A 72,089-nucleotide genomic window follows, 5' to 3' on the forward strand; every position below is an offset into this window, starting at 1 on the left:
TCATACTCTGACGACTTACCCAAATTCTGTTGTTGCCCATTTTATTGCTGTAGAAGTCATGGTGCATTTAATTTTGTCACGACAGGCCATTCTGCAGAGGTAGCTGTACTTACCTGGCATTTTGTTCTTCTGTGGATTCACTTACAAGATACAAGAATTGATCTAGCAGCATCTTTCTATATGCTCCCTTGGAAAAAAAAAAAAAAGATTGAACTGGAAGCAAAACTGCAAAAATTATGCAGAAATTGTCTCTTACTTGTGACAGTGGTCATAAGGGTTCTTGATTTGGGGAAGAGACAAGAACGTTGACTCCATGTTCAGAAGACTTGATTTATTATTTTATGATATATATATATATTACATTATAACTATAGTAAAAGAAAAGGAAGGAAAGGTTTCCAGAAGCTAGCTAAGCTAAGAACAGAATAGAAAGAATGATAACAAAGGCAGCTGTCTCGGACTCTGTCCGAGAGAGCTTGGTCCTTGATTGGCCATTAATTATAAACATCCAAGATGGGCCAATCCAGATGGACCTGTTGCATTCCACAGCAGCAGATAACCTATTGTTTACATCTCGTTGCTGAAACTTCTCAGCTTCAGCAGGAAAAATCCTAAGAAAGGATTTTTCATAAAAGAAATGTCTGCAACACTTACTGAAGAAAAAAAGGGAAATAATGACGTATATTCCATGTATGAAGATAGATGCCACTGGATATAAATAATATGTGCCAGCTTTCCTTAAATAAAATTTTAAATTTGCCTTTGAAAATATAGACTTTGCTGATTCAGAGGAATCACATACAAAACAGTGAGCAAAATGGCAGGGCTGGTTATAAAACTGACTCTATGGAAGGAAGGTCTTGTCCACTTGTAGAGGAAATCAGCAGGGAATTTTATGAATGAAGTAATTCTGGTGCCACTGCTCAGTGACACTGGACCAGACATGCTGAACTTCCATATGAACTGCAGTCAAAGGCAGCCAAGTGCTGTGCCACACTTAACACTGCCAATGCCTTTTCCTCAGCCCCTTTGGTGGCAGAGTGCAGGGCACATTTGGCTTCTGTTTGGAGGGATCATTGTACACCTGAAATCAACTGCCGCAGGGTGGGAACAAAGCCCTACTGCCATGGACTGATCCAGACTACACTGGAACGGGGTGAAGATCCAGAACACCTGCAATACATTGATGATACCATTGTGTAGGGCAATACAGCAAAAAAAAAGGTTTTGAGAAAGGGAAGGAAATAGTCAAAATCCTTTTGAAAGCCAGTTTTGCCATAAAACAAAATAGAGTGACGGGACCTGCACAGGAGATCCAGATTTTTAGGTGCTTCTCCTGGCATCCTTGTTACCTGTGTTGGATTGGATGTTCCTCTGCACATCATGCAGCTAATGCTACATGGAGTAAGTGGATCACACTGATCATGTAATGAGTTCAAACAAGAAACCCCAGTCATTCAGGAATCTTGGGAGTGATCATGAGCTGGCCAGAAGGCAAAGATTTTGGAATGTCACCTGAGGAGGAGGTAGCACATGCTGATAATACCCCACTAAATAATAAATCAGCAGAATGCAAGAAGCAATGTGCCTTGTTTACTGCTGGATCCTGCCATCGTGTGGGAAGGCATCAGATATGGAAAGCTACTGTTTGGAGTCCCCTTCTACAAGCCACAGAAACTACTAAAGGAGAAGTTGAATCGAGTCAATTTGCAGAGGCCAAAGCCATCCAGCTGGCTTTAGTTGAGTACTGCTGTTGAGTAGGAAAAGTAGTCAACATTTTATATTGATTTCTGGATGCTAGCAAGTGCCCTGTGGTCCTGGCTACAGCAATGGAAGCAGGATGACTGGCAGCAAAGGGCTAAGCCCATCAGGGCTGCCACATTGTGGTAAAACATCGCTGCCTCTGTGGAGAATCTGATTGTGGAGGTATATCACGTAGATGCTCATGTTATGCAAGAGTCAGGCCACTGAAGTACATAAAAATAACCAGCAGCTGCCAAGACTGAAGTGGTGCAGGTGGATTTGGATTGAAAATGTAAACATGAGTTATTACTATCTCAGTGGAGCCATGATACCTTGGGCCACCAAGGAAGAGATGCAGCATATAGGTGGGCTCATGGCTGAGGAGTGGACTTAGACAGAGACATTATCCATGGATGTGAAAAATGCACTGCAATTAAGCAAACCAGGCTGTTGAAACCTCTTTGGTACAGAGGACAGTGACTGAAATGTAAGTATGAGGACGCGTGGCAGATTGACTATATCACACTCCTGCAAATGTGTGATGGCAAGAGCCATGTGCTTAAAATGGTGGTAGCAACCACCAGATGGCTGGAAACATACCCTGTGCTCCATGCCACTGCCCATCCTGAGCCTTGAAAAGCAAGTCTTATGAGACAGAGTGCTCCAGAAAGAAATGAATCCTTGGAACTCATTTCCTAAACAATCTCGTAGACACTTGGGACAAAGAACATGGCATTTGAGTGGGTGTATCACATTCTTGATCATGCCTCTGGAAAAATCAAACAGTGTAATGGACTATTAAAGATGACACTGAGAGCAGTGATGGTGGGATTTTCAAATACTGGCATTTGGCATTTAGTGAAGGCCATCTGGGAATCAGACTGGCCTTGACCATTCAAAAATTTATATACTCTAGATGGGGATAGAATTCCTGTAGTGCAAATAAAAATGTGCTGAGGAGAACTGTCCGGGTTATTCCTACCTCAGGCAAAGACAAACCCATTGTACACTAGTCCCAGCAGCTAGAAAGGATTGCCATGGTTTAACCCCAGCAGTACCTAAGGCCCACGCAGCCAAGGAAGAGAATTGGGAATGTAAAAGGGAGAGAACTCAAGGGTTGAGACAAAGGAAATTTAATAGTTAAAGCAAAAGCAAAACATGAAATTCATTCACCACTTCCCATGGGCAGGCAGTTCAACCATCCTTAGGAAGCAGAGCTATCTCTTGTATAATGTTTACTTGGGAAGAAAAATGGCATCACTGAACTTTTGATCTTCCCCAGCTTTAGATGCTGAGCATGTTGCCATGTGGTATAGAGCATCCCTTGGATCAGTGGGGTCAGCTGTTCCAGCGGTGTCCCCTCCCAACTTGTTCTGCCCCTCCAGCTTTTGTGATGGCACAGCGGGATGAGGCCTTGACTCTGTGCAAGCACTGCTCTGCGATAACCAAAACATCCGTGAATTATCAACACTGTTTTCATCACAAGGGCAAAGCAGACCTCCATACCAGCTATTGTGAAGAAAATCAGCTTTACCCCAACCAACAAACACCAGAACATTCGCCACCCCTACAGGTGGTGGGTTTACCATGTCTGGAGCCAGGTCACCACCAAGCCACTCTTCATACTCTTTCCTGCTCCAGTGTGGGGTCCCTCCCACACAGTGCAGTCCTTTGGGGAAGAGACTGCTCCAGCATGGGACCCCTACAGAGTCACCAGTCCTGCCAGCAAATCTGCTCCAGTATGCTCTTCTCTCCAAGGGACCAACTTTCTTGATGTTCAAATTTTTTGGTCTGTTTCTAGACCAAATAGATTCTCTGTGCCCTTTTAAAAACCCTACATAAAGCTGGAGTTCTGTAGATGGATTATGTTATAGTTGTCATCAGCCATTCTTACCTGTCTCACCTCTTCCTCTCAACTAGGACAAATCTCTGAGCAAATCTTGAGTTACTGTGGAAATCTGGTAGGAGTCTTTGATAGAGTTTTGTAAAGGCTGATAATTTCATGCCTGGATAGTCATAGTCCAGATCTCTGTCAGGGCTGTCGGGTGAAGGAACTGTCCAAGTGCCTGAAGCTGTTTTTAATGTTTTATCAGGCTCCAAGAGTTTTCAGGGGCCCAGAAACTGGTTTGACAGAGTAACTTCGCTCTGGGGTCCTTGGTCAAAGGAGGTTTCTCTGCAGATGCGAGTTCTTCTAGGTGACACCTTCTGCTCATTGGTATCGGCTTTGCTTTGTCAAGGTCAGTGTTCCCTGACTGTTTTACCTTCAGAGAGTGCTCTATGTGCTCTTTCCTGCATGGTATGTCTTCTGCTCTTGGGACCTGACCTTGCTCAGGGGATGAAAGAAGAGAGAAGAAAGTTTCCAAACAGTCTCTGAACCTCTGGGGCAAGTTTTTTGGCAGCCTCATGGCAGTGCTGCTCTCCAACAATTGTGCAGGACAGCTTGTTAGCAGCTTTACATCACTGTGTCTCTCGCAGGAAGCAAAACAAGAGATCCCAATGACTTCAGAGGCAGCTGGCATAGTCCAACTCGCATCAAACCTGAATGCACCTTCTGGACAACAGACACCTTTGCCATGTACATCCACTGTTTCCTGAGTCAAGTAGTGTAGTGAAGCATTTTGTATGACCCTTTTCTGCCAAGATTGATTTCTTTCTGGGTGAGTGCATGTTTCATGTTCCAGGAATGTCTGTCAGCAGTTTTTAAGATCTTAGGGAAAATCTTTTTACTTCCAAATCTCATTCCTGCTTTCTGAAAAAAAAAAAAAAAAAGAGTAAATAAATAAGAAAAAAGAAAAAAAGAAAAGCCTTAGTTCTTCAGTGTGTCTAATGGAAGATCATACAAGTTGCATCTGAGAAATATGGTATTTGATTGTGAAAACCAGGGACTGCTTGATGTCTTCAAATTAAAACACTTCTTTGAAGAGTCTGTGTATTACACCTTTCCAGACATTTATTGCTAACCTGTAGAAATAGCTGACAACACAGGAAAAACCAATTAACTGCAATCTACAGCAAGAGAGGTCAAGGGTTTACTGTAATAGAGATGTGAAGGACAATGTTCTCGAGCAGGATCTAAGAGGGGAATACCATATAATTCCTCTTCTTTAATTAGTTTTCTCATCTAGTTTAATCCACAGCTTTAAGTTCTGAGATTCTCTTATCTTTTCACTTTCTTTGGCAAGAAATCTCTGAGCTGCCACAGAATTCCCAAGGCAAGGCAATGCTAGCAGCCACAGCCCCAAGAAAGGACATGTCTGAAGGGCTATCAAGAGGCAACTCTATAATTACTAAAATTGAAGTTGAAAGTCAGAACTGCCAGCACTTGCAAAAAAGATGCTCTAGTAGTTGACGACCATGTTGCAATTATCTTATACCTGTTCTTGTTCTGCCTCCCTATGTCAGCTGTGCCTAGATTGCCCCCAGTATCTGTAATGAAGTGGTGGAAACTCATCCAGAGTCCTTAGATCAGCAGAGCCTGAGCTCGTGAGGAAGTTAGGTGCTTGGCTGTAGCCTTGCTGAGGTTTTAAAAGAGCTACCAGCTTTATGTTCAGAAATATTGCATTGCAGTACTTTGCACTGACAATTGTTTCCTAATGACTTGAATACACATATATGTGTTTGTGTGCATATATCTTTAGTAAATAGTATACTAATAATCCTGCAAAATAAATGTTTTCTTGCAGTAAGTGTTCTGTTATCAGTAAACTCATAGGAATGGATTCTTCTCAACTAAAATAAGTTCACATAAGTCAAATATCAGAGCACAGACTTGCCCCAACTAAAATTAGTGGAATTAAAATGACCACTCAATATTCTGTAAAAAGATTTTCATCACATATTAATTTAAAAAGAAGATGAAAACCTTTTTTGGAAAATAGTGGTATAGCAATATAAGATACGCAGCCTTCCTGAAATCACAAACATGCCCATTTATTAAGGGCACTTATTAACTTCAAAACACATTTTAAAAAATAGTTACTGTTTGATTAATAGGTCGCTAGTTAAGTGTTTTCCACTTTCCTTCAAACCGGAGAAAAAAAGTCATGATGAACCTAGACTTTGATAGAGCTGGCTCTTCCTATTACACATGCATGGTTAAACCAGCTTCTTCAGCTTTCTGACTGTGGCCATTCTTTTCACTCCCCTCAGAGAGGATGCTCAGAGAGAAACACCAGGACCAAAGGGAAGACAAGGTAACAGGGGATAGCCAGGTAAAAGAAGTCTAAAGATTAAACAAAAATTCTGAAAAACCTGTGTAATTGTGATTTAGAATAATTCTTCAATGTTTTTATTACATGTTTTTCTATCTTTTGCCATCATTTTTCTTTTAATGGATGCAAGGATTTGTTGGGAAAAGGTTACAGTATTACTCTAGACAATCTGAATCTGTGAATGCAGTATACTTTAGGGTTCTCTCTTGCAATAATTGAAGACTTTGAGAGTTTTGCAGAGATGTCAGTGAGTATTACGTTAATGTTACTTTTTTTGAAGCTATGTGCAGATATCTATCGCAGTGCCCAGTTTGTGGTTTTGCCTAGGAAACACATGGGAAATCTAACTGCAAGCATTAATTCCTGTGTTTAGGTGTTTTTATTATTTTATTTTTTTCTGTTTGGTTGGTTGTTTATGTAAAAAATTCATGTACATGTTTATTATTTCAGGAACAATGGCAAAGATGGGGGTGATGGAATTAGAGGAGAAGAAACACATTATTTCCTTTCTTTTTCCTTCTTGACCTCAAAGTTGCTGAGTGGTAAAAAATGAAATAATATACCATATTTTGTCTCTAAGAGATCTCTTGGGGTTCCTGGAAAGAAAGGAGAAAAGGGTGACTTTGGGTATCAGTAACACTTAGTGATCTTTTATTGGTCAGGGTTTATTGGTTTATTGGTTTAAGGACAATAGTATGGCTATTTCATGAAACTGTCCCTGTGAGAAATGTCTTTAATAAACTCTCAAGCACACAGCACAACTTTGTACCAAAAAGTTATTTGCACTTCTTTTTGTTAGAATTTCTATCAGAAGAGCTATTATAGGACATAAAATACTTTTTACTCTTCTGAAAAAGAGCAAACTACTGATGAATAGCCAGCGGGTAGTTTTGAAAATGGGGTATACATTCAGTAGAAGAGGCCAGTGTAGGACAGGGAAAAAAACCAGATAGGATTGTTGTAGTAGTCTTTATCAGGAGTGTGCAATGCTCTAAAATAAATACTTGGTACCTCACTTCCAGATAAAACTTTCTTACCCTTTCTGTCCTTATAGAAGTGCTGAAGGATACACAGAGCTATATGTGTTGCAAATAATGCACAGATAAAACTGCAAGTTTTGGGTATTTATAGCTTGCATGTAAGTATTGTTAGATAGATAACATTTCTTTTTCATTTATTTGTGTCAGCTTCCACCACCAGGCCTAGTGCTTAGCAAGTTTTTTCTGGTGACTACAGTATGAAATGATTTTTTAATGTCCATACACAAGATTTTATTTCAAGAGTATTACCACTGTATAATTTCAGGGTTACTGGCTTTGAATTGTTTTTGCTGTGTGGATTGTTAGTTCTTTCTGTGTCTGCAGTGCTCAATGCTGAAATCAGACTGAATAGATAGACCTTCTGAAATCTTCATTGACATCTGTAAATGCAAGGAAGTATGTTACACATAGGAGGAAGATGTAAAGAAAAAGTTAAACGTTTTTGATACAATGGATCCTGACATATTACTGTCTGTTAGGTCACACAAAAAAGCCTTAACAAGAAAAAGATTTGTTGTCATTTAGAAACAGATCAATTGTGAACAGCCTGGTTACAGCAGCTTGTAATGAAAAAAGGGATACAAAGGACCTCAGGTAAATATTTTTAATATTCACAAGTGGAAAAAAACCCTCACATTAATGATTTGTGTGTGTTAACTGAACTTTTTTGTACATGTTGATTTTTAGGGTCAAAAAGGACAGAAAAACCAGGAATTAAGAGTCTTCCAGTAATGAATATACTGAAAGCATGCTATGTTGTTTAATTATAAGGTACTGGATGTGTAACCAGCTGCGGATTGAAGTCTGAATGTTTTTCATAACAATAATTTTTCTTACAGTAAGCTAAGACAGGAAACAAGATGAAAGGTCACAGATTTGGTCATGCAGAAACTATCAAGTATGAATTGATGCTATTAATCTAATAATTATCATAATTTTAGTTCCTAGGAATTCTAGTTATTTCTTTGGTGAAAACCCATCCTAAAAAGGTTTTCTACCTTTGCTCCTTGGTCTCCTGTCTGTTTGTGTCTCTTGTTGCAAGTGCTGTGGCACAGAGGCTTTTGTAAGGACTTGCTTTCAAGAGCAGTTGGAATTTTTGTAGGTGTGTATTTACCTTTTTGTCATTCATGCTTACACTTCCTGCAGCCTTCATGGCATTCTCAAATATTCTGTATAATTGTGGTTTAGTATTTAATTTAAAAACAGAATAAGTAAACTGATTTTCACAATCTGATGGAATAATTTAGCCAGACAAAAGACTGAAATATTTTTTCAGGCTGAATGTGAGGTATGAAACCCCAATCAATTCTCAAAACAATGAAAATTGCATAAATAGGACTCATCTGTGTAATTGGTACTACACTTTAAGCTTCAAACAATAAGACTTCTTAACATCTATACTCTGTGGATGCAGAGCTAACACCACAGAAAAACCTGGTTCACTCTGCTGAACACCATGATTTGGTGGCACTGTGGGCAGAGGTGTGACCCAAAGCTTTCTGCTGAACACCATGGTTTGGTGACACTGTGGGCAGACCTCTGACCCAAAGCTTTCTGGTAAGTTGTCATTTTTATATGGGATAAACAAGACTAAGAGGTACTTCATGTTTCCACAGTTTGCTGACAGATATACATTCCCCCATGGATACAGAAAATCAGCCAGATGCTTGTTCTTGTTGATATCACTGGACATTTTCAATGTTCTGTGCACAGAAATTGCCTGTTAATATTTTCTCCAAGATTTGTGCTTACACAGCAATTAGGGAGCAATTAGAAGTTTTGTTAAACAAATTGAACTGACAGCTCTTCACTGTTCTCATGGGAAATCAGTGTGTGCTTCAGTAAACAAGTAGATAAATCACACTTTGGAAGCAGCCTACTTCTGCCACAGAGAGTATTACTTGGAGAAAACACACTAGTCAACAGGATAATTGTGGCAGATTAAAAGGAGGAGTACTTTCAGTTCTGTGAAACAAGATGTTACAAGTCTTTTGTTATCTTATGATGCTGCAGTAAAGTAACAGCTGCATCTCATTTTCCTTTTCTCCAGTAAAAAATTATTGACTAGTCACTGTGCAAAATTGCTTTGAGTTTTTTACACAAATCTATGACTAATTTTTTTATTCCATATCCTTGTGTTTCAGAGGGAAAATGCTGTCATAATTTCTTGAGAAGCTTGGTTTTTTTTCAGAAGAACTTCTTGTCGGATTTTAATTGCATTTTTTCCAACTACCTAGGGTAAACCTGGGGACAAGGGACTTGCAGGAGAACACGGACTAAAAATATATAGAGGCAGAATGACAAGTACATCATCATTGATACTCTTTAATGGGTTTTTTAATAGATTCCTCCTTTGCATGTGCTGATTTCACACTTGTTTTGATTTTTAAATGTTATGTCTCTCATTTGCAAAAGCTGTTAATACTCTGTCCCTGTGTAAGTCACACTAAACAGAAGCAATGACCATCTCTGAATATCCTACTATATGCGTTCCAGTTCATCTTCCTTTCTTGCCTTTTAGGTAAAAAACTGCTGTAGAAGAAATAAGCTGGTTTAAGACCAGTGAGATGATCACTTTTATTTCCCCTTAAGTTCTTTGTCCTGGTTTTTTGTGGCTTCTTATGTGTTTCTTTCTCCCTTTTCTTCACAAGCTTTTGCATGGCTGAATAGTAACTTCAGATGTTCTCTGCTATGACAGGGACTGACAAGGGCTGGCTTGCTCAGGCTGCTCTCTGCTGAAGCATGTGCTAATTTTATTTTAAGGACCATATTTTTAAATGGACTTTGAACATATTGGAAGAATAACTCAGTTAACAAAAATGAGCTGAACTACTAGAAGAAAATTGGTGCTTTGATGTTATCCATCCTGTTTGTTCATATCTTATGAGTGAAAATGATGTCAGACCTCATATTCTTCTTTCTTGTTTTTCATTTGCCATTAATTCAGCATGTAGCAAATAAGGGAAGGAGGAAAGAAATCTGTTATTTTCCAGTAGAAAAGAAAAGTTTTATATTGCCTCTGTATGTTTGAATACCACATATATAACGTGTATTCATAGAACACCTGCTGGTCTGGAAGGCAGTTGGAGTGACAGGGGATCTCCAGGATGCAGGGTAAGACCTAGACTCCAAATATTTTGCCATTACTGGAAACTATGTTCTTTTTCATTTTTAAGGGAAAATAAAGAGTGAAACAGAACATTTTCTTCCTGTTGTGGTGGTCTGGAGTAGTTATTTGTGCAGTGTTCTGATGACTTCCAATGATGTATTGCCCATATATTGTAAATTGCATGACTGTATTACCTCGTGAACTTCAATGTTTTATTAAATAAAGGAGGCAGGGAATCCATCTGTATGCAAGCACAAATCAGGTACTTCTGAATGCAGGTGGCTAATTGTATACTTATAAATGTAACTTTCAGAAGTCACCATCTAAATGCATGATTTGTGCACGTTTCAAAAGTGTACCTGACTCATACTTTGAGCCTCTCCTTTTAACTAACACAAAAGAGAAGGATTACTGTAATTTTTGCTTGTCAGTAACGTCATAAATTTTGCAATTATGTGTTTCTAACAAACTCTTTACAAGTGCCATTGTGGGAATTCAACAGTACGTATCTTTAGTCTCAAATGAAAGCGGCTCACCTTAGAAATATTTATTTCCTCTTTGACTTTCAGCTTTGCAAGTTCAACGCGGTATAAATGACAGATTGGGTTCATTTTCCACTCACTAATTGTTACCATTGCTAGGAAGTCTGCAGCTGTTGCTAAGGTAGTATTTTCCCTGTACTTCTTTGTAGAGATGATATACTGTGAATTTCTTACAGCTTCAAAATAGAATTAAAGGTGAAATGAATTGCAACAGTCATGTTCAAAAATTCTTCCAAGTACTAGAGGTCAGTCCTTGCAAACAAAGAAACAGATGTTTTCTCAACCTAAATGGGAAAAACATTGTATATCTATATGTATATGCACATATATGTGTATATGTGTGTGTACATACTTATATATAAAAATATATCATTAAAATAACAGATAACAGGTAGTAAAACCTTCAGTTCTATTGTGGAATTTCAATATCCCAAATCATAGTAGACATGAAATAAAACATATAAAAATGTGTAACGCAAGTAACTGTCGGCTTTGATTGTTTTTTTCCCCCCATGATTAGTAAAATACCTGAGCAATTAACTGAGATGAAGAGAACATAACTTGAAATTTTTTCTTTTATTTTTTTAGGGGAGTAAATGACTGAATGGACAAGCCTGATTTTCTGTACATATGTCAAGCAAAGTCTGTGTTACAAACAAACACACAAAACACACAAAATGTACCACCTCACTAAGTACTCCTGCTCATGTATGGCTTTTTTTTCTTGTCTACAGCCATGTGAACTTGTTACCTACATCTGCAAAGACAGCTATGAGCATTCAAATATGTTTTGATATTGTAAAGCTGAGTAATCCCTTTCTTCCCTGATTTATTAATATCACATTGGTTCTGTGATCAACACTCCTGTGAATGTATGATCTTAGCAGGCAGGTTCTTGAAAAACGATGTTAGGGCTGAGAATGCAAAAGTATTTTTTTGCTTGTTTAGATTACTCTATTTTATGGAAGTTACTGTAGCATAATTTATTAGAAATGTTAAGTGTCTTGGTATCCAGTGGTTCCAGTTACCATGAGGTAAATTGGCATTATTTTTCCTGGTCTATCTATCCTATTTCCTTAGGAGGTGGCTGTGACAAACAGTGTGAGAAGTATGCTTACATTTGTAAAATCTGAGAGAAACCTCTCAATGAAAATGTTTGGTGTGGAGCAGGCCCAGGTCTTTCTTGTTCTTTTACTCCATTCTCCAATAAAACCAAAAGGGGCAAGCACACATGGCAGTGGAAGGCAGTAATGCATCTAAGACACTGAAAGATTTAAAATCTGTAGAACTATGGAAAATAAATTCACTGTGTGTTCCAACAGTGATTTCAGCTTTTGTTTCAAAAATCTTTAGATGCAATGTTTTTCAACTAAACTTTCTTTTTCTCTTTCTTTAGCTTTCTGGGATGGTGAGTACATCTTACTCCTATGTTACTGATACTAATGGTACTGTTTATTTGTCAAATCGACCTAGCAGAGATCTTATAAGCTGTGAACTACTTTGCCTATGTAATGGTAGGCTCCATTCAACCAAACATTCTGAGCTGTGTGTTTCCTCAACAGGGGTTAAATCCTTCATAGAGCCAGGTGTTTACTGATCTGCAGCTTCAGCTTGCTCATCCATTTGTAAGCAAGAGAAAATGAACTGAAAAACAACAATTAAAACTGGATGTAGTTTCTTCAAATCTTTTATATATCACAAATTTCTCTTTACAATAAAGGTCATGGGTCTTCTTAGAGGCTTGTATCCTTTTGTTTCAGTGATGTTTTATTCAACACCATTAGTAAGGGTATTGCTGGCAATAATGAAGTAGTATGAGTTCCTCCTTTGTCATTTCCCCATATTCTCTATGTTTCTGTGCTTATTATTTTTTATTATTTCTTTCTACTTTTCCATGAGACATACAGCTTGCATTGTCCTTCTCTGACCTTTCATAATTCTAATTGTCTTGCAGCTTCAGCCCTGCAGATTTTCTTCCTTGTCCCTTCTCTGACCTTCTTTTCTGTTTAACTTCACCCCCAACAGTTCTTCCACTGCTTCACACTGAGCTGACAATTTTATCACAGCCATTATTTAAAACTGTGTCCTCTTTATTTGTTCTGATTTCAATACTACTCTCCTTCGTTTTGCTTTGTGTGCTTTTTTTCCCCTAACTATACTCAATACTTGGGGCGTTCCATGCCCAGATGTGTCTATACCAGTTATGTACAGAAAATGATAATGGAATAATGGAACCCCTGTCCTACACTGAATTTGGCTGGAATGGTGAGTCAGTAATCTCCTCCCTTCGCTAGTACTAGATAAATTATCTTATTGTTACTGTAGTTATGTTGTTTGCTGTAGCCTGTGATTTTTTAAAATTACATTTTTCTTCATGATGCAGCAGATTATTTTCTTCAGCACAATTTCTGCTTTAAGATGTAATATAATGGCTGGAGTAATTACAAGATTAAATGTGTTTCACTACAGAAATATCACATTCATTATAAAACCTGAACAATTCTCTCAGCAATAATGCAGTAATAATAGCATCAAATGAGTATCTGAGCCTCACCACAGAACTTGAATTACTGTAGGCCCACACTGTGCCACAGAGGAGCTTTAAAAGGGAATATTGTGTGCTGAAATTGCAGGGTACAGCTATACACCCCAAGGCAGACTGTTGCAAGCTCACTCTGAGGTCAGTAGTGCAGGTCCTTCCTCTGCAGGCACACTCAGCAAGGGGGCTCGGGCTGCAGCAGATTTACCAGAGGTTCAGAGTGCAGGTGAATCTGAGCCTGCCAGAACTCGGACAAACCCAAGATTATTTCTACCCCTGTTGTTTAGGTGGTGCTGGAAAAGCAACTTCTTTTCTCTGCTGCAGCTTATCCAGCTTTAAATAGTGCTAATAGAATTTACCTCTATTTTTCAAATATCTTAGTAAAACCTTTTCACAAAACCAAACAATTTTTATTCTTCTGTGCTTCACTTCAGTATACATTGGACAGGTTTTTGTCCATCTTCCTATTTTTCTTTGAGCTTCTATCAAGTGTGGAATGTCGTTTATCATTGTGTTACATAGCTTTTATGTATATTACTCTCTGTGTCTGAGATGCAAGAGAACAAAATAATCTGGGGGTCTTTTTTGCTTCCTGCAGCTCTGTTACCGCCACCTCATCTACCTCTCAGAGTTTCACAACGAGAGTATGTTACTCAAAGCACTGAAAAATATTTCTCACCAGAGATCCAGAGATCTTCCAGTGACAGGGCACTGGATGTTTGATGAGATTTGTTGCCATGAATGTTTTCAGGAGAACTACAGGGTGCTAAAGAGAAAAAAAAAATAGCTGTGATTTACAGCCATGGGCCATCTTCTTCTGTTAAACAAGCTGTTATGGAGACCTGTTATGGAGATGAGTGCGGTAGAAGTCATTCCAGTAGTTATTATCAAGTTTCTTGTTTTGAGGGACTGCATGAAGAATGAATGGGTACGGAGCTTCTGTTTCATGAGAAAAACTGTAAAATGCCTCTATTTGTCTGTTCTGGTGCAGAGCCATCTTCTCACACGTAGATGTGTCTGACCTACTTTTACCTATGAGTGAATGCAGATTCACTTTACAAAATGAGTTCTCAGAAATGAGTTGCATTCTTCCACCTGATGTGCTTTCCTCTTGTGATCTTATTTCTCATTCTCTGCTATTTATTTTAAAGAAAATGGATGAAAGGATGATAAATGGGCTTCTTGCATCTTGCTTTAGGAGCAGCGTTCAGGGAAGCTACGCTGGGAAAAGGCTCCCTTGTGAGGCAGTGAGACTGACACAGTTCATGCACTGTTTTCACAAAAGAGAAACTCTGAAAGAGCATGAGCATAGGAAGTCTTTGGAACTGGGACACATGGACCAGCTGAGCAGCCTGGCTACTTAGTTGGATGCTGTTATCCACATTGCAATCTCTCCTATCCACTGTTGCAAAAACTCTATTAGTTTTGTTGTTAAGGTAGATGTTCCTTGTCACTGATGACTTCAAAATCCTCAAACCAGTGAACTGGTTCTCTCGTAAAGTTTGAGATGAAATCAATAGTGCCCATAGTGCAGCTAATAAGAACACAAAACCTCTTTTGAAGTGTTTTCTACATTTTTTCCCTATATTTTAAGAAATAAGGCTCAAAATTATTAGTAGTTACATTGTTCTTAATAGGGCATTTTGTAGAATTACTATAGGTACACTCTACTTCAAATATAAATTGCTGCATACTGTAAATTCACTTAAGTATGGATTATTTTTTATTACTTTGCTGTTCAGATTTGGAAAGGATTTTATACTCTTGTCACATGCAGTAAAAAAAATGTTAGAAAGGAGTTCATTACTGTAGTGGTTCATTTAATACTGCCCTGTGGCCCTACAGGGAAATGTGATCTGTCTATGATAAATGTTCTAGGAAATCATGTAATTTCATATTAGATGAAAAAGACCAAATATAATAACGTATACTTGGCATTAAAGAACATGTTGTGGAATGAGGGTGTATTTTTATGAAAAAGTGTAAAAAATAATGTACAATAACTATACATTTTTTGTTGAGAGTAAGTTATTATTCTGTCAGATTAGGAATGAGCAAAAGCATATATGAAAAACTAATTGTAAGAAGGACACAGAAGATTTTTACATTAAGAAAACTGAGTTATTGATTTAGATTCTGTTAATGTTCACCAAAAATACTATGTGATCTTGCAGAAATTATAATAATACTGCTATGTAGGAAGGATTTTATGAATTTAAAGGATTTTTGCTCTATATGATAAAGAAAAACTCTTTATTAAAAATGTATTAGGTGGTGTTTCTCTAGCACGCAGTTGAAACTCATTGAGAAATGTCCAAGATTATTTTAAGCTATTAGGTTTTCATTCTGACTGGCATAATTAAATAATGTTAAGTGGGAAAAAGAAGCACACTTCCATGCGCTTCCATGTGACGCATAGTCTATGAAAAGACTGTATTAGGTACAGTGTAACTCATGTGAAAAAGCCCAAAGGGGAACTGTGTTTCTCATTAAGACTGAATTATTTAGTCCCATTCTGGAGGTTTCCATTTCAGATGAGTTATTAGAAATGGAAACCTCTTCCTTTTCCTCAAGTGTCATGCTCAGCTTAGAGGTTAACAGATGAGAGACTGAGGCTTACTGAAAATCTCTGTTCTTGTTCATATGCCTCAGGTCTCCTCATGGGAGTGAGTCCAGCAGGATCTGACCTGCCACTTCTTTCACATTCACTGGATTTAACTTATTTCCTAAAGCACTTTTTGTCTTCATCCAAAAAGGTGTGACTTTTTTTTTAAACCGATGAATTAAAAAAAAAGTGCTTTAAAATGCCACAATAAAAGTTTATGTAATTTGGTAAAGTTTTGTGTACTCTGGCTTCCAGCACAATTTCAAACTTTGTTCACCTTGTAAAATCTCAGTGATCACTGCTGCTGCTTCCTCTGTGTCACGTGCTGGGCAGAGAGGGAGTTTACTGTCTTTCTTGTAAAAATGTGAGGAAGTTCATTTCAAGCTGTATCTGTTAGAGCAGAGTCAGTGGTGCGAGGGCAGACACAGACAGGGCACTGCAGAACTAGTTTTGCTGTTTCAGATCTTTCCATAAGGATGAACAGTTGTCTGGAGACAAAGTTCATAAACAAGAATGTAAGTTTTCCAAAAAGCTGCCACCAAATGACCTGGGAGCCTCACTGGGTTTCTGTCCCAGACAGGTGATATTCTGGTCATTACATTCCCTGTATATATGACAGTGAAATCAAAAATACTGCCTTTGTTTATTCTGAAGAGTTGTTGGGGTAACTCCTATTGTATTTACAGGGTGCCCTGTGGCAGGAAAAAATTATGAATCTGACTCCATGTTCTTAGAAGGCTAATTTATTCTTTTATGATACTATATTATATTAAAGAATACTAAACTAAACTATACTAAAGAATAGAGAAAGGATACTTACAGAAGGCTAGAAAGATAACTATGAAAACTTGTGGCTCCTCCAGAACCCCAACACAGCTTGACCTTGATTGGCCAATAAGTCAGAACAATTCACATTAAACCAACGAAACAGCCACCTGTTGGTAAACAATCTCCAAACACATTCCAAAGGAGCAAAACACAGGAGAAGTAAATCAGATAAATATTGTTTTCCTTTTCTCTGAGGCTTCTCAACTTGCCAGGAGAAGAATCCTGGACAAAGGGATTTTTCCAGAAAATATGACTGTGACAAACTTCTGAAAGTTGTTCAGTCAGATATTGGGGATCATATATTGTAGATTCATCATATAGTTAGAATGGAAATTCAGCCATCATCAGGGTTGTTTAAATACAGAGAATGCAAATGGGACTGTGTTCAGAATTAATTCTAGCACCTAATTTTCTTGCTACTGTAAAGATACAAACTCTGCCTGTCAAATAAGAGTGAGAACAGTGTAGTGATTGTCTGTATCCTTTACGAAGTGTGTTAAATTGTGTATAGACCATATAAAAAGTTATTCTGATGATTCTGAGGATTATATTTATACCTTATTTATTTCCTTACTAAGGAAATAAATAAGGTATAAATATAATCCTCAGAATCATCGAAATTTAAGTTTATTTAGGACCTTCATTTTTTTTCTTTCAAATTTTCCTATTGATTAGTGCAGAATCAGACCACCACAGTATTCCTATATATATGTAGCATTTGCTGTAAGTGTATAAAATCAATGAAGTCACTTAATTTGCAGCTGTTCTTGGATAAAGGGAAAACTTTGCCAAAATCTTCTGAATCCCATAAAACTAATGCATTTTATTACTGTATTCTGAACAGGAGAGGACAACTACACATCAGAAGAACCCAAGGAAAAGTGCAATAGACTCCACTTTCAGAATAAAAGAGCTATGTAAGTCCATTAAATAATTATTTGGCATTAGGGGTTAATAGTGGATAAGATTTGCTTTTAGAGCACTGTCCTTCATGGGTATTTTCAACAAGTTTTTTGTTTGATTGGTAAAAGTCTGCTTGATTTGCAAAGAGAAAGAGTGGAACTGGACTATAAAAACACATTAGAAATTGACATCATACTATGTTCGAAAAAGTCTAAAATTGTTGTGCACAATTAATGGCATCCCTTGCGTTATTTCTGTGTTTTAAATACACCTTTACAGTCTCATGAAAATAGTCATTGGGCCCCTCTGAAAATTTCCAAGTGCTGCAACATATTAATATTAAAATGCTACTTTTTTGTTGCTGTTACACGAAGGCATAAACACAATGAAAAAAGAGAAGTCAAAACTGAGGAAAACAGTCACTGGTGGCAACCAGTTTTGTGATTTCTCCTGCCAAAGGCATTGGTTGCTTCTGAGACTGAATCAAAGGGCTCTCTTGCAATGCAGAGATTCACTAGAGAACTGCCCACTAAGACACACAACGGAAAGTGCTGCAAAAAGACTGCAGAGCCAGAGTTCTGATCAGCAAAAAAAAGATGAAGACATTATGAAACATGAAGTTTCCAAGCCATTGTCTTCAGGCTTATTTCCCTGAAGCACAACAAAGAACAGTGTGAAAATTCCTAACATTTTCCTGGTTGCCATTACTACTGTATAGAAGGATCTCTGTTAGGTAGGCAGGCGCTTTGTCTTCTTACAGCTACTTGTTAAGGCAGCTTTAGCATGAACCTGGAGAAGAATTTGAATTCTTGCATTAGAAAAAATGGTGATAATGAGCAAAACCAAAGATTTTGAAAGCCTACTCTTGGAGGAAAATAGCTATAACAGCTGGTTGAGAGTTCTTGTTTCCATTTTCTTATGTTTAGAATCGCCATCTCTTATTTGCAGTGACCTGTTTTGAGTTTTCTCTAGCAGCAGCTCACATTACAACGGATCATGGCTGATAATAGCACTGTTATTGACTTGTAACAATCAACTTTGGTTTTGCCCCTGCTTCAAGCTGTTCTTTTCATTACTTTTCTCCTTCTCTATTTGCAAGCGAATGATTCACATAAGCCTCCATCCATTTTCTGAGTGAATCCTCTCTAAGGGGGACAAAAAGCCTGATGCTTTTCCACTCACCTGCTGAGACCTAGCCTTTTAAAGTACAAGGTTGTGTTTTGGCTTTGCTCAGCTCCATGCTGTTTCCAAGATTTAGGTGAATAAAAACTGAACTGCAGAGAAGGTATCAGAATAGTCAATAGCTGCTTAGCTAAAAGGAATGTATCTTCTTCAAGACAAAGTCCTACAAATCATTCTTAGCTTTTTCTTGAATTGCATTTCCTGAGAATGGGTTTTGGGGTTTGCAATCAAATGTTAAAACATGCTTTGTAACTTTCATTCTGAATTCTTTCTAGCTTCCATGCCTTTCCCAAGGTGTGAATTTCAGCCATAGATACTATAAGAAGAAAATTGCCAGCACCATAAAGAGATGAAATGTCTTTTCCATGCAATTTTCTGCTATTTGTTATCCCTTCACAATGCAACAGCAATGCTTGCTGAAATCATGATCTGATGAAGGCTCTTTTAGAAACTTGCAGATGAGAAGTAATTTTCAGCAGTTTTCTATGAAAAATGAAACCAGAAGGCAGGGACTTCAGGTCCTTCAGGCAGAGACTTAGAGTATATCAAATTAATTGCAGGTGGAGTACATGGATTCTCCAGTTTCCATATCTTCATACTTTAGCTTTTCATTTTTTCTTTTCTCATGCAACCTTCAGAGGAAAAAGGGAGTTATGTTTTGCTGTTAGAGACTACAGTGCTCCACAGTGATGAGAGATGTTTTATTCCTGTCTATTTCCATCACAGGCTCCTAGAGGAGCACTCTCTGAATGTACAGACTCATTCAAGCATGTGAGCCGGGAAGAGATTCCCTCAACAAAATATTTGGTATCTTGAAAGCATAGAGGATGCAGAAGATGGGGAGAAATAACCAAAGAAATAAATTTCTGTCTTCATAAGCAGATGTTTGTGTTTGTTTTGTCAGATGTCTGGGAAAGGGAGAAGGAATGTGCTTAAAAGGCACATGGTAACTTGAAGACAGGCAGAAGCCGTTCATGATTTTACTCTGGAAATACACTGCATTCCAGTCTGTTTCTCTTCAGTGTTTCCAAGAATTACAGAGACCAAGGTCACTAGAAAGATACTTAAAGTACAGTACAGTTTTGAAATTAGAGTACCTGTTCCTCATGCCTCAGAGAAATAAAATATCTCCATTGCTTTCAGAAACCTGAAAATATACTTGAGCTCTGATGTTAATATGTAGCCTCTGTACTGCAGAGGTGACACTACTGAGAAGTAGTCTCCTACCACATCCTACCACAGTGTTTATCCATCTGGGTTCTTTACTGGTGTTAATTGATTGGCAAAGTGCCATGAAGTTTGCTTTTTACTTTTTGTTTTGTTGTCATTGTTGTTAAGAAACTACATTGCAGGATTTCCATTTATCCTGATGCCTCTGCTATAAAATGTATGTCCTTCCTTATTAAAATCTTCTGCACAAAAATCATCCATGGAACAATTTCTTTCAGATGAAAGAGAATTGTGAAGTAAAAATTAAATTTGGTGTATTTGTGAGATAGCATGTGTGTATCCCCTTTGCTATTTATGGCCTCATCTATATCTCACAGTATGGAGTTGTCCCCTACAGGTATAAGAATATAGGAAATGTGAGGATAGAGTGCAAGGAAAGAAGACATTTCTTTATCTTCCAAGAAACCTTGTGAAGAGCTGGGCTGTAATGGAATTCTGATACAGAAAAACTGAAGCGATTTGTAGGGACACAACACTGTAGTGTCATTTGAGTTACGTAATTTCAAGTCATAAAATTGGAAAATATGTTGACTGCTCAAAGGTTGCACTTTTCATGAAGATTTAGATAATTATTTTAATAAATTAACAGCAAGAAATGAACCTGTGCTCTCTCTTGTGCACCCTTTTGAGCCTATTAATTATAATAAATTTGACACAGAATATCAGCTTCTTTTTATAGATGAGTCAATTCTGATATCATTAAAATTACCAACCACTCCACATATTAAACTCTTTAATGTGGAATTTTGCTGTACCCAATATTATATGGAAGAACTGTACTACAAAACAAAAAACTATTGTAACTATCAGAATTACCAGTAAAAATACTTTAGATATGTCATATATACTGGGTTTCTTGCTGATCTAAACTTCTCTTAAATATAAGCTACTGAACCTCTTTTACAGAAGGAGACTAACATTAACTTTATAGAAGAGATTCATTTTTGTATAATTACTGACAAAAAAGAATTGGATCTGGATACTGTTTCCTTCATTAAGCTATAGGTGAGTATGGGGGAATAAGGAAACTGCACATTCTCCATGTGACAGTTCAAGAAGACTTTTCTAAAGTATTTGTTACTTCTTCATTCGAATGGGGGGGGGGGGAAATTATTACTCTTATTGCAAAAGTTGTGTCCTTGGCCATGCTGGGCAAGAAAGGAGAAAAAAGATTGAAAGTGGGGCTCTCTCACTCAGATCTCTGTCATCACCCCAACTGTCCTGATTCTGCTTATAATGATATTCTCAGCATCATTTCCTCTTCTCTCTCCTTGCTCTTTCACAGCACAGTTAAACATTGAAATCCATTCAGTTCTACCAGTTCTTGTTCTTTCAAACCCTTCTCTTTTCTCTTCCAGTCAAAATATTTCAAAAAAAGGGGCATAATTTATGGTAAGAAATTTACATCTATTTTAACCATTTCACAAAACCCGAAACTGAACAAAAAATCATCCAACTACTTGGAGACATCTTAATTCTGTGACACAGCTGAAGTTGCTTGATCCATCTGCCCCTTTCTTTGTGAAGTTTATCTTTGATTCTTACTTCATGTGTCTTAGCATGTCTAGCACAGAAGTACTTGGGCTTTCTTGGTAATGACTGCACTGTAAAATAAAAGAAAGCGCTAAAATGACATGGATGCAGAGAATTATCCATTGCCACAGCTGGATGTATGTGATGTGTCTCCTGTACAGCAGGAACTCACACCTCTCCTGGAGAGTATCTGAGCTCACACCCTGCTTTTCCTCTTAATAGACCATTAAATTTGTCCCTAACCTCTGTACTGCTGTCATCTCTAAAGTCTGCAGGTACTTTAGAACTTTGGGACCTCTATCTTTCTGTCACATTAAGTTGAAATTGGCCAACATGTTCACAATTCCACCATGGCAAGAATAAAGAGACAGACACTGTAACAACATCAACCTCATTTTCATTGGAAGGAAGGCTAGAAAAGATCCATAGAAAAACAGGACTGGTACATTCCACCCTTCCTTCTCAAAATAGCCAGATTTTCATTGTACATGTGGAAAACTTGCTTTTAAAAACTTTCTTCTTAAAACTAGCCCAGGTTATGAGATTGTGAAGAATTTTACAGGAGGATGCCATATTTTTAAACTGAAAATGAAACAAGAAGTAGATTTCCAGCTAATCTTCTCTGACTAAACTGTCAAATAAAAGCTGTCCCAGGAATTTATTTCATAATTTATGCCATACATGATTAAACCTGTGGTTCTTGATCTTGAGTCCTTTGAGCTTGCTGTGAAGGTAACCACAGTACCCCTTGTGACTCTATGATTCCCTGTGGTGGGTTTGTACTGACTAACTCACTCTGACTTTTTGATTATTTTTCTTCTGTGACTGTGTTCACAGGGGTCCGAGGATGAGGGAAGAGACTCCATGTTTCAGAAGGCTTGATTTATAATTTAATGATATATATTATATTAATAAGAATAAAGGATTTCATCGGAAGGCTAGCTAAGAATAGAAAAAGAAAGAATGAATAACAAAGGCTTTGTGTCTTGGACAGAGAGTCCAAGCCAGCTGAGTGTGATTGGCCATTAATTGGAAACAACCACATGAGACCAATCACAGATCCACCTGTTGCATTCCACAGCAGCAGATAACCATTGTCTACATTTTGTTCCTGAGGTCTCTCAGCTTCTCAGGAGAAAAAATCCTAAGGAAAGGATTTTTCATAAAACATGTCTGTGACATTTTTCCTCTTTTGATTCCTTTTTTTCTTCTTTTGTATTATATTCACAAAAGCATATATATATATATATACAGCATAAAATGCTCATTTTCTCCAAGCAAAACAGAAAAACCAATAGGTTTTTCTATGTTCCAGCATAGCCTGTCTTGTAGTATGATAAACTGACAGGCATGGACTTCTGAAGCACGAGCTACTCTTCAGTATGAGGCTTGTGTATGATGGAAAAGCATCATTGAATGCCAGGGGCTTTTTCTTTCACTCAGCCTTTTTATGGCCTAGGACATAATGGCCTTTTCCTGCCTCAGTCTGAGATTAAAATTTTGGCTTGTGCTAGTTAATACAGAGCTATACATTTAGCCATATTACATTTTTATTGCAAGATGAGGATTTATGAATTTTAAAAGTCAAGTGTTCTGTCTCCCTTGGCAATATCTTTTTCATTCTTCCCTGCATAGTTAACTCAGTTGGCATTTAGAAATAGAATCTTTTTAAAATTTGCTTTGCATCCAGGAGAATTTCCTGACTTTGCACATTATTTCTGTTTTCACTTTTGCTATTCTTTTTTTTTCTTTTCAGATGCTAAGGCAGTCTTGCAATTTTTGTTTGAGAAGTCATTCTTTTAAAACCATGCACAAGTGATATATCAAAAAGAAGGATTTAAAAAATGTAATTTTAAATAGATGCCTTTACTCATGCACCCCAAAATTGCAAGAAGTAGTAATAAAAATGGGAATGTCCTAACCTGGTTAGTAATATACTCAGGGGATGAAGGACAGAAAATAAGCTACATTCTGGTTTCTGGTGGCTGCTGCTGGCAGATGGTTATGGTTCGACTTTCATTTCCACATTTTCCTAAGCATTCTGCCTTCTTTGGCTCAAGCACAGATTCCACTGAGATCATGTAAACTGTGCCAGAAGTGGACCCTCTAAACTGCATCTCACAGGCAGATGTGATATTTACACGGAACTGCCAAGGTAAATCTAATCTTGAGGAGGTTAGTGGGAAGCCCAAGCTCCTATTTTTTAATGAAAGTTTTGACATTCCGGAAACAATAGAAGACGATTTTGTCCTTGCCATCACCTCTTCTGAATATTTACTGTAACTCATGTTGATTCATGTATTTATTAATTCATTTCACATTCAGTGGTGATTATTTTAATGAGATAAATAACAAAAAGATGTTTTATTCTTGCAATGTCACCTTTTCGTACAGTGTGTACATGGATGAAGTCAATTTCATTTGCAGATTAGCCCATCTGACCCAGTTACCTTCAAAGATGTAATATTCTCCTTCTGATCATCTGCAACAGTAACATCAACCATCCTTGATTTGGGATTTGAGAGCAAGTTGTTTCTGTACTCAGCTCGCTTGCATAATTCTCAGGTGTTTGTCTCCCCTGTGATTTTTAGACATACTCTTCTTGTCCTTGCTTTCCATAAATTCTTGAGAGACCACTTTCTTTGGCAGTGCCTTTCTTTTCTGTGGATCTAAGAATATTAACCTCTTTCTCCTTAATTATGCTAGCCAGGTCTCTTGTGATATGGTCTCTTCCCAAGAGACAGTACGTGGCATCTCTTATCAAATTCCTTTTATGTAATACCAATGTAATGTATTGTAATACTATTCTATTTCACTTTCTTCTAGCCCCTGATTCACTTGTTCAAAACCCAGTTTTTACAGATGTATGTAGGTGATGATTTAATGTGGAATTATCTCCTTTGAAGCTGACACTTTGAAGAAATCAATGAGCTATGGAAATAATAATAAGGTGAGAAAACCGGCTTCATTTCTGTCATTATCCCTACACTGCATTCCCAAGGATGGCTGCCAAAGTGGTGTCAGCTGGAATAGAAGAGTCTCTTGGAGGCTCCATCCAGCATAGCACAAACTAATTACAGTGCAGGATGAAAAACAGTGATTTTTAACACTTTGCTTTTCCCTCTCCTTGTTGGAGAAGAAAATCTGGACTGTTATCTTCACAGGTAAAAATAGAACTTTTCCTTCTACTTTCAGAACTGTTGCCAGCTTTCCTTTACTGGTAGTGCTAATGGTTTTCTGCCTCCCAGAATCCACAGCACCTTTGTGCCTTATGCCAGCTGGTCTAATTTTGACAAGAAGTAAATTAACTGAGCAAAGCTAAGTCTCTGCTTTTTATGTAGTCAGGATATACTACCCCATGAGTGTTTAAAGTTGGAAGGAAATGGGATTTGTGATTCTGGCTGGATTTTTAAAATCACAGAATAGTCAGGTAATTCATAACAGTCTTGCTAACATCAAACCATCTCTGTTTTCATGGAAACTGAATTCCATTCAGGAAGTTATTTTAATAAAAATACATTTTTCTCTCCCATTTTACAGAAAATTGTGTGCACAAAAATAAAAATTTATTATTTTTTCACAGGCCACCCCTGTCAGAAAATTCATTCTGGAATTGTTGCAAACCCACAACTTTAATATTCAATATGGCTTTTTTGTATATAGAAGTTTTGTTATCAGTAGCCCCTAATGGATTCTTTTTGGCTCTGAGTGAACTTAAGTATTATTTGAAGACAGGCAAACATTGGTGTTCACAAGAGCCCAAAACAATGAGTTTCATCACTTAATTACATGCTTTATGAAACTGTACCTTCTTTTGTACATGTTTATCTCATCTTTTGTGTGATACTCTGTAGTTCTTGCATGAAATGCATGAGCAAACAGTTATTGCCTATTCGGTGTTTCCTGCCATTGCTTATTTACAGATCTGTTATCTCTTTCTTCAGGCTTCTGTTTTCCAGATGCTGACTCTGAGCCTTGTTAATGGTTCTTTATGTGGAAACCATTTTTTACCCATAATAGGCATCTCTGTGCCTCCCACAGTTGTATTATATATATTTTCATTATGAAGGGGAAATACTGCACACATTGTTCACAGCAAAAGGGCACCATGGATTTGTTCACTGGTGTATTATGCTATTCTTTCCTTTGTAATATCTAACATTTAACTTCTGGATCAATATTGAGTACTGAGTTAATATTTTTATAGGACTGTGTTATAATTCCAACATTTTTGCCTGAATAGGACTATGTATCTAGGACTTATTCAGGACTCTTCATAATAAACACAGGGTTAAGGGTGGGCTGTGTTTACCATGTATACCATTTGTACCTACAAATAGTTTAATTTTACATGGGATCGTTCAGCCATCCACCACAATGAAATCCTTATGTAAAATTTTTGCAGCCACTTTTTTGTTCCTACTGCCCCAAGTAACTTACTGCCTTCAGCCACTTTGGGCATATTGCTGTTCCTTTCTCTTTTCTAAGTCATTGATAAACATTATGCAAACAGAGGTGGTCATCTATCTCTACTGATAGCTTTGCTCCACTGTGAAAACTGATCTATTTCTGGTATCACATATTGTGCCTTAACTAGTATTAAATGGTATTTAATTTAACAACTGTATTTAACAGTGTTAATCTGTGGGAATATTTTATATCAGATGACAACATTAAACATTTTTGGAAGGCTTTCTTTGGGGAATTTGTCCAAAGCCTTCCAGAAAAGCAAGAGAATTTGCCAGACATGCACGGTACACATGGCTAGCAATTCTTTCAAAGACAAGTTTATGATAAAAGACTCCACCTTAGATGTTCACTCTTCTTTGATAGAGCACATTTATTGATGTCTTTACAAACCCTGCTTTTTTTAATAATTCATAATATTTTGCCTACTGCGTACATTAGGCTGGTCTCGAAACTCCCCAGGATTTTTCTAAAAGATCTGGTATGAATTCAACCTTTTTAAAACTAGAGCAATTTTAAGCAAGAGGCTCCAAACCATAGTTGGCAGTTTGGCTATTTCATTCCTGATGCCCTTTAAAATACATCATATTTTAGATGAGAATTTTCTGCTCTTGGCAATTTACTACTGATTGAAACCTGTCCTACCAAGCTGGCAGATGTTTCAGGCAGAGAGATCCTGTGGCACATCACATACATATGCAGAAAAGGGACAAGATTCTAGCACAGGAACCCCCCTGAATTCCTCCACGGTGAACACAGAGGGAGAGTATCCTTCTAATTATCTACCATGGCCTTGTTTTTTTTGAAATGTTTTACACCTTTCTCAATTATTGGCCAAACAGAAACTGTTGCATTCTCATTCCCAATATATTTGGAAAGGAGTTTATTATTTGTTCTTATGTCTTGCAGAATGTTTTCCTGAGAATATATTTTCTATATTGTGTTTTACACATGGTTTCCAAAGTTTATTTTCCTGTGTTTTCTATTTCAGCGTAACTTATGACTTTTGAAAGGTTTCCTTTACCTCATACTAGTCTTCAACATGCTACTGTGAATGTGTTATCTGAAAACATTATCCTTGTTTAAACGTCACACAGCAATAGGATGTCATCATCATCATGGCAGCTAAATGGAGTCTTTGATGATTGTGCTCTCCTCCTCTGCAGTCTCTGTAATTTCCTTTAGCACAGATGGAATTGCCTTTCTGGTAGGAAAATCCATGCCTTCTTTTGATGGGATTCTGTTGCTTCAGCCTCCCTTTATAGTTTTGCCAAGCTCTGCTCCAGGCCAAATCCGAGGACACAAAGCTTCTATTGACATAAACCCACAGGAAACGTCACTGCAAATATCATGCCCTTTCACATCCGTTCTCCACTCCCCTTGTCTTTCCTTTAAGTATTTCACCAAAACTTGTCTAATTGTAACTGTCAGCAGTGTGGTATAATTTTAGTTTAAGACCACTTTTCCTGAAGGAGCTACAAATGATTCCCCTGTGCTCGCTGAATCTCAGTTCTGCTTTTGTACACAATGTCCTGTGTCTTTGTGCAAAATTCCAATTTTGCACTTCAGGCTTTGGGACTGGTTTATCCAGCTGCTTGAAATGTTTTGAACTGTGGGTGAAACACCAAGCTCCTGAGTTCTAAAATGCTTTTGATTAAATATTGTTGAAATTGCTGAGTTTTATCTGCCATTTCTCTAGATTTGGGAGGGAGAACAGGGACTGAACCAATATTGCTACTCTGAGAAATACCCATGTCCTGAATTATTGGGTAAATCAGCACTTTGATTTAGCCAGAAGCCTTGTTACAGGGAACAGTAAGTTAGAAGCTGAAAAATCCACGCTACTAATAGAATAGTATTCTATAGGATGTAAGAGTTTTGATAAATATTATTGAATATAATTTTGTTTTCTTTTCCCACTTTTGCATGTCTACAGTGCAGCAGCGCAGCATGGTTGTGTTTTCCTTACCCTGATCTAAAAGGTGCTTCTAAACTTAAATAATCCAGCTTTGATTTTAAAAGTCTGGGACTACAGGTAACACCAGAGAAGACCTCACTGTCTTCCTGGACTGTGATCCAGCAACATTTTTCCTGTCTTGTAAGTTTCATATGGTGTCAGTGGATTGTAACACCTGAAAATGAAAACTGATCTGCTTCTTTCATCAAACCACTTTGTCAGTGGGCAGAACCATTAACCAAGCAATGCAGCCACAAAGGTGATACCCTTCACCAGGTGTATAAGGACCTGTTTAGAACTGTACACCAAATGGATATGGCAACAGAAAAAGCTTGACTTACCACCCTCTTCCTTGCTGCTCTGTGATACAAGTGGACTGAGAAAACCTTCCTTATTTCTAAATTCATACAACATAAAGGGACGGCACCAGCTTCTCTATACAAGGCCAAGAAAAATCTTCTTTCAGCATAACAGGGAGCAGCAATGATAAGGTCTGCAAAGAAATGTCACACTGTTCTTGAGCCCACTTCCTCATTTGTTGCACTTGGAGCAATGTCTACTACACTAAATTATCCAAGTAATGCACTCACTAGGGAAAAGCAGGCAGTCTTTTTCCATTGAATTCTGAGACTTTTTAAACAAGTCATTATTTCATGTGTTGTCTCTTCAAAGAACCCAGTCCACAAGTTAAGACCATTCCCTGCTTCTATCAGATACTCTGTAGAGAAGTAGGCTTCCATTTTTTTCCACTTACACTCAAGAAACACATGTAAAATTAGCGTTGTTTGTTGTCAGTGACCTTCTGAGTCCATCCATGCAGAGGGGGTCAATCATCTGTTTTAGGGGGAAAAGTAGTACCTGGAACTGCAGGTAAGGAATGTTAGTAAAGTTTAAGTATGACAAAGGATTTGAAAATCTGAAAAATTGGATCAGATATTGGAAGAGTAGTGAGAACATTTACTGTCCCTGTCTGACATTTAGAACTGCTTCTCACATGAACATTCCATGATGAAAAAGTACTTCCTGCTGAAAGGCATGTTTTGGCTACTTTTGACGTCTGTACTGAATGACAGAGAAGACCATTCTGGTGGTGCTGCTTTAGGTTCCCAGGACAGCAGAGTTTAGTCTTAGACTCAAGTTTAAAGCAAGATGGATGCAAGGCACAGTTGAGGACCAAGGACACACTTGTCAAAGGACAGCTGAGGATTGACACAATGCTAAGATGATCTCAAATGACAATGAGCCCAATGGCTCTGGCAGCTGAGACTGTGGAATCACTGCAGGGGAACCACAGATGTAAAGAAACCCAAGTACCAAACAGGGAAGCTCAAGTGGACTTTATTATAGTTATTAGAATGTACAGGGACATCAGTGCACTGGTTCTTATTTCATTTCTCAGATTCAACACAGGAGCAGTTAGACACCAGCTCTTTACTTTATGCACATTTAGAATGTGTCATGTGGGACGTCCTGAAATAATTTTCTGAAAGGTTCTTGATGAACAGTGTAGTCAAAACCAAGCTAAGTGACTTCATAGATTCCCTGATATTTCAAGGAAATGCTATGGATACCAAAAAGCTTTAATATAAGATGTGATTAGGAAGTGCCAACAGGGTGGTAGGATACAGGTAACTGATTTTATCATTGCTTTTATAGTTTTTAAAGTCCAGTCCATTCCATTAACTGGAAACAGTCCTTGAAAACTTCATTATAACACTATTTCTTTATTACAAATATTTACATACTATATATTAGTACAATTTTTATTTCCACACTTTAACGATCCCATCCCTTGATGCAGTTACTATAAACCCTTGTGTGGTCTGGAAAGTTGCGATATCAGTGATAATATCGTGATGCCCGACTGGGAGAGACTCTGGACCCTTCCGAGGGGTCTCATCACTGGGCCCCATCTTTTGCTTGTTCTGAATTTCCTGTATAAAAACAAAGGGAGAAATACTATTTACAGAAGGGTGAGCATTTGCAAAGAGAGACTGTCATCCATATTAGGTTGTCAGTGTAAGATCGCAAAACCTCTTCCACCAAAAAGCTAATCAAAGAAAAATGTCCAAACATAGCACCTCACACCCTTTGACAGTTTTCTCAGGATTACTCCTTGATTCATTTCTTTTCATCACACACAGCCTAAGTCTTAATCTGAACTGCCTTTACAACTATTTGATTAGGTAAACCATGGGGTTTTTTCTCATATTTATTTCAATGACACTAGGATTTTATATCCCAATAGGGGGAAAAAGTTATAGCAACACATACATCTTGGCTTCCCAAAGCTTTTACAAAAACTGCTTCAATAGCATGAATGTAATTTAGAAGTTTGAGAAGAAACACTAAAAAACAGTGCATTGAGTAGACCCCTACTGACTTGTTTTAGTCACCTTTGAAGTAGCACTCAATTTGTTGAACTGAATCAAAACATTGTGCTATTTAACAACTAGCAACACTGCGAGTTCCCAAAGTCACTCGGAAGGATGTAAAAAAAACTTCAGCATGAAGCTACTGTGCTATCCTGCTGCCAGTACCTCTGACGTGCTAAGGTCCTACCCAAAAAACATTCCAAACACTGATCAAAGCCAAAAGTGTTAAAAGCCTAAATTTCAATATCCCAAAAGGAACATATGACTCTGGCTTCTGCATGTAAGTAGTATTTGGTGAGCCCAATTCTGTCAAAAACGAGTTATGTACTTCTTTTAAAGTAACTTCTTCCCAACTGCCTAAAAAATGCAATGCTGACACCATCCACAAAAAGTAAGAGCAAGTGAGTTACTATTAAAGACATCATGCAAAGAATACAATCCATAGGGCCATCCAAAGGGAAGCAGAATAGGTGTCTATCAAACAAAGCAAAATACCTGAACCACCTCTGTGCCCTCAATTATCTTCCTGTAGTAGGAAACAGATGGGCAATTAGAACTTCCAGCAACAACGTATGACCTCTCAGGGTAGGCTAGATCCCAAAACCTAAACATAAAGAAGCAAAATCAAGGTGAGATGTTCAATTCTATCAGCTTAAAAGAGCTGCTTAAAAGTGGTCTTGCTCTTATGATGAAAATGAGTGGGCACAAATGCTATCTGCTTTCTACACTTAGTGGAAGGGAGTGATGCAGAGAAATTTACACTCATATCAAGCTCACACATGAGTTATTTTTTGGTTTTTGTCATGAAGCCCATGAAGAATTTTACAGAAGGATACCCACTGTGTTTCAGAGTACACATTACATTTTAGAGAAGCACCAAGTTCTGCAGTCCTTTTGCTGAGAACAATTTCCTCAGCTCACTGGTCTTTACTAATGAACACATGTTCAGTATTATTGTTTTGGATTCTTAAGAGATTAGTTAGGCAACACTTGGCAAAATTTAGTACATCAGCAGGGGTGGAGGGGAGTGTGACAAACAAGGAAGTTGTTTAGTTTGATTACCTTATTTTCATGTCTGAGCCTGCTGTCAGTAATATGGGATTACCAGAAGCTGGACTACAGTATATTCCATGGATGCTGTGAGGAGAAGGCTAGCAGGAAAAAGGGATATATAAAAATAACTTATCAGCAATAGCTGTCACCATGCTTCAGAAAGGGAATGCATTCCTTGCCACATTCATCCACCCGGTTTCCAAATCTTTCTTGCAAATGCCAAGTCACTTTAATGGGCCACATCTTAATATATTAAGGTAAATTGCTCCCTTACACTTTACAGAGCAATACAACAGAATTAACCCTCCATAATCCTCTTTTCTTTTTTGAATCTTGGAAATTACATTCTCAATGAGGAGAGATTATTTTTAAAAGAATCGGGCAGGCAAATCCTACTGAAAAGCACATGGATGCTTAAATTTTTAGGCTATGAAGGCATTATGGGACAGATATACAACAGAAAACTATCTTAGATCATGGAGCTTCCTGTGCAAAAAAGGGCAGGAGTAAAATTAACTCAACCTGCAATCCTTGTAGCATGTACAAACTTAGGTTTAAGTAGATTCCAGATGGGCATTTACAACATTTATAGAAGCAGCTGTGGTAATTTTTGTCTATGGATTTCTGACCCACATTCCAGATTGCTCCTTTTCCAATTAAGACCTTGAAGAAGAACCACTTCATACTTTCAACTAGCAGTTAAGTGTAGTAGTGGTATTATATTACAGAAAGAATGTGTAAAAGAGCTGATGTTTACAGAAGTATGCATAGCCCCAGGAACAGAAAGTAAAAATAAGTACAAGATACCACACCATGAATTTTGGCTTTTTCATAATCTTTACAAGCTTAACCAGCTCACTGGTTTTCTAAGAACATGGCTGGGCATAACAAGTGAGTGTTACAAGTACATTCCATAGACAGTGGAAGGTGCCAATGAAGATTTAGGTTACACTGCTGTTTTACAAAGGCAATTTAATTTTGACAAGTAAAACAGTTATGGTGCCAAAATGAATCCCAGGGCAAGTTCTGTACTGATGCACAGCATGGAGTCTAAGGTTGTTCTAACCCTGGCTACACAACTGGAAAAGAAAGAGACCAGACCTGCAGTTCTGAAAGAGGTGGCGCACTGCTGGCCCACAGGGTGAAGCGTCGATCACCAGTTTCCATATCCCACATGGAGACTTCATTGTTGCCTTGAACAGCTACAGGAAAGATAAAGCCAGTGCATAAAGTACAAAACAGGTTGGTCAGCTCTTGCCGTTTGCTCTACTGACATCACATAGAGGGTATGACATAGAGACACGCTGTTTGCTCCCTGCAGCATTTGTGTTCCTGACACAAACATATAAAAGTCTATGACAGTGTCACATGCAGTGAGGATGAAGCAGCTGTAAGTGTATCAGATGAGGAATCTTGGAGATTTCCAAAAGTTCTAACCCATGACCCAGTTGGCTGGCTTAGATTGAAAGGGGAATTGGAATTCAATCTCTGCTCTACAGAAGGTGGTAGCAGATTTTCCATCAGCTTCAATGTATGTCATGAGTTTGAATTTAATCTTTTGTAACATTTTGTCCTTAAAAAGAGATAGGGTAGACAACACACAGGGAGGGCCCCTTGTGAGCTCAGAAGATGAGAATTGTAAACACTGTCATTTTGATAATGGCTAAACCTTACTTTTCTTCTTTTCAACTCTCCGCCAGGGCTTGAAGCAGAAGCTGAAAAAAAAGCTGCTTTAATCACAACCTCTGGCAATTGTGAGGTAAGTTTAACATATCTTTTACCTGCTATTACCCAGGACTGATAGACAGGATGCATGAGTAGGCGTCTGATTCGGGCCTTGGAAGGATGAGAGTGGCTGGAGATAGGTAACTGAAACCTCATGTCCCAGCATGCCATGGTACCATTGCTCGTTCCTGGTGAGAAAAAGCTCTCCTTAGTCAGAGGGATAAATATATGAGTTTTTGTCCCTATCTTTGTGCTCTGTTCCTAGGGTGATGGCCTTCAGCCTCAAGTTCTTAGTAGGCAGAATGCTTCTCAAAAATAGATGAGAAGATATTTCTCTCCTCTTGTTTGAGAAAAGCATACGCTAGTAAAAATCAGATCAAGCAAAAGCTTGAGCTGTAGTTACTGTTAGAGAAAACCATAAGGAAGAGGGGGGCAGGGAAGAGAGGGAAACTAACAAGAAATACAGGCTTACCAATACACAGCCAGCACTGGTGTATATCCACAGCAAATGAAGTTATGAGGCCTAACTTCAAATCGTGTTTCAGTGTCCAAGCATTGCTGCTGGATCGCAAATCCCATCCAACCAGAGATCCATTAACTGTTCCATAAGCCAGTACTGACTGGGCTCCTGAATTAAAGTGATGAATGTCTACCACACAGCCATCATCCTTCAGATCTAATGACCTGGGTTAAAATAATAAACTAATTTAGGCACAGGTATGACTCCCTCCCAAGTTTAAGACTCCTTCCCACAGCTTATGCTAGGCAACATTTTCCTCTTTGTGTCACTTCTCAAGGCATCTGCCAGAAATAGCTTTCTGAATTCAGTACAATGCATGCTTATGCTCTCTCAAATCTCTCTGCTGATAGGACCTGCAAGGCTGTCAGCAGCCCTTTGCAAACATAAACACAGCTCTGTGCCCTGGGTCAGGGCAATCCCAAGCACAAACACAGGTTGAGTTGAGAATATATTGAGAGCAGCTCTGAGCAGAAAGACTTGGGAGTGTTGGCTGATGAGAAGCTCAGCATGATCCAGCAATGTCTGCTCACAGCCAAAAAAGCCACCCACAACAGAAGAATCAAAAGTGTGGGCAGCAGGTTGTGGGAGGTGATTCTCCCTCTCTCTGCTCCACACTTGTGAGACCCCACCAGCAGTACTGTGAGTACTTTCTGAGGCCTGGACATACCTCTCACTCAAACTGGAAGATCAAGCTGTAGCTTCAGTGCCAAATATTCAAACACTGCTCATATGGAGGTAAGAAAGAGCTAAATCAAGCCCAAAGACTCCCCTACATACTATCCCATCACCCATATTTCTACCAACTTATCACATTAAGGGCCCAAGAGGAAAAATTGCAGGTCTTAGGCAACACCGCATGCTGTATGTCTAATGACCTGCAAAAGAACTTTCAAAATCACTTTGTAAGTATTAAGATTGTAACAAAGGAACTAACCAATCCCAGTATATAATTTAAACAACAGAGAACTATTCCGTATGGCTGTTTCAAGCTCATAATGTGTTCAGTGACGCAGGAAGTACAAATATCCTATAACTAAGAATGGTCAGCTTTGCAGAGTTGCCTTTCAACCCTTCTTTTTGAAGCAGGATAAGAATGTGGATTACAGCCTTCCTGTACACTCTGGGCTCAGCCAGCAGGAAGCCTAGAGCAAATTTAAGGATCTTATCTGAGGAATATAGTAACAGCTTGAGCTCTGTGTGTGATGAGATTTAACTGCCTGAAGTACGTACCTGCTTTGTATTGGATGAATTTTAGGAGATTTAGGGAGCTTTGAGGATTCAATACCAAGAAGCTGGATGGCACCATTATCTGAAGCTATAGCCAAGTAATGTGAACCTTGGCAAAATGTAAGTGTCTTTACATGTCCTCCAATCCGAGAGTATGTTAAAATTGATCTAAACAGTACAGAAAGAAATAGAGGAGAGAAAAAAGAGGTTATTTTTGGTGGCACTTAAGAAAAAAAATTACTTCTCTTAAACACCAACTTAAAACCAATGGCTCTTGAGAAAAGTCTGAAAATAACATTTTCTAGCTGTTCCAAAATGAGAAAGCAAAAAAGCCAGCGTTGGCTTTAAACAACAACAGCAGAATATATTTATATATGTACAGAAATGAAATCAAAAAGCCTGTAATAATTACGGCTACAAAGCAGTCCCTTTGCATTTTTTTCTTTTATTAACTAATTGAAACAGCAATCTAATATTATAGATGCAAGCCAAGAGGAACACTAATATATCTCCTTATTGATATTTCCAGTACACCCACAAGTGATTCGTATTTTGCTCCCTGCTCTACTTTATTTTTCACTCTAAAATTGCAGACCCAACTACCACAGGCTTTTAAGCTACCTGGTTGTAGTGGTTTTTCCTTCCATTTTTTGGCTGTTCCAGACCTTCACGGTGCCATCATTTGAGCAAGTGGCAAAAATGGAGTGTTCATCAGAGACTCGAATGCGATTCACGGCAGACTTGTGTTCATGAAGGTGAGCTACCAACAACCCTTTGGGACGCCATCCTACAGGGAAAACAAAACCACAACCTAATTAAGAACATGCAACTCCCCCTAGATCCATCCACTAACAGCTATATCAGGATATTCATTACAACTGCAAAGCACAGACGGCACTGAAAACAGTGTTAAGGCATTTTAAATATTAAAGGCAAAAGCCTACTTGCTCAATTCTAAATTAGACACTAGTCATAGGTGCTCTGCACAGTAAACACATTTCCTAAACTAAGAATTTCCTCTTTTCCTCATCCTTTGCATTTTTTCCATGAAAGGATGATATCCTGACTCAAATTATACATACATACATATATAATATATATATATATATATATATATATATATAAAAATTTTTATCTAATACCCTCAGCGGCCAGTGATGTACCTGGAGGTGGGGGCTTGCTCTCCCATTCAGCATTCTCCATCATCTGTTTGGCAAGTCTCTCTGCATTACACTGCTCTCTCTTCTGCTGGATCAGCTGCTGCAGCTCAGTTTTGCAGGTGGTGATGCGCAGCTGGTGTGCAGATGGGGACATCGTGATGCTCAGGGCCTGCAGGGTTGGTTTCCTGGGCTGGACAACTGCTCCATCAGATGCCTGTAGGAAATCAGATCTTAAAAATACATGCCTTACATTCTACGCACAGATAAATCCCCCTCATAAGATTTCTGCGTCACACACAGTGAATAAAAATGGAAAAAATCGTTCTTATTGAATCAATTAGCAATGAATTAGCATTTGAAAAAGTAATGCTTGCATGAAGACAATTAAAAATAGTGAAAATTAATATTTATATAAAAGATTAACATTCTCTTATTCTACCCTGTTTGCCTACTCTGTTCTATATTCTGTCTAAAGGAAATGTAATGTGCTGTGCACACCTATTAATGTGATTATTACAGAGGCAGTTATTGGACCCAAGACTGACAAAATTAAAGGTTAGCTCTCAAATTCATTTACATTGGACTTTAAAATCCAAAGTATGAAGTGTTTCCCTTAAGTTCAGGGTAGACACACTCATTTAAAGCTAGCAGAAGTTAATCTCCAACTAGCAGCCAAACAGAAAAGTGTTCAGTGTCAAGACATGCCTCCATGGCTTGCAGAGCTCCCAGCCTATCCTCCTCTAGCCAGTACTAAGTATTACAGGTACAGGATGTCTAAATGCTGTGATTTCCAAGTTAAAACCAAGGTAAAATCTCTTCCTCACAACACGTATCAGGACATTCAATTTGAGGAAAAGTCTTCCCTGCCAGAGAAGTTTACATAATAATTGTCCAATCCACAAAGCCCCATCTCTTTGGCCAAAGCATCTTATTTGTTAGTGAAACTCAAGGGACTAAACTTACTTCAGTCCTCTCTCAGTTCCTATTTTAAAAATAAGAACTTGAAAGTCAGCAACTCTGCTGAAGAAGACACCAGCCAATAGCATGGCCAGTGTCAAATAACCTCCAAACAAAACAAGAACATCACATCCCTATAGTCCCACCTGACTTTAAAACAATTAAATCATTTCAGGTAAGATACAAACATAGCATTTTTCAGGTATACCTGTGGAGAGGATGACAAAGTGGCACAAATGCCAGCTGAGGACTCTGAACGAAGTGGCTTCCCAGCTTGGATGGCTTCAGGATCAGTAGTTTGCCCATGTCCTTTGGATATTGGCTGGGAGATGTTTGTGGGTTCCAGGGACCCAAACATGCTTTTCCATTCCTCATTTACATTTGAATCTTGCTTTACATGCTTTCTAGCTGTAAATAGTTTGGAGGGAGGGAGGAAGGGAAGGAGGAGGTGGGAGAAGAAAAAAACAAAACACCCCCAACATTACCATGACAACATTCACTCAGGATTGCCATTACTTTGAGACTACATGGAAATCTAATGTTTACATGCCAGATTATTATTTATGTACAGAGAAAACCCTAGTGCTATGTTGTGGAGATCAGCTGACAGCATTTTTAAGGGAAACCAAACAAAGCACCTGCCTCATGTGTTCACATCCTCTGGATCATGTAGCTGACTCATGTAATAAATAACTTCACTAGAGGGAAAGCTTACATCTAGAAGGCTGCAGGATAGACTCCACCACATGACAAATTTTTCTTAGAGAATCATGGAAGGGTTTAGGTCATTTAGTCCAACAACCCCGCAATGAGCAGGGGCATCAAGAATAAATTTGTAACAGCACGGTACCAACAATCATTGCTGGTGTCAAATACAATCAGTTTTCCATCATAATTGCAACATCAGCTGTAGATTCAAGTAAGTTATCGTTTAAATAGGAAATTTATTTATTTCCAGCATTCCTTTAGAGTCACTTAGAACTGTAAAATATAGACAGAGAAACATGGAACAAATTAAATTTGGACAAAGTCAGCAAAGAAAAGTTAAAGGCATAAAGACTTTAAGAGTAACAGCTTTGGGTAAAACAAATTACTTCAAGTATAGACTTCATAAACACTAAGTTTCAAATCATGTTGACTCCTCATTCAAGGATGGAAGAAAAAGAAAAATCCTACATTCTGTACTTTCCTTTACAATTATATGTAAAACACCCTAATTCTGGAAATAGGATGTTAATAGCTGCAGGCTTTACAGATATTTCTGTAGTTCTATATGTAAAAACACAGAACCTACCAGTGATATAATAGAGGAGGGAATTACAAGCTTGAGAGAGTAAAAGAGGAAGCTCAAACTGTCTGCTGAATGAGAATTTTGAGGATTCAGAGAACTGGAATAGTTAGCAGCAAGTGGATTTTACATCTGAACAAGGAAATGTAAGAGGTTTTTTGAGTTGAAAGAAGAGCAGGTAAAAAAAAAAGTAAAATGGGAGTAGATGAGAAGCTGAAGAATCCTAGGGCCAAAACACATGTACTTGGGTGAGCAACAGTTGGGAACTCCTCAGTGCCAGCCTGAGGAGTTTTTGGTTTTCTTCAGGCTACCTCAAGAAAACACCCAGGATTTTCACAGTTGAAGAGCTTAGCCCTTGTTGAGAGGATACAGAACAGACATGTAGCCTCCAACATTTACACTGTTGCCATGAGTCACTAGAGTCCTGTTTGTCACAATCAGCAGAACAACTGCACATGTAGTCAAAATAATTTAAAATATTCTCAGGGGAAAAAATAATCCCCATTTTTCAATGATCGGAGAACACTTCATCACCTCACATTTCAAACTGCAGCAGTAACTTTCCTATTGCGAACTCAGTGAGGATGGTGATAGTCATGTAGGCTGATTTACTGAGAACACCCTGAAAGGAAGGCTATACTTCAACTATACAGATCACAAAATATACTAACCCCGTTTGTCATCAGAATCCTGCTTTGTTTTAACAAGATCCACTTGTCTTCCAGTTATTCCCAGAGTTGACAAGTCAATCACCCCTTTGTGACTGCTATCATGCAGGTGGCTCTGATCCACAATATTGGCTTTAGCTTTATTAGATTTTAACATAAAGTCCTTCAGTGCTAACAGTTTGTCTTCTTCCTCCTCAGTCATCCCCTAGAGAGCAAAAGAAAAGGTAATATTACTCTCTCTTAACAATAACATGCATCAAGGCATGAAGATTTAAGAAGCAGTAAAATTAATGACTGGCTCAGAAGTGCAGAAGAACACATTCCCAGAATTCAAAGCATTGGTCCATTGCTCATACAAAACATAAGGTAAGCTACTGCAGTGTAAGAATATCTTTCCTCCTAAGGAATGGGGCAAGGAAAAGTGAAAAGGCAGAACAGAATTTATTGCTGGATCACTCTCTGGTGCAATCTGCTTAGCTGCCTCCTAGACCATGCTTACAGCCCACATACCGTGGGTGGGGGAAAAACCCCACACGGCTACAGTCCTTTTTCTTCCCAGTTCTCACTACTTTGGGTGGGTGATTCTTTATGTTCCCCTCTTCACATATAACCCTCAAGACTTTCCAGCCCCATTTCCTTTTGGCACACATGTCTAGCACTCTGACAAATACATACTCCTTTATCCAGCACAATGCACTTAATCCAGCAATGCTCTCTAATGCTGCCACATCAAGGATGAATCAGAATTTGAGACTTACAGCCATTTTTTAAAGACTTAGGTGGTATTTGTATGTCTCTACATCTGGCAGATCTTTTAAACATCTTTAAGTTCAGAACAACTTGTCCCACAAGCACATACTGAAATCAGTGAAGTTAATGCCTTGGGGGATCAGAACCTCAGACTGAGAGTCTTTCACAGAAGAACTGCAAGGTCAGGGCTTGTGGAGGTGCACAGAGCCCAAGAGTCTCAAGCCTGACTTTTAAAGTACAAATAAAACCCAATTACTTGTGAAAGAAGCTTCTTCAAGAGTTGTGCAATGGCAGGGTCCTCTGGGGGTGGGCACTCAGAGAGAGCTCCAGTTCTCTTCATCTGACGCAAGTGCAGGTGTCGGAAGAGACTCGTGATATCCTTTGATCTTAAGACATAATCAAATATGGAACGGCTGACAGGCTCCTTAAGGACACTTAACAGGACTATTTCTTTGTCTACCTGCAATTCAAAACAACAGACCAGTCAACATGATGATATCCACATAACCTGTACAAATCATCTAGATTCAACTTGTCTACTTTCTTGAAAATAAGATCTGTGTTGGTCATGTCAGACTTTCTCCATTCTCTTCCCCTCTTTCCCATAAAGTGCTTCTCACAGCTTGCTGTCTCCATGAAAAACAACTTCAAAATGAGTCCAGAATGAAGACTTAATATTACAATCCAGCTCCATTTTACAAACTACTCGATAAATATAGTGTTGCATAGCAGAGAAAAGATTTATATACTAAAATGAAGAAGAAAAGATTTATATACTAATATGGCACAGGAAGTGAACAAGACAAATTCACCAATCAATGCCTAAAACGCAGCACAAAGAACATGTAAACACAGAAAAATGTTATTATAGTGAATTTCCCATCTGCAAGGTTTTCAACAAAATGTTAAACACAGGATACATTTCTCAATGTATGTACTGCAATTATTTCTTCTTTATCTATTAAAACAACCCAAGAGGTACAGTCTACAGGTCCTGAAGTTGTATGCAAAGATGCCTATATGATCATATTACCAGCATTATGCAGGTCATTCCTGGACATGCACTAATAGTAAATGACTTAATTCATTCATGCTGAGCATTGTGCCCTGACCCTTGGCAAAGCACTGAAACAGAGGAGTGGTTCTGGTGAAATCACAAGCATGGTAATCACTAATTAACAGACTGGTCTTGTAGATGAAAGCACAGAACATAAACCAACTTGTTTCACAGCCAACTTTCCATACTTTTTAGACTCCTATAAACTAGCACAGTATTGTAAGAATTTGACTACAAACAAGGCAAAAAAGGCTTGAACCAAAAACATACCTGCTGATTTTAGGTTTTGTAAAATGTTTTGCATTTTGCAACAAATTTGAGACAACAGTCTTTAAAACATGGAAAGCAACGGCCATTCTATAAATCTGCCAGCAGAGATCAAAAAAATCTATAATTGTCTGTCATCTTAATTGAAAAAAATGTGTATATGGTCCTTATAGCCAGGACCAAGGCCAAGACAAACTTATGTATCATGGCTAGTCCAGACATTCCCACTAATATTATTTGAAGTATTACCTGTATTATTGGTTGTGTGATAAAAGGATGGAGGTATGGCATTAGCTTGCAATAGACATCAGCAATATTCAAATACTGTGCCACCACAGTGATAAATCCAACTGCACCATAACATATCCAAAGATTAGGGTGACACAGGAATGGTGCTGAAAGAAAAATAGGCTGTTAAAATATATCACTCATAAAGGAGAGAGCAGATCATCCTGCATATGGCAGCCTGTGATGTAATTTCCTTCTAACAGAATTACTCCCAAACTGAACTTTCTCTCTTCCAGAGCAACAAGGTTAAAACATTCATATGGAGGAAATTATTTCATGGATTTCACTGTAGTCATGCTGCTCAATTTCCTTGCTCTTGCCAAAAAACATATTTTCCTTATTGGTTCATTTCAATCCCTAATTGTCAGCTACAGATTTGCAATGGAGACTAATCCAAAAATAAATCTCAACCACATTTTAACAATTACAGTGAATCCTAAAATCGGTGATAGATTTTTTTCTTTTTAAGTAAACACTTTATTCCTTCCTGATTTCCCTCTCTTCCTTGAAGAGTCACTACTTATATTACGAGATTACGAGACTCAGAAGTCCCCCTAATTATGTGGGCTTTAAGAAGCTGTTGTCAAGGCACTGTATCTAGTCATGAGATGTAATCACAGATCACCTGCTCCAAATTCTGAGTGCATTTGTAAAACTATAACATTAAGAAGCAGCAGACTACATCTCAAAAGATCATTTGGTTTTTTTTTTATAAATAGCTGTTAAATCTTGGGCACATCTAAATTAAATTGATAAGCCTGATCAGGAAGGAGAGACCAACTCTGCAACCAAGGATGTATTGCGTTTATGGGTTTTTATGGTGTTAGAATAAGAAAGTATCGTGATTGTCTGAATTCTCTCATCTTCAAAGGCTAATGCATAAGTGTTTGCAAATTATGTGCCTGACGGACTACCAGAAGCATCCTGGACTTCTTCTTTACAGCAGGTTGCCATGTAGATCAAGGCAGAAAGTTTTTGGAGTGAGTATTTTTTGCTGCTGCCATATATAAAATCTGGCAGAATGCATCCAATTTGTTCCACCAAAACTATTATTTTAGAGTCCTGAGCACTAACATGGTTCAACTAGCAGTAGATCCATACCACAGTTGTGTTTAGATTCTAAAACAGAACTACAGGTTTGCATTCTGGACAACTAACCCAACAGTGAAGCTTTATGTAGTACTGAGATTTCTTTTCATTACTAGGTAAACAGGCTATTCTCCAGTATTCCAACTTACCTATATCACAAGCAAACTCATAAATATGGGGCTTTTGCAAGAGCCCCAGCTGGCACATACAAGTAAGAGCATTGAGGGCTTTATAAATGACAAATTCTTCAGCATCACTGAGACCTTGCTGAAGCAGAGGTTTGAGAATTGATGAGCTTTGCCAGCCAACATAAGCAGCAACACCTGAAACATAAAAATAACATAAAAATCCAAAGCAAACTGATAAACACCAGAAAACACTATGTCTTCCTATCAGAATTGAGAGTAAACATAAAATAACTTTATTGCTTCTAATCTAATAAGGTAATAATCCATTTACTTGTTCATGTCTTAATGCTGGACTTTGCAACCCTTTGCTAAAAGGAAGGGAGAAAGGAGAGAGAAACAGCACCAGAAAGAGAAATACCCTCAGTGCCACTGCTACAGAAGGGCATCTGCTCACAGCCACAGGCAGCAGTGCCTGCACTTACTTAAATACCAGTTAGAGAGCTCAGTTCTAAAGATGTGTAAATGCCTGAAGTAAAATAAAAACATAACTTCAGAACTTAATCTGAATTCTTCTGTGGATGTTGTGAATGGACATTGGGAAAGGAGTTAAAAACACAGGTTACATGTCTTCACTTTTAATTGCCTCACATGCCTCTATGTCTTTTGCAAGAAGGCAGGACACTCAGACCTGTGCTTTGGCTTTTCCATTGCTCCTTCTAAACAATTTCTGATAAATTATCAATATCACTTCTTGGCAGTTTGCCAGCACAGCATTTTGTGGTTTCCAGTTAAAATGGAATGCGTAGCTACCACACTGGCCCCACTCAAAGTTTGATCATGATTGTTTTTCCTGCCATGCACCTGAAGTACCATTTAGGCTCTCTCAGGAACTGCACTTGGGAAAGTTTTCTTGACCCACAAATCCTGAGCACTGACTCTCAGCAATGGTCATGTGGATTTCCAACATACATGAAGCATTGGATATACTTAACAGCTGATGTCATTATTGGTAAGATTTTTCAAATTGTTATAACATCATCTTTAGGTGATGTTTTAAGCCACTAAAAAAACCTTTCCAGTTAGAACTTCAGCATATACCAATGCCTAGTTTTCATCATATGAACGGATCGACTGAAGTGAATAGGACCATGTGCATATGTGAAGTGATGCATCTATTATAGAGCTTGCAGAAATCCTACTAATCACTTGCCATAATTTAGCTTTTTAAGTTAGTGGCTATAGGAGAGACTCAAAGAAGAAAAAAGCATTTTAATGCCAATTTTTTAATGTTAATCTACCCTAGACCTAAATGCCTCTGTTGTATTTGTATTAAATATTTGGACTAAAAGAAATATACATTTGTATCTACATTGTTTCATCTTCATTCCCTAATGAAACATTTCCTCCCAATAATTCAGAAAAAGTATTTTCTTATAAATTCTAGAAATCTTTATAAGACAGGACTTTTATATGACTTATTTCTTCATATCCTGGAAACTGTTTATTTATTTATTTTCTTTCCACTCTGTATGGCCAAAACCAAACACTTACCAACAATGCTGTCAAAGAAAGCTCCTCGAAGATGCCAGTCATTCTTGTCATTTAAGAAAGTGATCATATGAGACAGAAGAACATCGTTGGCTTTTTGACGTCCAAAAAAGACACATAGACGTGTTATTCCATTTTCCATCAGGGTCTGTTTCACAATATTCTCTGGGTCACTTAGCAAAGTCACAACTTTCTGCTGGACCATTTCATGCAAGGCTTGCAACTCTGCAAGGGACAACAGGATGAACATCTTGGCTGAGGAGAAACAATGTGTGCATGTGTACCACCTGCTGCTAAAGCAGTTACAATGATAGGTCATCGTGAACACCATCCAACTTGGTAAAATCTGCAATGCAACAGAACCTCAACAGTTCCAACAAGGGCTTACCAAAGACTTGAGGCTAAGCATGAGGTAGTGACAAAGCCAAAGAGTAGAGAAATGTGAGACATTTTTACCCAGATCAATTTATTCTAAACTTGTTGCAACTTTCACTAAGATAGTTCCACTCATTTTTATACATATAGATGATATGCAGATGTGAAGAAGCATAAGAATGAGTCAGCAGCAATGTTATCACAGTAAGCAAAATGCTTTGAGGCAATTTTGGTTTGATATGTTTATTTGACTATGAATTTCAAAATTTGTGAACTGACAACAGATCAAGACTATGTTTTTATTTAGGCAGACAGATTCATTTCATTAGGCATACAGAGAAGAATGTAAGAACACTTCAAAAAGTCAGTGCTTCCAATTTAAATAAATTTCTGCAGTTAATCTAACAATACTGATGAAAAATTTGAAGATGACCTTACCTATGGCTTCTAATTCAGGACACAATTAAAAAAAGTATTTCTAGGAAATGGAAGTAACAGATTGTTAATGCACTGCATATTACTGAAAACTACAAGGCAGGATCTCAAACAAGCAACACAAAAATTTCAGCTCCTGCTGCACCAGTTTTGAGGGGTGATTATCATTTGCCTGCAGTCAGAAGTCCAGCTAATTTGCTTTCTATCATGACGCTGTCTATCAGCCACATGAAGTATCTGCCTCCTGGGTTCAAATTTCTCATGCCTGGTTTCAAAAAGGGTGAAAAGAACAGAACTACTCAAGCTTCATCTCCAAGATATCTCAAGGGATAGGGGACACCATTTCTTAGAAACACAGCCCAAACAATGGAGCTTCCTCTCTCACTCCTCGGCAATTATGAGCACCCCACACCTTACATGAAGGAATTGGAGAGGATCTTTTATATTTGGTTTTAGTAGATTTGTTGCTGTCTTATTTTAAAGTATCATCCTGCAACTAGTTAAGAGATAATTGCCTTTTCCCCAAATGGAATATGTGCAGGATGTTTACCAACTCTGATTAGTCACAGATTGCTCTACTTATCCCAGAAGAGAAATGACAGTTTTTAACCACAAAGTCTTCCCAGCTTAGATCTGCCCAGCATTCTTCTGGGAATTCATGCAACACTAAAAGGCACTGGAGATGACACACAGGTTACTTATTACCATGTGTCTTTACAAAGGGAAAGGAAAAGAAAACCCATCCTTAGGATTTTAATTTATTCTCTGTGCTAGTTATAATACAGTTAGAGTTACAGTAATGTTACTGCCAAATGGCATCCACACATTTAGTTTTACCAGGCAAACAGACAAAAATTGTGAAGCACAGGGACAGAAAAGGAAGAATGAAAAATACAGTGCAATGACTATGCTAGAATTTGACAGATTTTGCAAAGCCAACGCTGCTTCCCACTCCAACAGAAGCAGTATTTGGAACACAGGCATGCTTTTGCAGCTGTCTTGTTTTTAGAGAGACAAGCTGGAAGTGAAGCTGGATATGCAACCAAGCAACCAGCATCACAGTCAAATAACTTGAGGACCTCTGGAGAAGAAAAATATGCTCATTTAAATACTTTTTTGTCTCTCACAACATTCAGAGCAGAGGTGTCTGTCTCCGCAGGAAGCTGTCACACACTTTGATATTGGTTAAGGCAAAACATTCTTCCCATTTAATAGGAAGGCTAAGCTTTGAGAGATGAGATAGATCAGTGCTACCTAGGAGCTTTGGCCCATGATTTGCTATTAAAAACAGGCAAAAAGTGACATTACCTGTGTCATAGTTATCACTAGGGTGAGATGTTTCATCCATTTCTTCACCGTTTGGTTCATTTTCCATATTCAGATTTTTCAGCTGTACTAACTCCAGAAATCTCAGAGCTGTTTCTGCCAATAGTGCTATGTTTTCTGCAAAGGAAAACATTTTGGTTAAGAATTGTTCCACTTTGCCCATTTACATCAGTCTGATGACCCCCTGAAGAGAGATTACAGTCAATGACAACACCGATCACAATGGGCAAACAGGACTGAAATTACACAGGATGCTCTGGTCAACCCACTTCTGTCTCCCAGCAAAGCTACCAAAGTACATAAAATCACACAGTACTTTTGTCATGTAAACAAGTGGAAAAATCCTAATGATACTAGGTGTAACAAAGATTAATTTAATTTTTGTAGAACAAACCCTAAACGCCACTTAATCTCAGTTTACCAACTAAATAACTTGCAACAAAATAACAACAAACCACCACACCAGGATGTGTATCCTCGGGAATAACAACTTGTTACCCTGGAATCCACTTTTAGAACATTCGTCAGGGTATCTATCCAGACAATTTGGCACCGTTCTGCACCATTTGGAAGCTGTTGAAGCAACTCAGGCTGCATTATATGGGTCAGTCACTGCTGGCACAGGAACAATAACATCAAGGCAGAAGTCCCACTTAAGCAGCCGTTCTGAGTGCCATCCAAATCAATAGGAACGTGCCAATGGAGCCTGTCCACAGCCCAGGCCAAATACTCTTAAGCACCAGCCTGACCACTTCCAAAAGTGTAACAGAAGTTAATCCAGTTAGACTACCTTTAAATACATTAATGTATTTGAAATTTAAATTGATCATGGTGACCACAACTGGTTCTATTCATTAAGTATACAAAGTCTTCAATAATTATTTTTATCAGTTTACGTAGTAAACAAAAACATCACCTCACGTTTTCAACTAAAAAACCCCAAAATCTAATAAAAATGCCCTAGTCATAGCAAGTAAGGACACATAGTAAATAGCAAACGTGGGCATGACTACAAAGCTTCTTCCTGAACTGTGCAGAACTCACACATCCAACTAACATCTACAGAAAACATCTGTTACAGTATAAGCCAGTTTATTACAGAGCAAATAATCTAATTTCAGCCCCTGCATATCAAATTGCATGTTGTTGGAAAACAGCTCTGCAGCCCAGCAACACACTGATGTTTTAAGTTAGTTTCTCATTTATTCAGTTCCATCAGGCCAGTTTATAGAAACAATCAGAGCTAATGAAATGTGACTACAGGTGTCATACCTGCAGTCACTTCTGAGACTTCTGGTGAGTTTTACTGACAGAAACAGTTAAGAGAACACAGAAAAGCTCAAGATTTGGAGTTTTGACTGTATGTCCTCTTACCAGCATATGCAAGTCTGACGATGGTGGCTTCATCCTGGGCCAAGTGTGCAATGCCCGGCAGAATGTATTCTGGGTAAATGTTAATATCATTGCGTGGCACCTCTTTGACGAGAGCAAGAACTTTAGTTAGTGTCCTCACAGATTCTGCCCTCACCCTGGGCACAGAGTCGTTGCTGAAATGTAACAGATAAGGAGTAATACGATCCAGAAGAATCTCTACACTTAATCTTGGTGCTAAATGAAGAATCAGCTCCAAAGCAGCCAGTTTTGAATCACAGTACTTGAGAGTCTGTAAACAGGAAGTTATCACAGACACTAGAATAACCAGCCCATTCTCTTTTGTCTCTCCCTCGGCCTTCTCTGTGCGGTCGTGCCCACAAAGATTGTGAATGATGTTGTCCAGATCTTTACGTATGACCAATATACGCTCATCTGCTGACACAAACGTTTCCTTGGCAAACTGGGCCATGTAAGGCTGAAGGAAAGTGTAAAATATTTCAGGAAATGCATTGTTACGTTGCTGTTTCAAATAATCTTCAGCTGCTAAACGTTTATCTGGCTCTCGATGGATCATCTGAGTGACCTTGAGAAAGGCAGAAGCAGGAGGGAGTGGGAGAGAAAGATCAGAGGTTTAGACATTTGTAATACAAAAACATCAAAACCCAAACCCAAACAATAAGCAATCTGTCACCGAAGTAGGTGAAATAAACTGCAAACAGAACACACAGATGGTTCTAATTCTGTAGCCCATCCTTACCAGTTCTCTGATACTGCGGTCTTCAATTTTGTTTAGGACTTGGTCAGGGGAAAAGAGGCCATTTCTGTATGCCAAAAGCTGAGATAAATCAAACAAGGGTACACCTTCTGTGAAGAGCTCTGCTATTACACAACCTAAAACAGAAAGAAAAAAAAAAGTCAAAGATGTCAGACAATTATAAACAGATACTTTAACTTTGTTTTCTATATGCAGACAAGAATAAACCCTAAACAAGTCTTTGTTCAATTAAAAATAAGGCAAATGAGTTGTCAAATTAATTTGCGGAAAGGAGATAACATCTCAAGCTCCAAAACCTGGCTTTTATACTTGATCCCTGAAATCTGTTCCAAGTAATTTATTTCAAGCATGTCAACAGCAGAGGAGTTTGCTGAATTAGAAAACATGAGGCAGTGACTTCAGCCACCTGCCAGCTGGAAAATCCATCACTAGAAAAGGAACCCACATCACTGTCATGTGGAAGAAGAGAGTGGTAAGTCAGCATGGGTCTGGTAGTAGGTCAAAATTAAGCAGCCTTTTTACAAAAGGTAAAGGAATAACTTCTGCTCCTACAGCTGATGCTGGGGGACAGCATATATTCAGTCACACATGATTGCCAAAACCAGCCCCCCAGTATTGTGTACATGACACAAGTCTCTCTGCAAAGAACGTGCTCCCGCAGTTTGCTCCCAATAGTCTCCTCTGTCAGTGAAGTGTCCTGGAAGTTTGGCCATAAGAGCAACTTGTAAAATGAAGTAACCATTTCCTTCAAATTAATTTTCAATCACTTTATGGGGAGAAAAACCCCCAAAAAAGGGCTAAACTCATGACTTTTAAGACAAGGTCAAGACTCAAGGCAGTCTCCCACAGTCAAGCTCTTAACTAGTATTTGTGAGTGGGCCCATAACAGGACTTTGTTTCCACTTTGTGCCTGTGGGGAAAATAAAAAGAGAAGGGGCTTCTAGAGCCAGTATTGCCAAATTACCCTGAAAACTATGTCAGTCCCCCCAGAATTGAGCCACGGACTGGGTTCTCCTCTCAGGCCCCATGAGACATATGCTTCTCTGCCAATGGAAGATGATGGACTGTGCTTTGAAGAACCACCTCTTTCCAAGAGCATAGGTGAGCCATAACAGAATAGTTTGTGATTTCTCTCCTCAGATAATAGTGATACACTTATGTAGCCTACTATGTTGTCTTTGTACTTTTCTGTGAATGAAAAAGGTTTGGGTCTTTATGCTTAAAATACACAAGTTTTTAACATGCTGCTCTCTGAGCCTGCTGTAAGAGAAAAAAAAAAGGAATGAAAAAACCCCAGTAAAGTTCTTCTGCACTGCATTAGTCAGAAACAACACCTGATAGCTCCAAGTACCTGCAGAAAAGATATCCATTGCACGTTTTAACTCCCCTCTTGTTCGCTGATTGCTATTTGCTAAGTCTACCAAAGGAGTGGAAGGGTCCCGCATGTTTTCCAGCTCCGTGGCAAACATGCTGCCGTCGACAAAGCGCTCGGGAGCGATGTAACACGTTCTCCTCCGGGATGTGTCAAAGAAGTAATTGAAGTCAGCAGGATTGTCTTCAGGAAGGTAAGTTGGTTTAAAACTGGCAAAGTCAGTTAGAAGAACCCAGTTCCAGCTGGTCACCATGATGTTCTCTGTTTTAATATCACCGTGGCGGACTCCAGATTTGTGCGCTTGGTCCACCGCAGTGAGGATCTGGAAAGCGATCCACCTTTTCTCAATGTTGTTCAGGAATGGCCTGGTACTAATTCGGTCATAAAGGTTATCCCGTACGTACTGTCTGAAAAGCATGGCGGCCTTCTCGGACAGGGTGGCTTTCTGGAAGGGGAGGCAGTTCTGTGCCGAGTGTAACCTTATCTTCAGCTCCTCCAGCTCCTGCTTGTAGCTCGTCAGGGGTAAGGTGGGATCCTGAATGGCAAACACCTTCACGACCACCAGCCCCTCCCGGTGCTTGGCTCGGGCCACCTTGAAGAAGCGGGTGCTGCCCAGGCTCTTGTCGTACTCGAAGTCGTGGATGTCCGAGAAGTAGCTGTCCACCGAGAGGATCTGCGAGGGGGCGATTCCAGCCAGCTGGTTCCCCATGGCGGCACCTGCTCCGGCCGCGGGCACCGGAGGGCTCAGGGGCTCTGCCTGCGGACAAACACGGCGCGGATCTCACGCAGCCCCGGGTCCGCCCCGCTGCCCGGGCCCGCGGGCCGCGCTCCCCGCCCCGAGCGGGCCCGGCCGCCGCCGCTGGCCAGGCCCGGCCGCCCGGGCCGGCCCCAGGGGCGCGGGTCCCCCCGCAGCACTCACCGGCCCAGGCGGAGCCGGGACCCCCGGCCCCGGAGGCGGTGAGAGGGAGCGAGGCGGGACTCGGGGCGGCGGAACCGGCACCGCCGGGCGGGCGGGGAAGGGGCGGCGCCGTGAGCTCACATCCTGCCCCGGCCGGCGGCGCCCGGGCTGTCCCCGAGACTCCGCGGCGGTGCCTGCGCGGTGACAGCAGGCCGGCTCCTCTCGCCGCCTGGCCTCCTGATGAACTTTTTTCCCCCCTCTGACTCCGTTCCCTGGAAGGGTTCCTTTTTGGTTTTTTTGCTCTGCAATGGGAAGAGGCCAGGGCGGCAGCGTATAGGTGATGTGTTCGGGCCGGCTCTAAGTTGTTTCCGTCTGTTTGTTTAGCCGTGTTAAGGAAGAGCTGTGGGCATGCAGCGTCTCCTGTGAGCCTGATGCTGAGCCAGCTCAAGCAGTGCGGGTCGGAAGATGCCTGCAGGAGATGGGGGTGCTGGTGGAACGGGCCTCAGGAGCATCAGTCATTTGCTTCTCTCAGCAAACAGGAGGAGAGTCCGTGCTTCCTTCTGGTGCTTAGCACTGGGTGCCTGTAGGTTTTTTCAGGTGGCTTCACTTCTAGGTCTGTCCTGACAATGCGTGATATATCTGAAATATGAGCAAAAAGGCTTTTTGTGGCAAACAAAATCATTGCCCTTCTCACAGTTTAATCTGAAAGTGCTTGAGAGCAAGAAGAAGCCCAGGGCAGAGTTTGTTCATTCTTTCCTTTGCCTTTTCCCTTTGCTGTGTTCTTTCATTGCTACCTATGATGCATTACTAAAGATGTGGTGTTTGGGTCTCACAGACCAGTGCCTGTATACTCAAAACTTTCCCTAATACAAGATTGCCACCAGCCATGTGGGAGGTCACTTAATCGCACCATCTTCGAAGTGGTTTGGGTTGTCCTAGTTAGGATTGCTTGCCAGCACGACTCTCACGTCAGTAATGGACACCTGGAGAGTTAGCCTGTCACAGGGAAGAAATCTCAGCTCAGGCCTAGGGCTAGGTTAGGACTAGGATCAGGGTGAGGAGAGTGAGAAATAGGGAATCTTCTGGCATTAGGCTGGTGCCTAGGCACAGTTCCTTCTAGGGTCATAACTGTCATGCCGTATTCTCCCTTTGGAATCCCATCATCTGGACATAACTTCCATTAACAAGACCTTTACCTGGAGGGCAGGTAGGGCAGGCATCAGGTGCCAGGGGAGTTTGGAAGAGAAGGCACATAACTCAGTTTTCTGCTCTGCTAGAAGCTTGGTAGGTTGGCTTCGTGCTGTAACGCTGTAAACAGCTCCAGTCATAGTGGGTAGGAAAGGGAATGTGGAGTGGTGACTATTGTGCTTCCTTTTTGGCTTTGAAACAGACAGTATTCTAATGGTACTGTGATATGATTCTTCCTAATCACCTAAAACTTCATTCCCTCGTTTTAGGGCATAATGTGGGTGGAGAAAGCTGTGTAAGTGAGACAACTGCTAAAAGTCTGGCTAAGCTGCTTGTTGATTGTCTTGTAAGTTACTCAAAAGGTAATGAGAAAATCTCTGTGGGCTTTTCTGCAAAACAGTTACATAGGTGTTGTTTTCTCCAATGGAAAATGTAAATTGATTTAGAGCAGAAAGGTTTTCTGAGTTGCATCTGCAGTTTAGCTGTGCTCTCCAGCCTTTGATCATGGGAGGTAGATTCTGTTTCCAAAAGAGGGCAGGGCTTTTTCGTAGCCAGAGCTCTTTGTAGCTGCCGCAGGCAGAATTTGCTCTGAGCTGAGCCATAGCTGCTGTCTCGGAGCTAAGGCAGATTTCTTGCCTGTGCACACGGTTGTGATGGGCTAGAGTCATGCTTCAAGCCACTTTTTCAGCCATCTGTGTCAGGGTGACAGCCTCCACACACTGCCAGGTATACAGCGTGTGTGGGCACAGGTGCTGAGAGAGATACCACAGCACCTTTTCATGGTCTTTATTTGAAGTTTGGCTAAACTGGCCACAACAAATGGAGGAGGCGCATTTATGGCTTCAGAGCAATAAAGTGGAAAAAAGGAGCCAATTGTATATATGCTCACCCCTTTCAACTCCTCTTCTTCCTAGGTCATATACTGTTTAGGTGCTCCTCCAAATCAAAAACAAATAGGAAGGAAAAATTGTCATTTCATTATGGCATCTTTGGTCAGCATTTTCTCATAAATATGCAAGAAGTAAAAATAGACAGTTTTAGCTGTTGATCATGCTGAAGTTAACAGAAATTATATAAGTTGCCAAGTACATTGTCATATTTTTTCCTGTCTCCCAAATGTGTTTCCCTTCTAAAGCAAACATCCTTGGGTATCTATGCAAATGCAATGTCTTTCATCATTTCTTGAAAATGTCAGAACTCTGCTGCTTCTGCAGAGCAGAGCTTAGAAACAGAAAAGCAAAGAGCATTGTCATATCAGAAGTCTCCTTTAAATCATGGATGAGGACTGGAAATTGCCTGGAAACTGCCTGGGCTCAGTGGTGTATTCTAAGGATCTCCAATGCTCTTGCCCCAGTACAAAGAATTTATCCCTATTTATTCAGACCAGGGCTTATGGAAATATTTATGTTGTGTGAAACCAAAACTGCTTTGAAAGAAGAAAGAAGATTTAATGAATCTTCAATCTAAAGCATCTTGGAATAAGAAGAAAGCTTCTGAAATGCTCAAATTTGTATATTTTACTGAAAAGGGTTTGTAAGGTTTTAATTTCTTATGATTCTCTATGCCAGCATTTTGGGTAATTTTTTGCTTTCAAAATGGCTCATTAATATGTCCGTTGACTTTCTAGGAATGGTGCTTTTTTAATTACTAATTTGCAAAGGGATTCAAGATCTGTGAGTATCACCCCTGATTAGTATGTCTGTACAATTTAAAACATTCTGCAGCACCATTCTGTGCTATCACATCTTGTGACAGTCTGTCCTGCTGATTTTGCAAGACTGCACTGCATGCAATATGGCAGTGATCCCAGGGACTTAAATGGGTGAGAGAAATGGTTTAAAGAATACTTTAAAAGTATCTAAGGTAGGAGAACTGCCTCAAGTTTAGTCTCCAGACTGATGTACTGACAGATTTGTTCCCTAGTCATGTGCTAATTGTTTTGGAATGAGAATCACTTGCTCCTGGATCCTTCTACCAAAGCAGCATGTATAAAATTAATTTCACAAAACTCAACAGGAGACCATATGGAAGGGGAAAATGGTATTTATTTTAAACAAAGTTGATTTCAGTCACTAGCACATTGTGTTGTAGATGTCAGTCCCTTGCACTCCCACACCATGTACTCAGAAGCATCCAGTCATGTGTGGTACTTTCATACACAACCTTCTATTAATGTTTCATTCAAACCAAGTTCAGTATTTCTGCCACACAGCAAGTTAAATTGCTCTAGCACGCATGGTTATACTAGGTTATACTAGTGCAGTTTTCTTCTGTGTCTGCAGTTACTTTTAACTTTGGGAATTAGAAAGAGAAAGATGGAAATTGTAGAGGCGAGTTCTATTGCATGCCTTAAAAGTCTAAGCCTTAAACGTACCTGCAAGCTGTGGATAGTTCTTAAAACCACCCCCTTGCAGGGAGAGTGGAGCAAGAAGAATGCTTTGCTCTTTTTCTTCTGCAGAACTGTGGAGATTTACTGAGGTAAATGCTGCTGTTTTGAGCTTCAAATGAAATTTGGGTAACTCTTTAATCTCAGCAACTAAACTGTGTAAATTTCCCCTTTCCTACATGTGATTCCTCTGCCTGAGACTCAGAAATGGCTCTTCTGTATTAGCCACAAGTTAGCTATCTTTTACTGGACTAAGTCAGCTCCAGTGCCAAACACTTCATGCTTTTTATTTTCATGTATCTTAGTTTAGTTAACCTACGCTCCAATGCCAAACACCTTATATATTTAATTAAAGCATTTTAATTTAATTTTTAAATTATTCTATTATTTTCTTCTTTTTTTGTGCATTATTTATTTTATTTTATTATTTTATTTTATTTTATTTTATTTTATTCAGTGACTATTTAGTCTTCCTTTGAAATCCAGGTTACAAATCCAAAACTGGGCTCTCAGGGAGAGATTTAACATGCTCTTCAATAAAGGTACCAGCTCTGTGCTAAATGAGCTGCTCTCTGCCAGATCCAGGCTCAGTCTCGGCTGTGACCCCACAGAAATGCCAAGTGTTTCCAAGGAAGCAGGCTTCTGCTGGAAGCTGAGAGGTTTGTGTGTTTCATCTGTTTATTTTGTATGCTGGTGAGAATTTGGGAGAGTCTAACAGAGTGGCCAGCACATTTTGGAAACATGTTTTAGATAGGCAGGGTTTGTGGAAAGTGGATGCCTTCCCAAAGCAATTATAACTCACCATTTCCAGGGCTTTGGTTTCCCAAGCCCCACTTGTTTCTGTCACAGTAGGAAATAATTTTACCAAGACATAGAGGAGACTGTTCAAAGCATCTGCTGACAAAGGGCTGAGTATCATGTTGCAAATGCATGTCCTCATTTGCTGGAATTGTAGAGGCAAAAGATAGCACAGAACTGGGGTTGAATATTAAATTTCCCAGGGAGAAAAACAGCTAGCAGGTGCTAGTTGCTGTGAAATCTGGATGAAATTAAAAGCAATTCCTCCCTTGCAAGGAAGATGATGATGTGAGAGTGAGCTCTTTGGGAGCAGGTACACTTAGGAGAAAGCCTACTGAGAAAAGTCAGGTTTTAAGCTTGCCTGGCACACAACTGACAGGAGAATTGGAATGGGGAGGTGATGCAGGGCTGGGAATATCTGGCTGGTCAGTGGTGTTCGTTATGGCAGTGTTGGGTGAGAGGACAGTGAAATAGTTATGTCAGTCCCATAACTGAGTTATTGCCATCCAGACCAATAATATTGCCTCTCTGTGTGAGAGCAACCACAGTGATACTGGGTTTGTCCACAGGAGAAAGGACTGAGAACAGAATCACTGCTCTTCGTGATCTCCTCATGTGGACATACAGCATTAAAAACCTTATTTGCACCTTATTCTTTCAGTGACAACTTTGTGGCAGAGACAGAAGCACAAATGTTTATACTGTGCTATCAAACAGTGCCCTTTCTTCTCCACTCTTACCCTTCCCCACTGAAACTGTAAAATATCAGGGAAATTCACTTGTAGAATCTTTCTTTTGCTGCAGTCAGATTGTTTAGCTCCAAATCCTGGTCTGAATACAGCTAATATTGTCACAGATTTTTTCAAATTTGAGACAAAAATTGTGGACTCAGGCCCATCTTTAGTGAAGGATCTATTATCAGATGCCAGGGGTAGTTAGATCAGAACATAATTATGTACTTCAGTGCAATATTCAGTTGTTAGTCATTCTTCCCCGATGGTGAAATGCGTGACAGTTTCTGGTTTTGATTGGCACCTCCATTACCTGCTCTCAGTAAACAGATTATTGGCCTCTTTTTTTTTAAATAGAAATTTGACATCTTCACCTTGCACACAGTCTTGTTACCCAGCCTGCTCTAATGTGTGCTGCAACTAATAAATGAGCAGCTGCCATGGCTACTGCAGCCATACAAAGAAAAGCTCTTCAGCTTTTAAGGAGTGGCTGGAGGCAGGTAATTAACCACAGCTTCACTCCTTGCACGCAAAGAGCCTGCAAAGCCACACACCAGGCTTCCCTGTGGATTTTCCTTTTATCAGCACTTACTTCAAGGATAGCAGTGTCACTGCCAGTTCTGGCTACAGCAAGAGAGTAAGAAAAAGCAAGGCAAATCTAGTTATAATTAAGCTGGTGATAACAAAGGGGTCTTAAAAATATAATAGCAGATTATCTTTGGAGAACTGCCTTGTCCTTCTTCCTTTCCCCCATTTCAGGCTTTATTCCTTAGTGCTGTTGTCTGTTCACTGCTTCAAGAAATGCATCTTTAATGTATCCAGGAGTAGGAGCATGTTCGCCAAACCATCTTGGCTCTTTTCAAATCAGTGCATTGTCATTTTTGCATCTTAATCCACTGGTCCATTTCTGAAGAATCCCTAATATTATAGAGCTATTTAAACTCATTTTTTAGCATACAGGGTAAATCACATTCTGCTATGCAGCAAATTGTTATTTGTCTGTCAGGCTACAGTAAGAGGTCTGATTTCTGCCCACTGACTTCACTGCAAAGTTCTGTGTTGCCTATAATTAGGGTAAAATTGGGTCCAAGAGTGTTAAATTATATCTTCTCAGGCACAGAAGAACATACCCTGACTTTCATCCATATCAATCTGTTTGCAAACAACAGTGAAATTCTTTTTGGGTCTCACTGAGCCATGACAACATGACAGTCTCTTCGAGCTATAGATTGGATTTCAGGACAGAAATTGCTACTGCCAGCTAGTTTGGATTCTTGTAGAGAGAGGCAAAAATTCAGCCAGAAACTTGCTGCAAACCTATACATCCTGGGTGAGCTGTAGGCAAGAACTGCAGCCTCTTTGTCTCAATAGCAAAAAACTCTTACCAGGAAAGCTACTGGTATTGGTTTATTTGACTATATTTTATTTCTCTCTCATGTCTCATTCAGAGCTTATTCACTTGTGTCAGAAATTCAAACCATTAGTAGTTGCTCTTTAAAGGTCAATAATAACTTTAAGTTGCTATAAAATTTGCAATTTCACTCATACTGTTCAAGTAGTATATTTTAAGTGTGTTTGGGGCTTTGGGCCAAGCATGGGTATGAATCAAAATAAATACTTGGCTGACTTGCTTGGGTATCTTCTTTGGCAATCTGTTTCTAGCTCACAGTTTGGCCTTCTTTGCAGCTGAGATACCTGGTTCTTTTTCTGCCAGCCTTTTTTTAGTGGTTTGTTGTTGTTGTTGGTTTGGGTTTCTGTTTTTGCATCTTCTGTCTGAAGCAAAAAATTGTCTTGGTTTAGCAGTCTAACATTGCGCTTTGTGATTTCTCAACATTCCAGTCAAGAGTTTTCAAGCTTCCTTGACTTTTGCAACTGCAGTCCACGTGTTTTTTTAAAATACTGCTTATTACCTAATCTGTGTAGTTCTCTATAATTCATTTTTTTTCTGAGACAAAGAATTATGGTGCTAACTGCTGGCATTGACTCACACTGCTGCTTGTGCCCAGCTTGCCTATCTGTTGACTTCAGTCAGGCTGCTAGTGTAAGGTTTGCAAGCCTCTGCAAGAAAAAAAAAGCTTCTTATAGATGCCCTTCTTTTAAAAATCCTCCTAGGTTTCAGTCCATCTTCGTACTTTCCCCAACCCCTCCTGATTCCCTAGCTGTTTTCTGTGGCCTCACTCCTAAGGCATGTTTGAGCCTTGCATGATGCCTGCCTGGGGAGGAGGGAAATAGTGATGACAGCCAGCTGCCTCAGCCAGCTGGGGAACTGAGTGCTGGGGAAGCAGTTTTTGGTCTCCACCACCCCCTTCTGCACCAGCACTGGGTGTAGGAGCCAGCTCAGTAATTGGTGAGGAACTGCAGCTGACTTGGGATGACTGGGTTCCTCTTGAGAACCTAAGTTCTAGCTCTTCTCTGGGCTCCTGCAGCCTTTAAAAAGGATGAGTGGAATGCTTTCAACTGATTTAAGCATCTTTTAAACTTGGGTACACTTGGGGATAGGAAATGAAGTGAAATAGTTGTCTTAGCATCTTTCCAAAATAATTTGAACAGCAGCAGACTGCAACTTAAAGGGAAAATATTTCCCATTTTGAGGTGATTGTGTTTGCAGTCCTGAGTAATTTAGAGAATTTCTCAGCATGCACATTGCAGACCACAAAAAAAAAACCAAAAAAAAAAAAAAAACAAAAAAAAAAAAAAAAAAAAAAAAAAAAAAAAAAAAAAAGGCACTAAGCAGCTGGATTTTCTCCTGTAGTAGCATCCACTGGCTGGCCAATGCAGTTACTTTGAAAAACAGCATGATTGTATCTCATCCTTGTCAAAATCTGAGTGGTGAAAGAGTAAGGCTGAACTGGTGGGTAGGAATTGCATCTACATGGCTCAGTGCTGTCAAACTCACTCCTGCTCTGAGACTGGGAGGAGACTTCAAGCTCCTCTTGGGCCATACTTCTGCTGTGAAGCCACCTGATGGTAAAAATACAGTAGGAAAGACCACTTGGAGAGTTATGGCAGGTTATTAAGAAAGTGCTTGGGGAAGGAAATTCCTCTTTGCACCACAGACATGCTCCTTGTCTTTGTGCTTTTTGACTACAGGGACAGGTTCTGCCTCACACAAGAGTGATGTTGGTTGTCTCAAAACATTTGCAGAGGAGCAAAGAACAGCCAAGACCCACTCTCCACCATGTGCTGCTGGTCAGCTGGCACAACAGCACTGGACTAGGCAAACATCACTTCCTCCTTCAGTAAAACACCCATTCTTCCTTCAGTAAAAAGCCCATTGCATTAGAAGCAGCAGGATGAATTCTTCTATGCTTCCTTCTTATACTAATTGTGTATTAGGGTATACACAAGATAATTTTAAAGTGAGATTTTTCATTCCCAGCCTGTGAAAGATTCTGTTTTCCAGCTGCTGGAAAATAACATGAGCTGATCCTGTAATGAACTCTCTCATGTAAGAATTGCCTCATTACCACTAAATGTTGCCAGCTCTTAGATTTGTGTTCTACTTCATAAATTCTAAAAAGCAGCTCAATGTATTTAGAAGCTATTTCCCTGTTTTAAAAGGAACCAGAGTCTATTCCAGGACCCAAGCCAGATCCCTTACAGTGTAAATGAAGATAGATTGCCATGAGCTTCTTTCAAAAGATGAAGAAAAGTTTTTGCAAAGCAATTTCTCTCTCTCTCTTTTTTTTTTTTAAGGAAAAAGAACCTGTGCTTTTTGTGTTCCTGAAGAACAGCAAGTAAGTCTAACAAAATTGCACTATTGTGTGTGCCTGCTAGTCAAGTATGAATAGAAATTTTTTTCCATTGGCAGAAGGCAATAAAGGGCCAGAATCCATTTTCCCTTGGTTCTACATACCAAGTCCATAGGGTTCAATTCACTCCAAAATAAAGTGGAGCTACTTAGGAAGAGCTAATCATGAGGTCTGGAGGGTTTATCCCATCAATTTTTAATTTGAATACAATCCATGTAAATGTTGAGCACTTTAGGTCAGTTCTGTGTTGCTTGAGTGCTATAAAACAATGAAAATCTCTTCTAATCATGTGAGTGGTTACTGTGAGTTTTCATATTTATTGACAGCCTGAAGTAGTGAATATGACAAAGAGGCAATTTTATTTTCTTACCTAGCCAGGTATAGGCAGAGCAGCACAACAAATTTGTACTGTTATTCATGTTGCAGATACTCATAAGAAATAGAAGGGAATTTGCTATAGGCTGCAGATGTAGTTCACAAAAATGAAGTTGCCAAGGAGAACATCAGTTCTGAACTGTGCACCTTCCAAATATCTGGGAATTCTGCCTGGGCAAAACAGTAATGTTGGATCTTAGTAGACAGTGTTAACCAACGAATCTTTCCAAAAGGAGCTAGAGAGGGGAAAAATCCATAATGCAGTTGGGCACATTTCTCGTTTCCCATTGAAATCTGTCTGCTTCCACCATGTCCAGGCAGGTTTAAACAGATGAAAATGTCAACTAAACAATGATTCTATATGTACATAAATTAAGATATGAGAGTGTTCAGTAATTTATTTTTGCTATTAAAATGCTGCTGTGATTTGACTTTGAGAAAGGAAGAGTCTTAGAAGGATCAGAAGGCAGTATCTCATGGTGAACAACCAAAACTGGATGAGTTCAAAGATGCAAGAGAATGTGTTCAGTCAAAGATATATTCAGTCTGTTCAAGAAGGAGCATGCAGCTGTGTCCTAATAAAAATAAATAATTGGATTTATTTCATCTTCTATGGTTCTTTCCTTCATAGTCTATCCAAGAGAGCATTTTTTGATGTTATGTCTTCTTTTTTTCATAATGTCTTTCAAAACCAGGCCTAGTGTCAAGAACCCTTCTTTTCCAGTGTCAGGCCTGACATTTGGCCATTGGTACATTCATTATATTGGATCCCTTCTGCACTGCTCCTGGAGAACTGCACAGCAGACAGCTGGGAAAGCCATGGCTGGACCTGGACTATGGGTTTCCCATCCACATAGGACAGAAATATGCAGAGAAGGAAAGCACCAGGTCTGACATGAGAGTGCTGAGAAAAGCTTCCAGCTGAATTAATAGTTGCACCAGGAAACTGTTGGACTATCTGCATGGACTTGTTTTATTATCTAAACCCAGAATTCAGTTGTACTGTCATGTCCTAGCTGGAAGTAGAGTGCATAGAACAGGCTGAAATTCCAAGTGTGGGTATAATGAAATATTTAACCCTAGTACCCTATTCTCCATTGCTTAGGGTTCCTTTCAGTTTTTCAAAAAAAGTGGATTTTCTTTCCGTTTTCCTCAGAAAACCTGTTAACAGTTATCATTTCTTATTGCAAGAAGGGCTGAAAAATTTGGCATCTGAACATCATCACCTTATGGCATCTTGCACCTGAGCAAAAACTTACCCCCACACTTCACAAAAGCAGAATCCATGGAAGGAACAGTTGTAGCACTTGGAAGTGTTATTTAGGCTGTCAATTCTCTTTCCATAAATGTTTTTAAATCAGGGATTTAAATTAAGCACTCACATTAATCACTCTCAAACTAATCAGTGAATTGATTCCAAATCTGGCAGCCAGTCAGTGTTGATACGAGATTTGCTGCATGTATACTCACAGATTTTGTTTGCACAGTATTTTATTGCAAATATATAAAAAGGCAAATGCAGTTGTCAATTATGAATGAAATTGAATCAGGACAAACTGAAGTATGAAACTGATGTATATACACTCAGCAGCCTGTCAGTATGGACAAAACCACCTGAGATTTGACATCTTATTTGATAGATCTTCTTGTAAATAATAAATCACCTTTTCTTTCTGCAAACAACATGAACCGTGTTCATAATTTGAGATTCTTTACATTATTAACAGCTTGGCAGAGAGTTGAGAAACTCAGCAAAGAAAATATTCAGGAGATCCTATATAGTTTATATTAGGATTCTGTGCTGATCTTTTACATAGCCTTTCTATCTTACTAGGAAATTTACATAATTTTGTATTAGAAAAGTCATGGTCTTCTGCTTCTTGGGGCATTTCCATACTGGAAGTATTCAGAAATATGATTTGAATGACAAGAATCACAGAATGTCTTGTTTAAAGAAACATTTAAAGATCATCTAGTCCAACACTCTGCCATGGACAAGGACACTTTTCATCAAACCAGGTTGATCAGAGCCCATCCAACATGGCCTTGAGCATTTCCAGTGACAAGGCATCCACAGCTTCCCTCAGAAACATTTCCCAGTGCGCCACAACCCTCATCATTAAAAATGCCTTCCTTATATCCAATCTAAATCGTCCCTCTTTCAGTTTTACATCATTGCCCCATGTCCTACCACTAGAGGAAGGCTGGAATCTTTTTTACTCAAGTAATGCATACAGTTTGCTATGTATTTCAGAAAGTGAGACGTTTCCAGCAGTGCTCTTACATTTTTACAGCTCCTGGAGCTGATGTGCCAAGGAACAAATTTCTCCTCAGGTGCAGTCTGGCTCAACATGGGTCCTAAAGAAGTCACAGCAAAACAAGGGAAGAAAGACAGAAGGTACAAAGAGCATACAGAAAACTCCTAGGGCACAAAATAATCCTATTCATCCTCTGAAGACAGTAACAAAAAAAAAAAAAAAAAAGTCTTTGTAGCTAAAGCTGGTTAGTTTCTAGCCTTGACACGCTTTGAAAAATTTCTATGATGTAACCAACAATAACGCGCTGTTATCTGATGAAGACAATGGTACCTTAAAAGCCTCACTTAGTGATGCAGAGCTGGGTCTATATGTTTACTCCCCAAAATGCCAAATATTCCTGCTTTGGAATGCAATTCCATATTCTCACTGCAAGAGTTTAGTGGGCAAAGAGAGGAAACCAAAAAACCTGTCACGAAGGAAGAAAAGAATTCTGCACAAACCAGATGGTTTATTCCTTTCTCTCAATCCTTTTTGTTTTCTGAAATATACCTTCACAAAAGCAGAGGATTGCTGAGGCAGGGGAGAAAACTTGGCAGGAAAGGATTCATGTCCATGCTTTTTTCTGGTGCTGTAGTGAGCATGGGGAGGGTGGACACAGAGATGGGGGACAATGACACAATCAATGTTCTCTTGCACAATGGCCACTTAATCTTTGGCTGTAACAGTAGAAATTCTCTCTCCTCACACTTCTAGTGCAAGATCCATGGTCCTGAGCACCCTGGGGCAGGTGTAGGTGTTTCAAAAAAGGTGAAGACCATCCTGTTCTTTCACATCCTGAAAATCTTCGCATGAATAGCCAAGCTTGGTTTTAGGTCTCGAAATTACACATGGGCTGCTGAAAGTAAAGCTATCATTAAATATTCATTAATTCCTTTCTAGGAGTAATTTATTATTCTTACTTTTTTCCCTCCTTCTCAAATGGCCATCTCTTTGACTGGTTTTTGTGGCAGATAACCTGCAGGGCTAAATGGAAATTGAGTTTGTGCCCTTATTTCTAGAGTAATTTGGATTGGTGGTGTATCACTGGAAAAAATAGCCATCCTAGCTGCTAGGCAATTTTAATATGATTTAGCCACTTTTCCCTTATTTATTGTAGTCTTCTTTTCTTAGTTTCATATTTTCTTGTTCTTAATCTGAACATCCAGTTCATAGATAATTATTTACTGTAAACAAAACATAGATTTCTTCCAATAGTGATTTGTAATAATTATATAAAATATAAAAGGAAGGAAAACAATCTGGTACCCTAGGGAATGTATAATATCTGCAACAGATCTTCTTAACTGCACCAACCTGTATTTTTCAACACATAAGCTTACTGAAAGGTCTGCAGGAACATCACAACTGCACATCTGATTAGCTAAAGCTGAACAAATCTGAGTGTTAATTCAGTAGAATCCTCTGAACTGGTAGACAGCCAACTCAATTAAACAGTTATCCTGATAAAGAGACACAAACATGCTTCTGAAAAGACTTGCCATGACATAAAGTAGCCATCAAAGTAAAACTACAGCAATAAGAAGATTACTCACAGCATCTAATTTGTCTTGGGTATTTATTTCCTTATTATGACTGGAATCTCTGTTTGTAATGGAAGTTTGGCATTTCACACTGATTTAAGAGTTTGAGATACTTCATTTCTGTATCACTAAATGAATATACCCCTGTTAAGCAGTTTCACTCTCATTAAGTATAATTGTGCTAAATTAGCACCGATGGAGATGTCCTGGTTAAAAGCTTTCTCTATACCAGTGATTGTATACAAATCACATAATCCTGGTAAAAAAAGAAAAAGAAACCTGAGCAGTAGCTAAGAGAAGGAATTTGTAGTTGCTTTTCAGAAGAGCAGGCAGGGAAGTGTCTTCACACCAGCCTCTCCTGGGACAGGGAAGATTCAATTTCTCAGCTAAGTCAAGGGAGTGGTCCTGGCCCCTGAGGGTTGCTATTTTCTACAGGTGTTTCTCTAAAAGACACACATGGCCATTGCAGTCCAGGCTTTGGCAGAGTCCTGATTTCCACAGTGCTTGCTCTCTTGCTCAATGGAAATTATCTGCAGTGCTGGTGCTTCTTGGGCTTCCTCTGTGCACCCTGCACAGGAATGGTTTGCCGTACAAATTCTTGAAATGATCCTCTTAAGAATTAATGTTAGGAGAAAGTTTTTTCCTTTTTGAGCTGTTATGCTTAACATCTAATTAGCCCATGGTGTCAAGGCTAACATGGTAACTCTGTAGGCCAGACATTTCTCATGGAGAGTAAGGAATAATTTAAAACCATCATTAGGAGCTGCAAGGTCTTGAAAATAGAAATTCTGTTCACTTTATCTATGACTTTAGATAACTGTGCTACAGTATTCCTTCCAATTTAGTGCTCATTTCTGGAGTTACTAGGTAAAATAACAAGCTGACATCTGTACTGTATCATATGCTTGATTACCTGTGTGCAGAAAATGGCTAAGAACCATTTCAGATAACCAAGTGATTTAATGCTTGAGGGAATTTCCAATAGAATTGATCAGCATTCTGGGACTTTAAACTGTTTGCTTAAGAGGGTTATTTGGTTAATTGAGATTCACTAACTAAGGCTACATAGAATGCAGAGGAACTTTTAGTAGGCCTTCAAGTGTTGCAATGAAGGGTGTTTCAGAGAATTTTTTGGAAAAAAAAAGTTTTTCACATCTAATAATTTGCCTCTTAGTTATCCTAATTGCTAGCCATTTGATTCTCTTTCTTATTGTGTAAGCTAAACTTATCTTAGAAAAAATTATCTTCCTTTTTTATACAAAAAAAAAGAGTAAAAGTTGGGCCTTACCTACATACAGAAAAACTGAGTAAAAAATCTGTTTACACTGTTAAGCTACCAGGGCAAACAGAAATATTAACTGCTGCTATCTGCAGCCTGTTCATCCAAATTTCATTATTTCAGTGACCTTTCTTGTGGTAGCTGTGTGTAATGTTTGTAAAAGCAAATTTTTGAGGCAAGGGATTTGTCTATAAATTCTCATTTGCTTCTGCCTGTTTTATTTCTGATGAAAGGTTCTGATTGACAAATTAAGTGTAATTGCTTTAAAAAACAGCCTTGATACATGCTGCCTTACAACTAAGACTTTATGAGGTGTTTGTGAACTTGGAATCAGTATAAATGTCAACATGGGAAATATATTTAATCTTTCTGCACAGCTGTTTTTATCAACCTTTTCCTCAACTATTAACAAACAGCTGATAAAGCCCTCAGAGGAACTTGCTATGACACAAACTGAAATTGGTTTGCCCACCCTAGCCCTCCTCTTGCCTGGTGGAAGATTAATGCCTTAAATTGGTCAGAGAGTTTGAGAAGATGGACTAATTCAGGAGCAGTTACACAAGTGATAAGAGGTCTGACCTTGTCCCACCATCTGGTATGAAATTAGAAGGCAACTAATTTCACGGAAATAAGACCCCTCTCCTAATGCTGGGGTGAAATTTGTGATTTGATAATTTATATCAATGGCTCAGCTGCTCCAGATGGAAATTCTGACTCACAGCCAGTGGGGTTGCAGTTAAAGTGAGGGTAAAACATTTCCCACCCATCTGCAAGCTCCAAAGGAAGGCTGAAACTTGGTGAATGGTATTCCTGACAAATTCCTGGCACTATTCCTTTAAAAAGACTGTGTTAAAGTCCTTCTCTAGTAAAATTGAGAAGAGCATTTCCATTATTTTCAGTAGATTCAGAATTTTATGCTGAAGAGGAAGAAATGTAATTTCAGAGTGACTGCCTTGACAGTAGAGACTATATGATTTGTCTAGGAAATTATTTTTCTAGTGCCTGGGAATTTCTGTTTTTCATTTTGCTCTGTTGACAATGTTTATTTATGACACATTGCACTATGGGATAGTCTTTGTTTGCTGTGTTTACCTGACAGAAGTGACTCAGTGGGACAATTGTGCTCTTGAGTAAATGATATTTAGGGTAGAATGTTTGAATTGTCCTTTGGCTGAAAGAGATGGGTGTGCTGCTGATTGTTGTTCATTCTGGCCATTTTTGAACTTAAAAGGTGCTGAGGAGTGCTTCAGCTCTGGAAGTGCATATGCTTTTGAGGGAAAAAAGGGATAATATTGAAAATTGCCTTTTTATTGGAGTTTTTTGACCTAGAAATTCTGAAATATTGCAAGAGTGACAAGTGTTTTCTAGTGAATTTATGGCCATATTCACAAATGGCATCCCTCACAACATTATAGGAGGTACTCTGGATTTACATAGAGTTGTTTAATTTGGAAAAGACCTTTAAGATCGAGTCCAGCCATTGCAGAACTGTGCAGGAGCTGTAGAAAGTAAAGCCTTTTATTTGCAGCCAAGATGTAACATGTGCCATGCTCTTGTAAAATGCCTGTTTTCCCTTCTAGTGTCCCTTCAGCTTTTGTTAGAGAGGATCAGAGCTGAATCAAAGAATGGAAGTAAGGCTTGGTTTTCATGCTTTTCTCAGAAAATGCATGTGGTAAACATGCATTTTGTTATGTTACCTGTATGTCTACTTCTATGCCACTTACATGTGGCCTGTATGTACATGACCACTGCTGGGCAATTTTTCAGCTCAGCTACCTTTCCTAGTTAAAGGCTGGAATCTAGGGCAGTAAGCAGAAAGGATTTTCATATATGACTGTTCCATCATCACTATGCAGTGAATCAGTGGTAACAAAATCCACTTTACAGAACATGATATTCATTTCATCCCAGTGGCCATGATGAAGCTGACTGGGTACGGGGACTTAAAGATCCTCTTACCCTTGAGTGAGATTTGGCCTGTGTTTTTAGCTGCCTGAGTTCATATCTCATGAGGAGACAGCTCCTTGCAAATGCATCAGATAAATTATGCACAAACACTCTCTCTTAGGCAAAAAAACTCCAGATACAAATGCTGCTTTCCTTTCCCCCAAAAGTGCTTGTTTCCATCCACACAATCTTCTCCTATCTCACACAGTACATTTATTTTATTTCCATTAATAGGCACTCTGTGCACTCATTTCATCAAGGGAATGAAATAACCCAGTACTGTTGAATGAAATACTGATACAGTACAAATAAATGCAGATGTTTTCTATATGCAGGCTTCCCAGATGGTTAATTGACAGTCTATACAACTGTTATTTTCTGGCACTGTTAATAATTTTTTTTGTGATTTGTGTCATAATCCGTTTATTTCCAGAATCTATCATTGCATTGACAGCAGGAAGTACAGTGTGCTTTTTGTAAAGTCAGTGTGAAGATTGTTATTTAAAGCAGAGTCCAAGGCTTACGAAGGAGCTATCCCAGGAGGTGATAAGGGAAATTGCATTGAGACAACAGAGCAGGAGGTTAGCTTCCTACGCTCTGGAACAGCGAGATATGAGGAGCAAAACAGAGCAGTAGTAAATCCCAGGGTAATGGCATCATGTTATTTCATGGAATGCCATGGAAAAAACAAATGGAAGGAGAATAGTAATGTCTTACACATGCACTGTGAGCATCTGTAGGCAAATTGAGTGACCCACGTGCTGAAGATGGGTTTTAAATAGAAGAATGGGGGAAGAGAGGGGTAAGACACCCTGCTAGCTCCAGTTGTGACTCCACTAACTCCGCTAGAAACCCTGTCTTGCAATGATCTCCTGACAGTATGTAATGCAGCTCTTCATTTTCCCACCCAAAACCCATAGCAGCTCAAAGGCTCAAGAGCAATGTTCTGTGTAAAGGAAGCCCTTGAGATGACTCTTGACAGAGAACACCTGAAATGGAATCTTGAGGAAAATGGAGTCTTCCTTTTTCTTCAGTGTTTTAAAGCCAGCAGAACACCTGGCATAAGCTTTCTGCATCAGATAGGGGTCTCTTGGATATCTGCATCAGATATCATCTCTTACAAGATAAGCTGCTGTTGGGGAACAGCAACAGCCTGGAGGTGCTCTGAGCAGCTCGGGGTAGGCTGGGGACACACAGTATGTGCCACCTTAAGCTGGGCCTTGTGGCATTGACTCCCAGCTAACTTTGCCAACAAGCTCTCATGCTCCATCCCTGAATATTTTTTATTGGTGTTACAGGGTTTCCTGCACTTCAAAAGGCGATGTAACCAAGCTGCAATAGCAGAGCATCCTCATCCTATTGCACATTCCCATTGCAGAGACGTGGGGAAAAGTCCCTGTCTTTGACAGCATCAGAGGATGAGAGCATTCTGCTCATGTCTTGATCTGCAGCGTTAGATCCCAGCTCTGCAGTGTTATTTTTCAAATTTCCCCATACTCCATAGAGTAAGTGAGCATTTCCCAGTTATATGCTGCACTGAATATCCCAAATGCAGTGACTGTAAGGTAATTTTCTTTGCTGACTGACAAGTTGTGTACTGTTGCTCTATCATGGAACCTTGACTGAGTCTGGAAACAGCATTTGAGCATATTTGGTGTATTGTATCGATCAAACTGGAGAGAAAGCCAAAGAAGGCGTTCTCCATAGAAACACAAGGTTACAGTGAGAACACTGAGTCTTGGTGATAAATGGCACTGACACTGTGATTGCTCTGCTCTTGTAGTCTCTGGAGGTGTCTCTATGCAATAATTTTTAACTAACATGTCCCTTACTTTCCTTTTTTAATCTGCTCAACATTTTGGCTGCCAGATTTTACGTAAGTGAAGCACACGGTATCATTTTTTCCCAAGAGTAGCTTTCCTAATATCTCTAAGCCCAAAATTTTATATTTGCATGTGAGCACAGTAGTGTCAAATCACTCAAAGCAATTGATGCTTCTAGATCAAGGTCTGTTCTCAGTTACTGGTAAGAATTCAGCAGTGATTTAGCTACACAAATTTATAGTTTCTGCTTTTTAGAGTGATTCACAAAGGAATTCAGCAGCCAGAGGAATGATAAGAAGGGGAGCTCATTGCTACAGAATGCTGTGGGCAGTTTATATGGGCTCTTAGAGGAATTAGAGAAATTCATGCACAAAAAATTAATCTGGGCTGCCACACCTAAAGATACCCCTCCTGATGCAGGGACTCTGTGACCTGGAGATTGCTGGAAGCTGATGAAGGTACCTGAGGGAAGCAATGCTGTGTGCCTGCTCTGCTCTCAAGTCAGTTGTGTGTGCATCTGCTAAAAGCCCTTGCAGGAAGCAGCTCTCAGGGGACACATCCTCTGAGCGGGTACTGCTGCTCTTGTGAACTGCTTCTGGCAAAGGGTGAGACCTGCAAAGAGAGCCCCCAGAACTGCAACCTGTGGTATAAGAACACAGCAGCACTCCTTCTGTCTGGCAGAAAGGGATGAGGACAGTCTCTACCTCATGTCAGGGCCCTGAGGGCACCCTCTTCCCCTCCTGGGGGTCTGACACAGCTAATGCCCTGTGACACAGCTGCTGGTCTTAGGGAGAAAGTAGGTGGGACTCAGTGAGGTCTTTCTTCACCTGCCATTCACACAGGATCTGGTTTTAAGCTCAGGCTCTGGGTCCTGGGTCCCAGCCAGTCTGCACTGCAGCTGCATCACGGCCATGCCCATGCTTGGCTGGGGACCCTTCTGATGGTCTGTCCCTGACCCATGAATTTGCTTCCCAGCCTGACCCCAGACCTACCCCATCACCCATGGACTTGTTGGGCCTGGTTTGCCCCCTTCCAGCCTGCCCTGCTCCCCCCATGAGGGCAGTGGGATGAGCACTGGCTGGTGGGGCCATCCCCTGTGGCTCACAGCTACCCACCTCTTACCTTGGGAACTCCCTCCCTTGCTGTGCCACACCAGTAGCCCACTCTGGGGTGCCATGACCAAGCTGTTGACCCAGTTTGTGACCCGTTGTGGGTGATGAAAGGTTGGTTGGTGGTTTGCTCACCTCTGGTTTTTATGCACCTTTAGCTGTGGGGCACTGGCACACCCTCCAGCTTGCCTTTTGTCAAGTGAATCTAGCACATTTGGTCCCACACACTGGGAGAAAAAGTAACAGGTCTGACAGTAATATGCTTGATCGTGCAGCACCATGATCTTTTATAATTTAATTACGTCTTTACAGAGATTCTCTTACAAGAATTTATAAGGTTGAAGATTACCATGCTAAACACAAAGGTTAAGGGTATTTATGGGCATGGCTGCTCAATAAATTTCAGTAATAATTGTAAGGTGACTCAGACAAGTTTTGCCTAGTGTTTCTAGAAGTTTGTGAAGGGGTCCTTTTGACTTCAAACAGACAAAGATAATAAAATGACCTGGGCAGAAACATAGCTTATGGCTCACTTGTAGTCATAAGCTAGGATAATGAAGATAACTCCAGCTACCAACAATTTGTGTATCAACATAGGCAGTGTTCAGAGTGAGAGAAGTTAATAATACAGCAAACTCTGCAACTGGAATCTGTTAATCTAATTTGCCTCATGAGACAGAAAATAGGTTGCAGGTTTTCTCTTCCTGCCTTCCTTCCTTGAGAATTCATTGGCAGAGGAAGCCAGTGTCAAACAGCCCTGACAAATTATCTCTCTGTGCACAAAACACATAATTCAGGTTTCATCATCCTTTCCTGTCAACAAGTTTCAGTCTGTTGGGGAATGATCATTTCTATGTTAGCTTCTGCCTCTGCTACAATTGAACCATGTTCAAACACAGGATGATAAATACATATAGCAAATAATTTAGACAAATTGCCTCCCTGGTAAACCATCAACTTAAATTAACAAACCTTTACAACATTTAGTATTGCATCTGCTCTGTGATTTTTGTTTTAATAAAAAATCCATTTATTCATCTCTTCAATATGTCACATTTCTGTTTCACCCTCTCTATAAATGTGATGCTCTTTTACTCAAACATTTGGAACACTTTTCCTGTCTTTTCATAGCTCCACCTCACTGGGCCTAACCTCAGAACCTTGAGTTTCTCTCAGGCTGATTAACTGATGTTTCATCCCTTTTCTTTTTCTAAGGAGTAAGTTGGGGATTTTCTCTCTAAATAACTACATGTTGATTTGTCTGTTTACTGATTTTATTTCTATTTCTTTTTTGCATCTGTATCTTCCCCTTGTGTTTTAGGTCAAAGGCATTATAGATGAATTCACAATTTTTTCCTTGCCTGCCAGAATAACTGCTTATAAAAGTCTGGTTTCTAATTCCCTGGAGTTGATGAGGGACCTTTGCTCTGAAGCATACAGTTTGATATCCCAGTCTGCACCCTTTCTAATGAATGTTCCCATTATATACTTACTTGTTCAATCTTCTTTTGAATCTGAATAACATTTGACCCCTGAGATGACATGCAGAAAAAAAAATTCCACATTTTAATCACTTCCTATTTTATTCAAAAGAAAATCTATTAAAAAACCAGACTTCCTTCCTATGTTTCAGATGTGCTGTACCTAGTTCTTCCACAGTCTTTCATTTCCCTCTGTGTCTGTCTCCTTCTGGCTCTAAACAGTTTGCATCTTTTCAGTCTTTCTTCATATAAAAGCTTTTGTAGGACTATTCATGACCACTGTCTGTCTCATGTCTTTCCACTCCTGCAGCTGGTTTTTGTGAGATGATGATACATCTGGCTATGGGTGCTCTCAAGACATGTCCTTGATTTGTAAAACAGAAAATAATACAGGCCTCTATTATTCTCTAGGCACACTTTTTTGATCATCTGTGCATAATGGGAGCAATAGCTTCTTCTTGATGTCGTTAAAGTGACTGTATATCATCTGCACTAGAGATCCAGTCTATCCAAAACTGACAGGTAATTCAATCCTAAAATAATTTTTGGAGTGTGTACAAGGCAGAAAGAAGAGATTGGCATGTAGCTGCTAGGAAGAGTGTCCTTTGATATATAAACAGATAAAGTCTAAACCAGACATAATTTTTCAGAATCCATTTTCTGAATGTCTTTTTTGCTTTCAAATACCATTCTTCAAGTCAGATGTTTGCCAATTTACAACATGAAATTCAGAGCATGTTGGGCAAGCTTTTATTCTAAACTATCATGCTGGTTCTTCCTTTTAGCTGCATGTAGGTTTCCAACACATTCTTCTTTTAGTCTGATCAATAGATAAATG

At 39.3% G+C, this 72,089-nt stretch overlaps 1 protein-coding gene across 1 annotated transcript; it reads right to left on the bottom strand.

The window, feature by feature from the left end:
• Positions 1-28,683: 28,683 nt before the first annotated feature.
• Positions 28,684-50,628, bottom strand: PIK3R4 (phosphoinositide-3-kinase regulatory subunit 4). Its single transcript, XM_030943229.1, has 20 exons — positions 50,566-50,628; positions 49,626-50,403; positions 48,257-48,390; positions 47,500-48,082; positions 46,108-46,242; positions 43,993-44,214; positions 42,463-42,636; positions 41,186-41,331; positions 39,869-40,072; positions 38,866-39,067; positions 37,115-37,314; positions 35,953-36,163; positions 35,411-35,576; positions 34,793-34,957; positions 33,515-33,726; positions 33,099-33,230; positions 32,419-32,519; positions 31,327-31,415; positions 30,760-30,868; positions 28,684-29,823 (listed from the first exon to the last, which is right to left on the bottom strand). Exons 2-20 carry the CDS (start codon positions 50,353-50,355, stop codon positions 29,653-29,655), a joined length of 4,086 nt encoding a protein of 1,361 aa, XP_030799089.1. The 5' UTR covers positions 50,356-50,403; positions 50,566-50,628; the 3' UTR covers positions 28,684-29,652.
• Positions 50,629-72,089: the final 21,461 nt, after the last annotated feature.

Source organism: Camarhynchus parvulus, chromosome 2, assembly GCF_901933205.1.
Source record: "Camarhynchus parvulus chromosome 2, STF_HiC, whole genome shotgun sequence".
Lineage (NCBI taxonomy): Eukaryota > Metazoa > Chordata > Aves > Passeriformes > Thraupidae > Camarhynchus > Camarhynchus parvulus.

Coding starts and splice junctions, on each gene's coding strand:
- PIK3R4 (XM_030943229.1), bottom strand. CDS start 50,355: ATGGGGAACCAGCTGGCTGGAATCGCCCCCTCGCAGATCCTCTCGGTG. Junction 41,332..42,462: donor TGAGTTTGCTTGTGATATAG/GTAAGTTGGAAT, acceptor TTTTTCTTTCAG/CACCATTCCTGTGTCACCCT. Junction 30,869..31,326: donor GGCTCAGACATGAAAATAAG/GTAATCAAACTA, acceptor CTTTATGTTTAG/GTTTTGGGATCTAGCCTACC.